General features: G+C 30.8%; 1 protein-coding gene and 2 long non-coding RNA genes across 3 annotated transcripts; 1 reads left to right on the forward strand and 2 right to left on the reverse strand.

Annotated features, from left to right (window-relative positions):
• Positions 1 to 9,813: 9,813 nt before the first annotated feature.
• On the forward strand, positions 9,814 to 59,811 carry LOC136987472 (patched domain-containing protein 3-like). Its single transcript, XM_067285207.1, has 4 exons — positions 9,814 to 10,325; positions 54,905 to 55,383; positions 58,107 to 58,436; positions 58,517 to 59,811. The coding sequence occupies exons 1-4, from the start codon at positions 9,814 to 9,816 to the stop codon at positions 59,809 to 59,811; spliced, it is 2,616 nt and encodes an 871-aa protein (XP_067141308.1).
• LOC136987442 (uncharacterized) lies at positions 32,030 to 32,336 on the reverse strand. The gene is made up of 2 exons (XR_010882614.1): positions 32,264 to 32,336; positions 32,030 to 32,181 (listed from the first exon to the last, which is right to left on the reverse strand). It is a non-coding gene; the product is annotated as an uncharacterized lncRNA (long non-coding RNA).
• On the reverse strand, positions 35,144 to 35,450 carry LOC136987455 (uncharacterized). The gene is made up of 2 exons (XR_010882616.1): positions 35,378 to 35,450; positions 35,144 to 35,295 (listed from the first exon to the last, which is right to left on the reverse strand). It is a non-coding gene; the product is annotated as an uncharacterized lncRNA (long non-coding RNA).
• Positions 59,812 to 72,089: the final 12,278 nt, after the last annotated feature.

Below are 72,089 nucleotides of genomic sequence, written 5' to 3' on the forward strand. Positions count from 1 at the left end.
CATTTTTAAACATAAGTATGCTTAATACGCTTACTATGTGGGACGCAGACTCAAAAAGGTTCGCCATCCCTGTACTAGGACTTTTTTATATTTTAACAGGACTTATTATACTGCTGGAAACCAAAAAATGTGTTATTGTTAATTGTAGAAAGTGTCGTTTGAAGGCCTGCTGAAGAGGGAGAGGAGGGACGAACAAGTCCGAAACACAAGTCTAAAGTGTATGTGTTTAGGTCTATTTAAAATTTATTTTGTATACTAGTACTTTCTATATATTAACAGGGCTGCGATTAACAGGACTATATATTAACAGGACATACTGGAAATTATGGATGCAGATATTTAGTCTTACAGATCAAAAATAATGTTCTTTATTTAGTTAACCTGAACACACACTTTAAACATGTGTTTCGGACTTGCTCGTCCCTCTTCCAGTATAATAAGTCCTGTTAATATATAGAAAGTACTAGTATACAAAATAAATTTTAAATTACTATAGAAAGGACACAAAAGCATAATAATTAAATATCCTTAAAACATTGATGCAATCTAATGGTGAATCTATGATGCCTATACCCAATTTAACTAATCAATTTGTGACCCCGGATTGTTTGAAATAATTTTCTTCTATGTTAATGGATTCAAGAGTAAAAATGCTGGTGATTAGGATAAATTTTCAAGACGAAAAAATTTACAGAACATATAATAAGAAAATTCACTGATGAAGTTTTCTGGAATTTGATTTCAATATTTCAAAAGTTATCAGAACTTTTCATATAAGAATTTAAAGTAGAGTTAATTCAGATTCAGTATCACAAACAGAAATTATCTGAATGTTTTATTAATGAATTTAAAAATGGAGTGAACTAAAAAAAATATCAAAATACCAAAGTTTTATGAAAGGACAAGATGACAAGGTTAACTGGTAATCCTTTCTACATCTCAAACGTTATCCTCGGAATTTATTCTAGAATATTCAAAGAAAGTTGATTGGGATGCTATATCTTTATATTTGGATTTAGGTATGGACCTTCTCAGGAAAAATACTTTAAAATTAAATTCAAATACGGATGTAAGATATCAAACATATTGAAACAATTAATTGATACATAGATACAGACTTAGATAGATTAAATGTATTAGACTGGAAAGTAGTTGTTAAAAATTCGAAGATTTTATTATAAAACATAAAAATAAAATTGGTTGATTGTTACTTTAATTATAAAACTCTCCGACGAATTTATTTTAAAAAATTATAAAAATATAGTCTTGTCGTTGTTAGCTAGAATTTGTAATAAAAGAATGGGAGATGTTATTGTTACATCGATCGTTACATTCAAAAAATCCATTTCTCCTAACAAATCGATTATAAAAGAAATAAGTCTGTCTCATTTAAATTTGCCAATTAACGAAACAATTTGGGCTTTCGAACCAAGATATGTATTAAATCGTAAAGAAAGAAAAAAAAAACATAGTTTATTAAAGTAGAGGAAATTTTTATGGTTTAACATTTAAAAGTGTGCAGAGCTTAGAAAAAATTGATAAGTAACAATTAAGTTGCAAATTATTTTGAAAATGTGTACGTTATTTGGTGGTATATTTGGATATAAAGGAGTAATCGTGGAAAAAGAGATTTCAGATAAATTCGATATAACCTCAGAAGATCTAGATCTAGAATTATCTAAATGTGTAAAAATATTAAGTACTGAGTGTTCTATGTATAGATGCGAGATTTATAAAAGTGTTATTTAAAAAATAAATAATTTTATCTAAATTTGGGTGATTCTTTTTGTAAATCTTCTATTATCATCGTCTTTTCTTTCATTTTTATAACATTTGCATATTTTTTAAATTATAGACCAAAATTAGACCATGTAAATGAGCCGCTTTTCAAAAAATTGCACTTATTACTTAAAAATGGCCTATTTTATTTTCTAAAAACATGCTAATTTTGTTACTTTTTTCTAATTTTTGCTGTTTTTCGATCATTGTTCTTCCGCAAAAAAGTGAACTAGAACAGGTATCATTTTACTAGACTTTCCTGGCTAATCTAAATCGTTAATTTCATGCTTCACAAATCACACCTTTGTCGACTGTGATGTATAAGCTAAAGCCTGATCTTGGAAAACAAAACCATCATCTCCGAACAGATCTTTTACTGAGCGAATAAAATAAAATTCAAAAATCGCCTGGTAAGTTTCTGAGTTCTATATATAAATTACATTGTTTGTTTGTTGTTAGTTCTTCGATGTACTGTACATTCCTGGGTTGTTCGACCAATTCCTACGAAACTCGGCAGTTAAGTTCAAATACCTCTAACTTGGATAATGACGTATATCCCACTTCAAATTATTGATTGAATTGCTTTATATCAATTAATTTCTGTCTATATTTAATTGCTGGCTATATATGTAGCCCCATTTTGTAAATTTTTATACAAAAATATTGAATAAAATTTAACAAAATAATAAACTAAATATAACTATTATAAAAAAACAATATAATTTTTAAAAATATATATATTATATTCACTGAATTATTTCGAAAATTATATGGTGCGAAATTACGCCAATACTGCGTCAGATAGCACATATCAATTGCCTGCGTGGCGTGTAGTTGTGTTTTGCTCCTGTACATCATACTTTTCCTGTTAGCAATCGAGTCGTGACGGTTATGTATCTAACTCCATTCAGGAAAAAATTTTTCAATTGAAATAACGTTGATTTGCGATACAAATTGAAAGTTAATATATAGTTAATCTGGTTATAGTCTTTCGATTTTCATATTTGGTCTGATCTCGACTTTCATCTATTAATCTCCGTTCTTGAGAATAAAAAAGGACAGAGACAGACAGACCACAGTAGGGATTAATAGGTCTACAATTTTTTCAAATTGCAGCTCAATAATTACCCTCCAGTAACCCAGTAGATAAAATTACCGAATACTGGTGATTTTATATACTCGTTTCGTGTATGGCCAACGAACTGGCCACGTGAAGTTTGTTGAATTTTATTCGCGCTATTAACACCTGAATTGAAGCCAGCTTTACGTAAAAGTTTTTCCGGGATGCATCCTCCTTTGCTCATCGTTCCCGTGTTGCGCTGCTCTACAAAATAAACCAAAGTAATTCTCAATGTAAATCCGTCTCTGTAAACCATATCGCAAACTAATTCGAATAATTTTTCTATGAAGGCGATATTTACGAAGAGATGCTTAACTAACAAAATACCTGGACATTCCATCCTTTTCCCTGATTTTATCTCCCCTTATTAACTCATAAATTTATTGCCCCAAATTTCTTTTACTGATACCGCTTAAAATGTTCTAACGTCTAGCCAAATTAAGGTACGTGCAACGATTTTAAGGGACAAAGTAGGGGGCGAAGTTCTTTTCTGCGTCGATGATTATTTTTTCTCTTTACTGTAAAGAAGACATTGCTTTATCCAAAAACTTAGTAGTTGTAGTCTGTGAAATGTGCACTTTACACACAATGTTGAGCTCTACGATCTACGTGCTTATCCGACAACTTTCAAAATATTTTGCTGAGCTCTACTTTTTCAATCCGATTTTCCCAGTTATTTTTGTGGAATGACATAGAAGCAATTATTATCGCATATTTACAAGATTTTTTTATTGAGACTTTTTAAATTGTTATATGTAGCCTTTTGGACGTTCAGGTTAGCAACACAATCTATCTAACACGGAGCACTTTTCAAGTATTGATAGTAGACCAATATTAAGTAGTAGTTGTTGACCGTCCACTCTTTCGGCAAGAGATCAACTGCTACTTTTGGTCGAATTAATTACAACCTTCATCTGCAACAGCCCCTTCTATTTATTTGGCCCGCTGGTATGGTGTTATCCAAATAGGAAAATTATATAATATGAGCTTTCCGCAGAGCACAAAGTATGATTTAAGTGGTTTTCGAGGGTGAGCAATTTGAATAGTTAGGCCGAGACACCACTAGCGTAAAATCGGGCGTAAAAGCCCTCGCCGTAAAATCTTTTAATCACGTGACCTATTTGCGTTTGCGCTGGGTTTGCAGTGGAAGTCCGGCTAGTGAAGCCGTTTACAGCGACGGTATTATTATGGTTGTGTACGTGATATATCGATATAAAGACAATGATTATATTCTACAAGTTTTTTCTGTACTATAATTACAAACGTAGTAAAAAATAATATCTTTACTTCCATATATTAACTTTTATTATTGTATTATTAAGATAATATACAACACTTATAAGCTTAGCTTTTTTATTATATACTCCTCTAAATGAAAAATTTTCCTTTGGCCGTCATTATCGCGTGTTTTAGACATCTATTATTATAATCGGGATACCTCTTGTCATATATCTATATATATATATATAATCGACACGAGTTGATAATAATAATAATAATAATAATAATAATAATAATAATAATAATAATAATAATCAGCGCAGAGCCCAAACGGTTAGGAGTTGAAAGTTGAAATTTGGTACACAGTTAGGGTATGTCACGAGAACGCACACTAAAAAGGGATTTTTCGAAATTTTTCTCCACGGGGGGAGAGACAGGATTATGGCTTCTATATACATTATCGAGACGTGTCCATACGGTTAGGAGTTGAAAGTTGAAATTTGCTACACAGTTAGGGTATGTCACGAGAACGCACAATAACAAGGGATTTTTCGAAATTTCTCTCCGCGGGGGGAGGGACAGGATTAAAGCCTCTATATACATTATTGAGACGTGTCCATACGGTTAGGAGTTGAAAGTTGAAATTTGGTACACAGTTAGGGTATGTCACGAGAACGCACACTAAAAAGGGATTTTTCGAAATTTTTCTCCACGGGGGGAGAGACAGGATTATGGCTTCTATATACATTATCGAGACGTGTCCATACGGTTAGGAGTTGAAAGTTGAAATTTGCTACACAGTTAGGGTATGTCACGAGAACGCACAATAACAAGGGATTTTTCGAAATTTCTCTCCGCGGGGGGAGGGACAGGATTAAAGCCTCTATATACATTATTGAGACGTGTCCATACGGTTAGGAATTAAAAGTTGAAAATTTGGTACACAGTTAGGGTATGTCACGAGAACGCACAATAAGAAGGGATTTTTCGAAATTCCTCCCCACGGGGGAGAGGGATAGGATTAAGTCTTAACACTTCCACCAACAATGAAAGTGTTAAGGATAGGATTAAGTCTTAACACTTCCACCAACAATGGAAGTGTTAAGTAACAATGGAATTGTCAAGTAACAATGGAAGTGTCAAGTAACAACGGAAGTGTTAAGTAACAATGGAAATGTCAACAGTGGAAGTGTTACATAACAATGGAATTGTTAAGAGAAAGCGACGTGCAAGACGCAGTTGCAGTTTTTTCGTTTTTGCGGGAAATCGAACATATTTTTAGACCCATCTAAAAATTCTGTAATTAATCTGGAAACAGGGGTGACCCAATTCTTGCATTCTGTGAAAACGGGTAAGGTTGACTGTAACGTAATAATCTTAATTTTCGCTAAAACGGTTAGGAGTTGAAAGTTGAAATTTGGTACACAGATAGGGTACCAAATTGAAGTACCAAAGTGTTTAGTAACGATAATAGTGTGAAGTAACAATGGAGAACAAGAGAAAGCGACGTGCAAGATTTACGGGCTATGGAGAAAAAAAAAAGAAAAAAGAAAAAGAGTAATATGTTAGAACACATTCGATTTTCAAATTTAAACGGATTAGTTCGGTTTTTCTCGACCTTTCTTCTTTAGAACGATATAACCAGAACACGTCGTGAAAATCGAACAGTATTAGAACATTCGATTTTCAAATTCGACCTTTCTTTAGAAATACTTAGTTCGTTGATGAAATTACTCTTTTTCTTCTGTCACTATATCGTAATAATCTTAGTCTTCGCTATCGTTACTTTCGCCCGAGCAACGCCGGGCTTACCTGCTAGTATATAAATACTTTCGGATGTTTTCGATAAATCTTTCCGGATCTATTCTAGTTCTTTTCCAAGTAGCCACGAGAGAACGTACACAAAAGCTCGATTTCCTCCATTTTGGCATTATGTCACAATGACCTAGATTCCACTGAATTCTGATTGGTGGATGGTACCGTTTTACGGTTGTATTCGCGTCGAAAGTTAAACACTGCTCAACTCGCTTTTACGCTGGTTTTACGACTTGCTCAGGCGTAAAATATCATGGTCACGTGATTAAGGGCTTTTACGGCGAGGGGTTTTACGCCCGCTTTTACGATAGTGGAGTCTGGCCTTACTCCATTTTTTGTGAAATTTGACTGGTTGAAAGATCAACATTTGATATTCGGCAGTAAATAAAGCACTTTCTTTGTGCTAACACTAGAATCAAATGCTATATCTTAAAAGATTTCAGATATCGTATTTTGAATTGACCAATAAAATTGTTGCATTTCGTACCGTTTTAATGTCGCGATACACGTAACAATTAGACTCTAAAACAACAAAACGGTTCACATGGTTTTCGTTCTAATGTTTCTTATTTTATATTATTTTATTTAAATAATTAGAAAGGTTATCTTACGTAAGGGTTTATCACACCGAATAAACAATCTACACATTTTAAAAATAATTTATTCCTCTATTTTATACAATTTAAAAACTTTTTAAATGTGTTAGATTGATCACTCGGTGTGATAAACCCTTAAAAAAAGATAACATTTGTAGTTATATAAATCAAATACTATAATATAATATAGTGGAAGGGTTACATGTACGTAAAGGAGTCAATGTCGATCATTAATTCTTGTTTTGGGGCGTTATTTTTATTTTGTTCTTTTCTTTTTCTTGGTTCCTTTTTTTTTGTTGTTACGGACAAACTCCCAAGCACCAATGACCAAAAGAACAAAAAAACGAAAATTTTTAACTTAGTTTGCATCGTTGCCCGATCCTGGAACATCATCCTATGTAAATTAGACAGTGCGGAGCTACACTGGATGAACAATTAAAAGCGGAACAGCCAGGACCAAAAGGAGAGAGAGCTTCAGGTGACCAAGGTGGTAAACGTCAGTGATAAGTTCGAGGAAATTGTGTTTGGCTGTACACTATTTATAGCTTGAGGAGGAGATAAAACGTTTTCTTTATTATGAGAAAGCTGTACAAGATTTTGATATTGTCTGTGGTTTGTGGAAATTATTAGTTTTAAATAAAGTCCTGGTCTGGTACTTGCCTCATTATTATGTAACCTATTGTTGTTTCCGAAAACGGTGAGTTACACTGTACGAAATAATCTAATAATCTTAATGTTTGTACTTACTTTTTGCCAGACAACTCTGGACTTATCTACTAACATTGTATACAAAAACAAATACGTCGAACACCAGATGCTCCTAGACCTATGTCATGACTCTTGTGGGATGCATCGGGTAATCATTTCGGGGTGGTTGTTTGTGCTTCCCCAAAAATAAGGCGTGTATTAAAAGTAGTGGGGCACCACAGATTCCTATGCTTAGTGATATTTTCACCTTTTACAATTTGATTTTATTGTCAGCAATTGTTAATGTTGGGGGCATTTTAGATAATGATGGAAAAATAAGAATGAATGTTTCGTCTGTAAATCAGAATAATGTGTCGGTTGATAACGATAATGAAAAACACTGTATTTTCACTTTTTGTAAATAAATAGCTCGATTTTATAAACGATTTTGTAAAATATTTTACAACTATTTTTATATGTGCATTGTATTAGCGTATAATTAATGAACGTAATTAAAATTTAAAATACGAAGTCACGAACCCCTATCTTTTACATTTAAATAAACCCCCGTTACATTTTTGGATTCGTCATCGCAATTAAAGACAAATGATAATATTTCATCAAAATCTGTGCATCAAATTTTGAGAATCGACTATAAACTTACAGAATTAAGTCTATAGAAGACGTGCTAGCAATTTTGAGACTTCGCCAGACAAAATCGCGCGATTTTTGCGATATCGCTTTGTCGCTCGCACTCGTGCTACGACTTTGTATCTCGAGGACGAAATCATGAACCACCATTTTTATAAAGTTTTTGTATTCCTCGTCGCAATAAATAAAAAATGGCAAAGTTTTATCAAAATCGATCGATCAACTTCTGAGATCGAACGCAATATTTCAAGCTGCATAGATGAGACGTCGATTACGCTCTGTCTCAATAATGTAGCACTGTGTTGATCTTATAGTTTCTTTGTTAAAATTTTAATTATAAGTTTATTTTATTATTTATTTAAAATGGAAATACGGAAGTTTTAATCTCCGTGTAAATATTTTAACAATAATCATTTTAACTCGTAAATTCATTATATATGGGAATGAATAAAAATTACAACTTAATTTATTCTCTTCAAAATCTCCAACTTTAATCTTCCAAAAGTAATTTCAAATAGAAAACAACTTGATTTTATATCGATTAGAATTTTTGTTTTCCTACTAACTTAAAAGAAAACATTTATTTCAGTTTAATGACTGAAGGAAATTTATTTTAAAATTGATTTTGTATTAGGCAATTTTTTAATTTTTGACCTTCGATTGTATCATTTGAATATAATTCTTTACTTTTATGTGAATTTTTATTTCATTGTTCTATGCCATTTAAATAACAGATATAAGTAGAAGGAAAAATATTTTAAAATACAAAACAGAAATATATATATATATTTAAAAATGAACATTTCTGATAAAACATCGAAGAATCATGTCTTTAGGGTTAAATTCAAATCTAGACAAGTTGACAGATTTTATTCGAATATTTTACAACAGCTCTATAAACTTCCAACGGATTTTAATGTACTTAACATAATTAAATACGGCTTATTATTTATTACACCTTTAATAAATTCATTTGAGCTGCTCTAACTACACCAGTAGAACTGAAACTTTCGACATTTACGGAATATTCTCATTAATTAAAGGTGACTTTCATTAAAGGTCATTAGTAAATTAGCACCTTTTATTCGTAATTTTATAACTTCTAGAATGACAAAAATATAGGACATTTTTAGATTATCCATGCTTTATTCTCAAACAAGTAAGCTGTTTGAGCTGTTAGAGCTTGAGTTTTAATCTTCCTGTCACTATCCATAGAAACTGTCATTACGATTAATTTAAATAATAGTAAAAATTACAAACTGGCAACAAAACCTTCTCATCGTACACTACATTAATTAGATTAATTTTAGTATATGGAATTTTTAACGCTTGAGAAACCAGTGTAAATTCTGTAGTGTCATCTATCCGAGTAACATAAAGTGAATAAGTAGATAGTAAAATAATGAAAAACGAACGAATTAAAAATGAATTATTAAAAATTAACAAGATTTTTGGATTTTGATTGACTTCTTCATATCTTACCATTGATTCTTTTATTTTACGAACAAGTTTAGAGTTAAAACTTATGGCATTTCGCCAGATGCGTATTTTGTACACTAGAATGAATATAATTTTTCAAAATTACATTTGTGACGTCATCTGCCGAAAGTTGTTTTAGATTAATATCACGAATAGGCAACATGTTTAAATAAAAGTTTGCGCAGACGTGGTTCGTCAGTAAACATCTTAAGTTTAACTCACAGACTGTAGCTAGAAACATTTTTCACACGAATAGTCTCCTATAAAGTGTAAGTACGCTTGTATTTTAAATATTATATGATCTTTACAATATTTTAAAGACTTTATTTGTTGAAAACATTTACCCGAAATCAGTAAAATACTTCTTTATTTATTAGTTAAATTTCAGTAAAATATTGCAATCTGTCTATACAATTATTTGTAAACGTAAATTAATTGATCCAAAAGTATTGATTCCAGGTGACCATGGCGTGCGATTGTGTAAGGCGAGCAGTTTCTTTTGCTTTTTCTCGTGTTGGATATCACATCGGATGTCATCCACTGAAGTACACCATAATACCCTTTCTGATATCTTTAATGCTTTCGACGGGATTTAAAGAACTGGAATTAGTCAAAAGTATAGAATATCTCTTTATCCCAATCCACGCCAGATCCCGAACGGAGAGAAATGCCGTCGAATCGCTGTTTCCATCACATTTTTCAAAAAATTACGACTTTTTAAGAATGTCTAGATTTGGAAGCTTTGTAGCTGTTATTGCCACTGCCAAATACAACGATTCTATGCTGGACGAATCGATAATGGATGATTTATATGAAATGGATAAAACAATTAAAAATATCAGTTTTATCTGGAAAAACACAACAATCACTTATGAAAGAATTTGCGCCAAGACAATTTACGATGAATGCCTTAGAAACTACGCTTTGTCTTTAAGAGGAAAAGTGAAAAGCATTAAATTGGGAGAATACAAAATCAAGTAAGGCTTTTTATATAAAATTTTACAGAAGCTTTTTATTTACAACGAGTTATTAAACCTTCGAATTATTTTCAAATTAATAGTTTTAATATTATTTTAGTAAATATTAAATATTTAATTATAAAACTAATTGAAAATATATTAGTGGATTAATTTTCTAGTGTTTATAGTGTATGTGTTAATTAATGTCTCCATTTAGTATAACTCATTATATAAAATCTGACTTTGAAGTGTCGCTTGAAGTGGTACAGGGAACAATTCAGCCAAAATTAGCAGTTTTCCTGTATTTAGCATCCATAGGGATTTTCATATAGCCGATTAAATTATTTCCAATAGCCAATTATATGATTACAGTACAGTAGAGTTACGATACTTCGTGTTGATCGGAAACGAGACAACCTGGAACTATCGAAAACTCGAAGTGTACGGAACATGTAGACTATACGCAATGGAAATCAGTAATAAGTAAATTGCGTTAAATAATATCATGTTTATGTTATTGACTTGAAATACATGATATCCTGTACAATGAAAGAGGCAACAGTACCTGGAGACTAATAACCGTATCATTTCCACAACGTAATACGTTGAAAGACGATGTTACGGGGTGCTCGGGATGTTCGGGGTGTTTACAATTACAGCGTCGGTGTCTCATCACTTACCTGACTTAATATCGTACACGTACTCAACCAGAACGCGTAAAAATTACTCAAATACGTAATTCATACGTGTTCCGGTTGAGCGCGTGTACTGTACATTCACTTACAAACTAGAACAGTAATTTCTATCCATCAAGACTCTACTGTATCTAATTTGAAGGCAATATAAGATTTTTATTGTTAATTAGGTCTAGACTGTACTTAGAGGTTGATGTTGGACAACGTCTCTATGAATACGTTCTAGAATTTTCATTACGCAACAGGGATGTCCTTCAAGAATTTTTACACACTTGACTGTTACTTATCCACTTTTCACTTCAAATTTGTTTTGTCATGCAATGTAAATGATGAAAGAAAGTAGATGTGTGACGCCAGATATTAATAAAATAATAAGTTAAATATCAGAAATAAAAACTCTTGCATATTAATTTTTGCTTAAACATTTACAAACGAATAATTGAGTCGTTAACTTTTTGAGTTAAACAGTAATTAAAGGTTAGAATTATAGATTTTACAAACACGATATTGCTGAATTGCTTATTAGTAATAATAAATATTGGGTCTGGACCGAAAATCACGTGATTTTTATACCTTTAAAATAAAAAGATAATTAAAAATGCACTCGGCATTGTGACCATGCCACAATAAATACTTAATTAATCCTTCCTAATTGTTCTTGTACTGACAATATTGCTTGAAAATTTAATTCATTGTTTTAAAAGAATGTAAACTGTACGTGAAAATTCCCTCATCAATAACACGGGTTTAACAGACAATTAATATTTGCATTATTAGTGTATCCTGGAAACTTGTTTTATTTTATTTATTACTATTATTATTTTTATTTTATTAAGCTTTAGTTGAGGTGTATTTAAATATTTAATAAATATTACTGATGTGGATGACATACGAAAAAAATGAATTAAATACAATAACGAACACTTAAAATCGATTAATGCTACTCTATTTCAACTTTTACTCTATTCCGTTTTACCCCAAAAAAGTAAAATTGAGCGACATTTAGTTAATAAATATACTTTCTGTTTATACTTTCTACATTTTAATTTTAAAATTACAGTTCTCGTAATGACTGTAAATATTTACAAAGTTTAGCCAAATTGAGGATAGATATAGATTATCATAGCTTGAAAATCCAGCAATGGATAAAACATGGAGATTAACAAAGTCTTACGCTTCCTCATTTTTTGATTTGTAGAAAGACATTTTCCCGTTCCAGACAACTAGCAACTCAAATGAATTAAATAATTTGCTTATCAAAAATGTGAGAATTAGTATCCGTTAAAATTAAATAGTTTAAACATTTGATCTTTTATGGATTTAATTAAATTTTCAACAATACTTTTAGAAATCATGCTCCAAGCATCATGAATTGCAGGGTATAAGTCTGTCAATCACAGAATTGCTGATCATCTTTATATATCTGTCTCACAGTAATTCCCGCATATTTTCCATCTGATTTATTTCGAGATTTAATGAAATCCAATCTAAATGTTGAGTGTTTTTCCTGCAAAGCATTCCGAATGATCGAGAGACATAAACTGAGGCGTATCCTGTTGAAAGATTTAATTCCTAGCACAAATTTTTGTAGCACATGGAAGTAAATGAATTTGAAGCATATTCTAATAGTCAACAGAGTTCATCCTATTATTTGTTTCTGCTAAAGAGGTTTTGCCCTTTAATCCAAAGCCACCTAAACCATTACCGATTCTCCACCTTGCATCCATTTACTACAGTTGTGTTCTTCTTTCCGTAGATAATACCAGCAAAATTAAACCCGTCTGTCCCGTCTAAATTTAACTTATTTTCATCACTAAAAATAATTTTGGCACATTTTTTTGTTCCAGGTCATATCATTTTTTGCACAGGTGAGACTAGTCTCTTCGTGGTGTAGATTTAAAAAGGTCATCTCTTTATTCTTTTGAATTTAGCTCTCCACATTACAACAAAATGCAATGAACAGTTGATTTTAAACACAACCTTGCAAATGATCTGTTATTTGCCTTACAGAACGTTCCTTTGCCAATTGAAATATATGCCTTTATTATCGAGCAATCACTTTTATTTTTCGTTCAGAAATTCGTCGAGCTTTCTTTCCACTTCAAAAATATGCATATTGTTGGCTTAGCTCTACTTAATCTTCGAATTTATTCAGTTCGAGATATTACTTTAACTGCCCAGGTATTTTAAGCCTTTGTCAAAGTCGCTTAAATCACATATTTCACCACAGTAATAAACAACTTTCCCATTATTCAAATGTATCAAATATTTTCATACGCTTACACAGGAGTGACGTAAATATAAAAATGCAACCTTGATTTGCAAATATTTGCTAGCAATATTTTTAACAAACAGTTGATAATTGGATAACAACAGTAAACAACAAAATAACAACACTAAGCAAAATGATCGCCATAATTAATCGGGCTATTATTAAGCTATAATTAATAATTAGAAGCTACGTAATTTGGTACTAAAGATAGACGTAAGGGATCGTTCATAAATTACGTAAGGTATTTGGGGTGGGTGGGGGTCAAGGATTTCTTACGATTTCTTACTCAGGGGTAGGGGCAATAGATCTTGTCTTACGTAATATTCTTATTTTTATTTTTTGATCTCGTTGAGTGATGGAATTTTCAATTTGGCTTTAATTTGGCGGTTTCTATTAAGAACGCTCGTTGTACTAACGCCATCAAGTGTGACATAACAGAATAATAACGCTAGCAGACATACTTTTTATCATTTTTTTTATCATGGGAGAAAGGCCGTGTAGTTGTCTCTCTCGTTTTTTTTTATTTTCTTTTTATTTGAATAAGTACGTTACTCCTATGGGTGTATAACACTAAAATACACCCATAAACCAAAATACATGATACAAAGTAAATATAAATTAGTATTCGGTTTTTAGTGAAAACTAAAATGTAAAACTAGAAATTATAAAGAGTCTTATCTTCCATATTTTTTTAACATAATTGTAAAAATCATCAAACAGTGGCTTCTGAACAAGCTTATCGAATGGATATGGCCACCCGAAACCAAGCGTAAAGATTTCTAATTTCAGAATAAGTCTATCTTGATCGTAAATTGGACAATGATAGATCATATGGTCGACGGTGTCTAGGTTTTCTGTAGAGCAAAAGCAAGAGGCAGTTTCTGCCCGGTTATACATGCTCAGTAAGTAGTTGAGCAGTAGCAAACGTTAAATCTCTAAGTGGTGATGAGAACCTGCATTCAACACTAGGAAAATAATATCTTGTTATTCTACCAGTTTTACTGCTCAACTATTGTTGATTCCACTTTTGCATAGCGTTGTAATAAATATAATTTTTAAGGCTGCTGCGTGAGAGAGGGATGTGACTGTAGTCCTTTGAAGCTGACTTAGCCTCAAAGTCGGCTTTTCCATTTCCTAGTATGCCAGTATGGCCAGAACAAACATAAAAGTTATCTTATTTACAAGATTTTTAATATGGTGCTGGATACATGTGATTTTATTGCTATTGCAATTGGGATTTAATAGAGCTTTTAGGACAGGCTAAGAATCACTGTAAATGTTAATAGAGTTTTGTTTGGTAGTGAAGTGGCCCACTGAACAGCTTGGTAGACAGCATCTTCTTCAGCTTGATATGTGGGGGTATCTGTACCTTCTAACATATTTTGGGCAAAATATGTCAGTTTGGAGGAAAATACAGATACTAGAGCAAACATAAAGGGTGCTTTTGGACCCATCTGTGTAGATATTAATGTCTTCATGGTTATCCATGGAGGAAGCAGATGACACCAAATGTGCCCTGGAGATAACCTTGTTTACAGGATGATGATCAGAGATAGGGTAATTGCAATATGGTAGCATTTGAACAGCCGTAGATAGGAGTAGAGACTATTGTTGACTCTTGATGTTTGTAGTTCTGATGTAGTAGTTTAGAACCTTTTCTACAATACATAGTGGCAAAGGAAGGAGCTCTGCTAGAATCAGAGAGGCATTAGTAGAAACAGTTCTGCAGCACTTTGAAATTCTGATGGCAAACTGTCTTTGAAGAGAGAGTAATTTACTTGCTACTGAATTTTTACTAGTTACACGACCCCAGCTAGAGGCCGCGTAAAGTAGCATTGGTTGTATTGCCCCATTATATAGAGTTTTATAAGCTTTATGATTTAGTCCCCCGGTGCACCTATCACATTTTATCAGCATGTAGTTTATTTTCTTGGCCTTAGCCAAGATGTAATTAATAGGGCAACGGAATGTGGTTTCTATTCTCTCTTGTTTTATTTTGCATGACGATCAATCTGTCAATTTAGTCAATCTGTCAAAGTATTTTGCGTCCTTTTGTAAAAAGTAAAATTAATATAAAAATGAATATTATGATGTTGATTAATGATGATAATAATAAAAAGATTGTTAATAATTAAAAAATAAAGTTCTTAAAATAAATTGTTCATTCGAATTCATTAAATTTTTATATTTTTAAAATCGTTCACATAGTCTCTTATAAATACAGGTACTCCTCACTTTACGACCTATCTGCTTAACGACCACTCGCACTTACGACCAATCGAGTTTTGACCTGCAACTCGGGGAATCCCCTTTCTCACCCTGAGTGTTGGTCAGTGGCGAATGGTGACATGCGCACTAAGCGTACTATAATAGGGAAATAGCGTACTATAATAGACTTTTTATGAATAAATTTGAAGTTTGTTGCATAATTTCGATAATTTTGCAACGATCCTGTATTCCCGGCGCAAGCTCCTCGCTTATCGATTAATTCGCTTAACGACGTAGTCGTCGGAATGGAACTCGGTCGTAAAATGAGGAGTACCTGTAATAGTACATATTAATTAGTTAATTAATAATTTCACTTCAAAGTATCAAACACAAATCCGTGTTAATAACAACCACTTGGCTTTTTTCCACCTTTATTTAGTTGATACGGTACACGTTTCGGGCCTTATGCCCCTCATCAGTCAACTAAAAAATATAAAATAATGTATACAGCGTTCTTACCGACAAGTTATATAAATATTTAAACGTATATAACAGCGTTTTTACCGACAAGTTATATAAATATTTAAACGTATATAACATACCAGTTCCTCCCCCAGTATGGCACTTGTACACGGTAAGTTTGGACATTACAAACTCGAGGATAAAAGTTATAAAATTCTTTTACATCTGTTTTGAGTTAAAAAGTACAACTATTTAGTATAACAATAAATTTACATTAACTGTGAATAAAACTGGGACAAGTTCTTACTTTGTTGTTCTCTTGTACTTCTTAGTAGATGGTTAATACACAGTACATTTTCAAAGGTCGTTCGAGCACTTTTGGCTCGTTTATGTTGAGACAGAATCCAGAAAAATTTTTTTAAAAGACAAATTTGTAGACCAACTTTGGGTATAAGTTTTAGTCTGAACTTTCCCCTGTTGAACGTTGTTTAGGTTTTGCGACATTTAAAATTTGCATAACTACATGGGTTGAAATGAAGTGAGCCTCCTAGCGGTATTTTTGGTAAGATATTGAGATTTATTGTATTTTTAACTAATATTAAAATTTATAATATATTTAACCAGTTTTTATTAATATTTATACTTGTATTTTTGTTTATACAATTTTTGGATTTAATTATAGCAAAACTTTCTTTAAACTTTCTATTATATATGTCTTTTTCTTTATACAAAACTTTGGTGTTATCCTTATCAATATTACAATTATTTATTAAGCAGTGGTCGTGGAAAACGGATTGCATCCTTTGGTGCTTCATATCAGCTATGTGTTCTTTTATTCTTATTTTTAGTTTCCGTTTTGTTTCTCCGATGTAGGTATGTGGGTCTTTGCAAGTACATGGTATTTCGTAAACGACGTTTTTGGATTCTTCGATGTTTTCATTAAGTTGTTTTTTTCCTTTATTTATTATCCGTGATTGCAATTTTTGATATTTTGGTGCCAATTTTATATTTATTTTTCTCATTTCTTTGTTTATTTCTTCGTAGAGTCCTTTTATGTATGGGAAACTTTTGTATTTTATATCTTGGTTTTTTATTTCTTGGATTTGTTTTTCATAGGTTGATTTTTCTATTTGTGTTTCCCATGTATTTATCAATCTAATTGGGTATCCGTCTAGTATAAACTTTTTCTTTAAATTATTTACGTGTTTTTGAACATTTTCAGGTTTACTAGTTCTATTTTTAATTTTTTTGTATTCCATGATGAAGACGTTTTGTTTTATATACAGTGGTATTTGGGAGCTGTAGTTTATAGTTTTTGTTATGGCACAAGGTTTCTTAAAGGGTTCAAATTCTAGATTATTTATATTCCTTTTGATTGTAATATCCAAGTAATTTATATTATTGTGTATACTATCTTCTTCTTCGATTTTGAACTTAATATTGTTGTGTATATTGTTTATGAGCGTATTTATCTTATCTATTGTAATAATTGAAGTATTATATATAATTATTATGTCGTCTACGTAGCGTTTATAAAAGTTTATTCCATGTATGTTGTTTATCTTCTCATCAATATCTATCATTACTATTTCTGCAAGCTTTGGACCGATAACTGAACCCATACTTATGCCTTCTTCTTGTGTGTAGTAATTGCCTTCATATTCGAAATAGTTGCTTTTATAAGCGAATTCTATTAAATTTATTATTTCCGGTTCTACGTTGAGTTTCATTAATTTTGGTTCTATTATGTCCCATGTCATCGACGGATACATATCAGTAATATCTAGGCTGGCGATTTTCATATTTCTTTCTATTTTTAGTTTTCTGATATCATGAAGAAGTTCGTCGGTATTCATTATAGTGAAAGTAGAGTTTTGGAATTGTTTCAGTTGTTGTTTTAGAAATTTTTCTAGATTATACAAAGGCGAGTTCTTGAAGTCTATTATCGGCCTCACTTTATCACCTGGTTTGTGGGTTTTTAAATGTATATTTATTTTTGGTGTACGATCATTATTATCATTTAGGATAAATTCTTTCTCTTGTTTGGTTAGTTTATTTAATTTTTGTAATTTAGTAATTCTATTTTTTAGTTCTTTTTGTATAACTTCTTTCGGGTCTATTGGGAGTAGTCTAAATTTTTTTTTCACTTTCCACTAGATCGTATTTTTTCTTTTTTATCCAGTCTGAATATACTATTATAAGTTGCTTGGATTTATCTGCTTTAAGTATATCTAAGTTATTATCTAACAAAAATTTTTTTACTTGACTAATTTTATTATTATATGTGTAGTAATATTTGTCTTTTATTACTTTCTTTCCTTTTTCTTTTGTTATATATTTCTTTATCTTGTTGCTAATATTCATTTTCATGAACTGAGACTCTGTGTCTTGGAGGGTGTTGCATATTTTGTCTAAGTTTGGTATAATTGTTAAAGTTTCCCATTTATTTGGGCCGCTGTAGTCTAAACCTTTTCGTAAGACGTCAAGAATTTCTTCGGGTATATCTATGTTAGTTTTATTTTCCACTATGGAATCTTCCCACTCTCTTATTTCGGTGGTAGATGGATATTGAAATTTTTTTATTAATTTCCCAATTTTTTTATATTTGTAGTGTTCTAAATTCTCTATTTGTTTTTGCTCTTGATGTTGGTCAGGCTCGATATCGATATTTTCTCTTTTCCTCAAATTACGTTTCAATCGCCTTAGTTTTATGTACTTGTACTTTATTGCTGATCTTAATATTTTTAAATTAAAATAATTCCTATCTCTAGTTGGAATGATGGCGGCAATGGATTTTGGTAAGGAGAGTGTTTTCAACGGTCTTTTTTCTTTTAGGTGTGTCTTGAGGTAGTTTATGTCTATTAAGATTTTTTGAATCTCACCTTTCATCCTTGTGATGTGTTCTGTGCCCATTACACTGGTTGAGGTACGCTAATGTTCTTTTCCGTTCTTTTCTTTCTGGTGGTATTCGCCGTTTCTATAACAATGGCTATTGTTGATTTTTGTGAAACCGTGTTGTATTATTCTTCGAAGTATCAAACACAAATCCGTGTTAATAACAACCACTTGGCTTTTTTCCACCTTTATTTAGTTGATACGGTACACGTTTCGGGCCTTATGCCCCTCATCAGTCAACTAAAAAATATAAAATAATGTATACAGCGTTCTTACCGACAAGTTATATAAATATTTAAACGTATATAACAGCGTTTTTACCGACAAGTTATATAAATATTTAAACGTATATAACATACCAGTTCCTCCCCCAGTATGGCACTTGTACACGGTAAGTTTGGACATTACAAACTCGAGGATAAAAGTTATAAAATTCTTTTACATCTGTTTTGAGTTAAAAAGTACAACTATTTAGTATAACAATAAATTTACATTAACTGTGAATAAAACTGGGACAAGTTCTTACTTTGTTGTTCTCTTGTACTTCTTAGTAGATGGTTAATACACAGTACATTTTCAAAGGTCGTTCGAGCACTTTTGGCTCGTTTATGTTGAGACAGAATCCAGAAAAATTTTTTTAAAAGACAAATTTGTAGACCAACTTTGGGTATAAGTTTTAGTCTGAACTTTCCCCTGTTGAACGTTGTTTAGGTTTTGCGACATTTAAAATTTGCATAACTACATGGGTTGAAATGAAGTGAGCCTCCTAGCGGTATTTTTGGTAAGATATTGAGATTTATTGTATTTTTAACTAATATTAAAATTTATAATATATTTAACCAGTTTTTATTAATATTTATACTTGTATTTTTGTTTATACAATTTTTGGATTTAATTATAGCAAAACTTTCTTTAAACTTTCTATTATATATGTCTTTTTCTTTATACAAAACTTTGGTGTTATCCTTATCAATATTACAATTATTTATTAAGCAGTGGTCGTGGAAAACGGATTGCATCCTTTGGTGCTTCATATCAGCTATGTGTTCTTTTATTCTTATTTTTAGTTTCCGTTTTGTTTCTCCGATGTAGGTATGTGGGTCTTTGCAAGTACATGGTATTTCGTAAACGACGTTTTTGGATTCTTCGATGTTTTCATTAAGTTGTTTTTTTCCTTTATTTATTATCCGTGATTGCAATTTTTGATATTTTGGTGCCAATTTTATATTTATTTTTCTCATTTCTTTGTTTATTTCTTCGTAGAGTCCTTTTATGTATGGGAAACTTTTGTATTTTATATCTTGGTTTTTTATTTCTTGGATTTGTTTTTCATAGGTTGATTTTTCTATTTGTGTTTCCCATGTATTTATCAATCTAATTGGGTATCCGTCTAGTATAAACTTTTTCTTTAAATTATTTACGTGTTTTTGAACATTTTCAGGTTTACTAGTTCTATTTTTAATTTTTTTGTATTCCATGATGAAGACGTTTTGTTTTATATACAGTGGTATTTGGGAGCTGTAGTTTATAGTTTTTGTTATGGCACAAGGTTTCTTAAAGGGTTCAAATTCTAGATTATTTATATTCCTTTTGATTGTAATATCCAAGTAATTTATATTATTGTGTATACTATCTTCTTCTTCGATTTTGAACTTAATATTGTTGTGTATATTGTTTATGAGCGTATTTATCTTATCTATTGTAATAATTGAAGTATTATATATAATTATTATGTCGTCTACGTAGCGTTTATAAAAGTTTATTCCATGTATGTTGTTTATCTTCTCATCAATATCTATCATTACTATTTCTGCAAGCTTTGGACCGATAACTGAACCCATACTTATGCCTTCTTCTTGTGTGTAGTAATTGCCTTCATATTCGAAATAGTTGCTTTTATAAGCGAATTCTATTAAATTTATTATTTCCGGTTCTACGTTGAGTTTCATTAATTTTGGTTCTATTATGTCCCATGTCATCGACGGATACATATCAGTAATATCTAGGCTGGCGATTTTCATATTTCTTTCTATTTTTAGTTTTCTGATATCATGAAGAAGTTCGTCGGTATTCATTATAGTGAAAGTAGAGTTTTGGAATTGTTTCAGTTGTTGTTTTAGAAATTTTTCTAGATTATACAAAGGCGAGTTCTTGAAGTCTATTATCGGCCTCACTTTATCACCTGGTTTGTGGGTTTTTAAATGTATATTTATTTTTGGTGTACGATCATTATTATCATTTAGGATAAATTCTTTCTCTTGTTTGGTTAGTTTATTTAATTTTTGTAATTTAGTAATTCTATTTTTTAGTTCTTTTTGTATAACTTCTTTCGGGTCTATTGGGAGTAGTCTAAATTTTTTTTTCACTTTCCACTAGATCGTATTTTTTCTTTTTTATCCAGTCTGAATATACTATTATAAGTTGCTTGGATTTATCTGCTTTAAGTATATCTAAGTTATTATCTAACAAAAATTTTTTTACTTGACTAATTTTATTATTATATGTGTAGTAATATTTGTCTTTTATTACTTTCTTTCCTTTTTCTTTTGTTATATATTTCTTTATCTTGTTGCTAATATTCATTTTCATGAACTGAGACTCTGTGTCTTGGAGGGTGTTGCATATTTTGTCTAAGTTTGGTATAATTGTTAAAGTTTCCCATTTATTTGGGCCGCTGTAGTCTAAACCTTTTCGTAAGACGTCAAGAATTTCTTCGGGTATATCTATGTTAGTTTTATTTTCCACTATGGAATCTTCCCACTCTCTTATTTCGGTGGTAGATGGATATTGAAATTTTTTTATTAATTTCCCAATTTTTTTATATTTGTAGTGTTCTAAATTCTCTATTTGTTTTTGCTCTTGATGTTGGTCAGGCTCGATATCGATATTTTCTCTTTTCCTCAAATTACGTTTCAATCGCCTTAGTTTTATGTACTTGTACTTTATTGCTGATCTTAATATTTTTAAATTAAAATAATTCCTATCTCTAGTTGGAATGATGGCGGCAATGGATTTTGGTAAGGAGAGTGTTTTCAACGGTCTTTTTTCTTTTAGGTGTGTCTTGAGGTAGTTTATGTCTATTAAGATTTTTTGAATCTCACCTTTCATCCTTGTGATGTGTTCTGTGCCCATTACACTGGTTGAGGTACGCTAATGTTCTTTTCCGTTCTTTTCTTTCTGGTGGTATTCGCCGTTTCTATAACAATGGCTATTGTTGATTTTTGTGAAACCGTGTTGTATTATTCTTCGAAGTATCAAACACAAATCCGTGTTAATAACAACCACTTGGCTTTTTTCCACCTTTATTTAGTTGATACGGTACACGTTTCGGGCCTTATGCCCCTCATCAGTCAACTAAAAAATATAAAATAATGTATACAGCGTTCTTACCGACAAGTTATATAAATATTTAAACGTATATAACAGCGTTTTTACCGACAAGTTATATAAATATTTAAACGTATATAACATACCAGTTCCTCCCCCAGTATGGCACTTGTACACGGTAAGTTTGGACATTACAAACTCGAGGATAAAAGTTATAAAATTCTTTTACATCTGTTTTGAGTTAAAAAGTACAACTATTTAGTATAACAATAAATTTACATTAACTGTGAATAAAACTGGGACAAGTTCTTACTTTGTTGTTCTCTTGTACTTCTTAGTAGATGGTTAATACACAGTACATTTTCAAAGGTCGTTCGAGCACTTTTGGCTCGTTTATGTTGAGACGGAATCCAGAAAAATTTTTTTAAAAGACAAATTTGTAGACCAACTTTGGGTATAAGTTTTAGTCTGAACTTTCCCCTGTTGAACGTTGTTTAGGTTTTGCGACATTTAAAATTTGCATAACTACATGGGTTGAAATGAAGTGAGCCTCCTAGCGGTATTTTTGGTAAGATATTGAGATTTATTGTATTTTTAACTAATATTAAAATTTATAATATATTTAACCAGTTTTTATTAATATTTATACTTGTATTTTTGTTTATACAATTTTTGGATTTAATTATAGCAAAACTTTCTTTAAACTTTCTATTATATATGTCTTTTTCTTTATACAAAACTTTGGTGTTATCCTTATCAATATTACAATTATTTATTAAGCAGTGGTCGTGGAAAACGGATTGCATCCTTTGGTGCTTCATATCAGCTATGTGTTCTTTTATTCTTATTTTTAGTTTCCGTTTTGTTTCTCCGATGTAGGTATGTGGGTCTTTGCAAGTACATGGTATTTCGTAAACGACGTTTTTGGATTCTTCGATGTTTTCATTAAGTTGTTTTTTTCCTTTATTTATTATCCGTGATTGCAATTTTTGATATTTTGGTGCCAATTTTATATTTATTTTTCTCATTTCTTTGTTTATTTCTTCGTAGAGTCCTTTTATGTATGGGAAACTTTTGTATTTTATATCTTGGTTTTTTATTTCTTGGATTTGTTTTTCATAGGTTGATTTTTCTATTTGTGTTTCCCATGTATTTATCAATCTAATTGGGTATCCGTCTAGTATAAACTTTTTCTTTAAATTATTTACGTGTTTTTGAACATTTTCAGGTTTACTAGTTCTATTTTTAATTTTTTTGTATTCCATGATGAAGACGTTTTGTTTTATATACAGTGGTATTTGGGAGCTGTAGTTTATAGTTTTTGTTATGGCACAAGGTTTCTTAAAGGGTTCAAATTCTAGATTATTTATATTCCTTTTGATTGTAATATCCAAGTAATTTATATTATTGTGTATACTATCTTCTTCTTCGATTTTGAACTTAATATTGTTGTGTATATTGTTTATGAGCGTATTTATCTTATCTATTGTAATAATTGAAGTATTATATATAATTATTATGTCGTCTACGTAGCGTTTATAAAAGTTTATTCCATGTATGTTGTTTATCTTCTCATCAATATCTATCATTACTATTTCTGCAAGCTTTGGACCGATAACTGAACCCATACTTATGCCTTCTTCTTGTGTGTAGTAATTGCCTTCATATTCGAAATAGTTGCTTTTATAAGCGAATTCTATTAAATTTATTATTTCCGGTTCTACGTTGAGTTTCATTAATTTTGGTTCTATTATGTCCCATGTCATCGACGGATACATATCAGTAATATCTAGGCTGGCGATTTTCATATTTCTTTCTATTTTTAGTTTTCTGATATCATGAAGAAGTTCGTCGGTATTCATTATAGTGAAAGTAGAGTTTTGGAATTGTTTCAGTTGTTGTTTTAGAAATTTTTCTAGATTATACAAAGGCGAGTTCTTGAAGTCTATTATCGGCCTCACTTTATCACCTGGTTTGTGGGTTTTTAAATGTATATTTATTTTTGGTGTACGATCATTATTATCATTTAGGATAAATTCTTTCTCTTGTTTGGTTAGTTTATTTAATTTTTGTAATTTAGTAATTCTATTTTTTAGTTCTTTTTGTATAACTTCTTTCGGGTCTATTGGGAGTAGTCTAAATTTTTTTTTCACTTTCCACTAGATCGTATTTTTTCTTTTTTATCCAGTCTGAATATACTATTATAAGTTGCTTGGATTTATCTGCTTTAAGTATATCTAAGTTATTATCTAACAAAAATTTTTTTACTTGACTAATTTTATTATTATATGTGTAGTAATATTTGTCTTTTATTACTTTCTTTCCTTTTTCTTTTGTTATATATTTCTTTATCTTGTTGCTAATATTCATTTTCATGAACTGAGACTCTGTGTCTTGGAGGGTGTTGCATATTTTGTCTAAGTTTGGTATAATTGTTAAAGTTTCCCATTTATTTGGGCCGCTGTAGTCTAAACCTTTTCGTAAGACGTCAAGAATTTCTTCGGGTATATCTATGTTAGTTTTATTTTCCACTATGGAATCTTCCCACTCTCTTATTTCGGTGGTAGATGGATATTGAAATTTTTTTATTAATTTCCCAATTTTTTTATATTTGTAGTGTTCTAAATTCTCTATTTGTTTTTGCTCTTGATGTTGGTCAGGCTCGATATCGATATTTTCTCTTTTCCTCAAATTACGTTTCAATCGCCTTAGTTTTATGTACTTGTACTTTATTGCTGATCTTAATATTTTTAAATTAAAATAATTCCTATCTCTAGTTGGAATGATGGCGGCAATGGATTTTGGTAAGGAGAGTGTTTTCAACGGTCTTTTTTCTTTTAGGTGTGTCTTGAGGTAGTTTATGTCTATTAAGATTTTTTGAATCTCACCTTTCATCCTTGTGATGTGTTCTGTGCCCATTACACTGGTTGAGGTACGCTAATGTTCTTTTCCGTTCTTTTCTTTCTGGTGGTATTCGCCGTTTCTATAACAATGGCTATTGTTGATTTTTGTGAAACCGTGTTGTATTATTCTTCGAAGTATCAAACACAAATCCGTGTTAATAACAACCACTTGGCTTTTTTCCACCTTTATTTAGTTGATACGGTACACGTTTCGGGCCTTATGCCCCTCATCAGTCAACTAAAAAATATAAAATAATGTATACAGCGTTCTTACCGACAAGTTATATAAATATTTAAACGTATATAACAGCGTTTTTACCGACAAGTTATATAAATATTTAAACGTATATAACATACCAGTTCCTCCCCCAGTATGGCACTTGTACACGGTAAGTTTGGACATTACAAACTCGAGGATAAAAGTTATAAAATTCTTTTACATCTGTTTTGAGTTAAAAAGTACAACTATTTAGTATAACAATAAATTTACATTAACTGTGAATAAAACTGGGACAAGTTCTTACTTTGTTGTTCTCTTGTACTTCTTAGTAGATGGTTAATACACAGTACATTTTCAAAGGTCGTTCGAGCACTTTTGGCTCGTTTATGTTGAGACAGAATCCAGAAAAATTTTTTTAAAAGACAAATTTGTAGACCAACTTTGGGTATAAGTTTTAGTCTGAACTTTCCCCTGTTGAACGTTGTTTAGGTTTTGCGACATTTAAAATTTGCATAACTACATGGGTTGAAATGAAGTGAGCCTCCTAGCGGTATTTTTGGTAAGATATTGAGATTTATTGTATTTTTAACTAATATTAAAATTTATAATATATTTAACCAGTTTTTATTAATATTTATACTTGTATTTTTGTTTATACAATTTTTGGATTTAATTATAGCAAAACTTTCTTTAAACTTTCTATTATATATGTCTTTTTCTTTATACAAAACTTTGGTGTTATCCTTATCAATATTACAATTATTTATTAAGCAGTGGTCGTGGAAAACGGATTGCATCCTTTGGTGCTTCATATCAGCTATGTGTTCTTTTATTCTTATTTTTAGTTTCCGTTTTGTTTCTCCGATGTAGGTATGTGGGTCTTTGCAAGTACATGGTATTTCGTAAACGACGTTTTTGGATTCTTCGATGTTTTCATTAAGTTGTTTTTTTCCTTTATTTATTATCCGTGATTGCAATTTTTGATATTTTGGTGCCAATTTTATATTTATTTTTCTCATTTCTTTGTTTATTTCTTCGTAGAGTCCTTTTATGTATGGGAAACTTTTGTATTTTATATCTTGGTTTTTTATTTCTTGGATTTGTTTTTCATAGGTTGATTTTTCTATTTGTGTTTCCCATGTATTTATCAATCTAATTGGGTATCCGTCTAGTATAAACTTTTTCTTTAAATTATTTACGTGTTTTTGAACATTTTCAGGTTTACTAGTTCTATTTTTAATTTTTTTGTATTCCATGATGAAGACGTTTTGTTTTATATACAGTGGTATTTGGGAGCTGTAGTTTATAGTTTTTGTTATGGCACAAGGTTTCTTAAAGGGTTCAAATTCTAGATTATTTATATTCCTTTTGATTGTAATATCCAAGTAATTTATATTATTGTGTATACTATCTTCTTCTTCGATTTTGAACTTAATATTGTTGTGTATATTGTTTATGAGCGTATTTATCTTATCTATTGTAATAATTGAAGTATTATATATAATTATTATGTCGTCTACGTAGCGTTTATAAAAGTTTATTCCATGTATGTTGTTTATCTTCTCATCAATATCTATCATTACTATTTCTGCAAGCTTTGGACCGATAACTGAACCCATACTTATGCCTTCTTCTTGTGTGTAGTAATTGCCTTCATATTCGAAATAGTTGCTTTTATAAGCGAATTCTATTAAATTTATTATTTCCGGTTCTACGTTGAGTTTCATTAATTTTGGTTCTATTATGTCCCATGTCATCGACGGATACATATCAGTAATATCTAGGCTGGCGATTTTCATATTTCTTTCTATTTTTAGTTTTCTGATATCATGAAGAAGTTCGTCGGTATTCATTATAGTGAAAGTAGAGTTTTGGAATTGTTTCAGTTGTTGTTTTAGAAATTTTTCTAGATTATACAAAGGCGAGTTCTTGAAGTCTATTATCGGCCTCACTTTATCACCTGGTTTGTGGGTTTTTAAATGTATATTTATTTTTGGTGTACGATCATTATTATCATTTAGGATAAATTCTTTCTCTTGTTTGGTTAGTTTATTTAATTTTTGTAATTTAGTAATTCTATTTTTTAGTTCTTTTTGTATAACTTCTTTCGGGTCTATTGGGAGTAGTCTAAATTTTTTTTTCACTTTCCACTAGATCGTATTTTTTCTTTTTTATCCAGTCTGAATATACTATTATAAGTTGCTTGGATTTATCTGCTTTAAGTATATCTAAGTTATTATCTAACAAAAATTTTTTTACTTGACTAATTTTATTATTATATGTGTAGTAATATTTGTCTTTTATTACTTTCTTTCCTTTTTCTTTTGTTATATATTTCTTTATCTTGTTGCTAATATTCATTTTCATGAACTGAGACTCTGTGTCTTGGAGGGTGTTGCATATTTTGTCTAAGTTTGGTATAATTGTTAAAGTTTCCCATTTATTTGGGCCGCTGTAGTCTAAACCTTTTCGTAAGACGTCAAGAATTTCTTCGGGTATATCTATGTTAGTTTTATTTTCCACTATGGAATCTTCCCACTCTCTTATTTCGGTGGTAGATGGATATTGAAATTTTTTTATTAATTTCCCAATTTTTTTATATTTGTAGTGTTCTAAATTCTCTATTTGTTTTTGCTCTTGATGTTGGTCAGGCTCGATATCGATATTTTCTCTTTTCCTCAAATTACGTTTCAATCGCCTTAGTTTTATGTACTTGTACTTTATTGCTGATCTTAATATTTTTAAATTAAAATAATTCCTATCTCTAGTTGGAATGATGGCGGCAATGGATTTTGGTAAGGAGAGTGTTTTCAACGGTCTTTTTTCTTTTAGGTGTGTCTTGAGGTAGTTTATGTCTATTAAGATTTTTTGAATCTCACCTTTCATCCTTGTGATGTGTTCTGTGCCCATTACACTGGTTGAGGTACGCTAATGTTCTTTTCCGTTCTTTTCTTTCTGGTGGTATTCGCCGTTTCTATAACAATGGCTATTGTTGATTTTTGTGAAACCGTGTTGTATTATTCTTCGAAGTATCAAACACAAATCCGTGTTAATAACAACCACTTGGCTTTTTTCCACCTTTATTTAGTTGATACGGTACACGTTTCGGGCCTTATGCCCCTCATCAGTCAACTAAAAAATATAAAATAATGTATACAGCGTTCTTACCGACAAGTTATATAAATATTTAAACGTATATAACAGCGTTTTTACCGACAAGTTATATAAATATTTAAACGTATATAACATACCAGTTCCTCCCCCAGTATGGCACTTGTACACGGTAAGTTTGGACATTACAAACTCGAGGATAAAAGTTATAAAATTCTTTTACATCTGTTTTGAGTTAAAAAGTACAACTATTTAGTATAACAATAAATTTACATTAACTGTGAATAAAACTGGGACAAGTTCTTACTTTGTTGTTCTCTTGTACTTCTTAGTAGATGGTTAATACACAGTACATTTTCAAAGGTCGTTCGAGCACTTTTGGCTCGTTTATGTTGAGACAGAATCCAGAAAAATTTTTTTAAAAGACAAATTTGTAGACCAACTTTGGGTATAAGTTTTAGTCTGAACTTTCCCCTGTTGAACGTTGTTTAGGTTTTGCGACATTTAAAATTTGCATAACTACATGGGTTGAAATGAAGTGAGCCTCCTAGCGGTATTTTTGGTAAGATATTGAGATTTATTGTATTTTTAACTAATATTAAAATTTATAATATATTTAACCAGTTTTTATTAATATTTATACTTGTATTTTTGTTTATACAATTTTTGGATTTAATTATAGCAAAACTTTCTTTAAACTTTCTATTATATATGTCTTTTTCTTTATACAAAACTTTGGTGTTATCCTTATCAATATTACAATTATTTATTAAGCAGTGGTCGTGGAAAACGGATTGCATCCTTTGGTGCTTCATATCAGCTATGTGTTCTTTTATTCTTATTTTTAGTTTCCGTTTTGTTTCTCCGATGTAGGTATGTGGGTCTTTGCAAGTACATGGTATTTCGTAAACGACGTTTTTGGATTCTTCGATGTTTTCATTAAGTTGTTTTTTTCCTTTATTTATTATCCGTGATTGCAATTTTTGATATTTTGGTGCCAATTTTATATTTATTTTTCTCATTTCTTTGTTTATTTCTTCGTAGAGTCCTTTTATGTATGGGAAACTTTTGTATTTTATATCTTGGTTTTTTATTTCTTGGATTTGTTTTTCATAGGTTGATTTTTCTATTTGTGTTTCCCATGTATTTATCAATCTAATTGGGTATCCGTCTAGTATAAACTTTTTCTTTAAATTATTTACGTGTTTTTGAACATTTTCAGGTTTACTAGTTCTATTTTTAATTTTTTTGTATTCCATGATGAAGACGTTTTGTTTTATATACAGTGGTATTTGGGAGCTGTAGTTTATAGTTTTTGTTATGGCACAAGGTTTCTTAAAGGGTTCAAATTCTAGATTATTTATATTCCTTTTGATTGTAATATCCAAGTAATTTATATTATTGTGTATACTATCTTCTTCTTCGATTTTGAACTTAATATTGTTGTGTATATTGTTTATGAGCGTATTTATCTTATCTATTGTAATAATTGAAGTATTATATATAATTATTATGTCGTCTACGTAGCGTTTATAAAAGTTTATTCCATGTATGTTGTTTATCTTCTCATCAATATCTATCATTACTATTTCTGCAAGCTTTGGACCGATAACTGAACCCATACTTATGCCTTCTTCTTGTGTGTAGTAATTGCCTTCATATTCGAAATAGTTGCTTTTATAAGCGAATTCTATTAAATTTATTATTTCCGGTTCTACGTTGAGTTTCATTAATTTTGGTTCTATTATGTCCCATGTCATCGACGGATACATATCAGTAATATCTAGGCTGGCGATTTTCATATTTCTTTCTATTTTTAGTTTTCTGATATCATGAAGAAGTTCGTCGGTATTCATTATAGTGAAAGTAGAGTTTTGGAATTGTTTCAGTTGTTGTTTTAGAAATTTTTCTAGATTATACAAAGGCGAGTTCTTGAAGTCTATTATCGGCCTCACTTTATCACCTGGTTTGTGGGTTTTTAAATGTATATTTATTTTTGGTGTACGATCATTATTATCATTTAGGATAAATTCTTTCTCTTGTTTGGTTAGTTTATTTAATTTTTGTAATTTAGTAATTCTATTTTTTAGTTCTTTTTGTATAACTTCTTTCGGGTCTATTGGGAGTAGTCTAAATTTTTCACTTTCCACTAGATCGTATTTTTTCTTTTTTATCCAGTCTGAATATACTATTATAAGTTGCTTGGATTTATCTGCTTTAAGTATATCTAAGTTATTATCTAACAAAAATTTTTTTACTTGACTAATTTTATTATTATATGTGTAGTAATATTTGTCTTTTATTACTTTCTTTCCTTTTTCTTTTGTTATATATTTCTTTATCTTGTTGCTAATATTCATTTTCATGAACTGAGACTCTGTGTCTTGGAGGGTGTTGCATATTTTGTCTAAGTTTGGTATAATTGTTAAAGTTTCCCATTTATTTGGGCCGCTGTAGTCTAAACCTTTTCGTAAGACGTCAAGAATTTCTTCGGGTATATCTATGTTAGTTTTATTTTCCACTATGGAATCTTCCCACTCTCTTATTTCGGTGGTAGATGGATATTGAAATTTTTTTATTAATTTCCCAATTTTTTTATATTTGTAGTGTTCTAAATTCTCTATTTGTTTTTGCTCTTGATGTTGGTCAGGCTCGATATCGATATTTTCTCTTTTCCTCAAATTACGTTTCAATCGCCTTAGTTTTATGTACTTGTACTTTATTGCTGATCTTAATATTTTTAAATTAAAATAATTCCTATCTCTAGTTGGAATGATGGCGGCAATGGATTTTGGTAAGGAGAGTGTTTTCAACGGTCTTTTTTCTTTTAGGTGTGTCTTGAGGTAGTTTATGTCTATTAAGATTTTTTGAATCTCACCTTTCATCCTTGTGATGTGTTCTGTGCCCATTACACTGGTTGAGGTACGCTAATGTTCTTTTCCGTTCTTTTCTTTCTGGTGGTATTCGCCGTTTCTATAACAATGGCTATTGTTGATTTTTGTGAAACCGTGTTGTATTATTCTTCGAAGTATCAAACACAAATCCGTGTTAATAACAACCACTTGGCTTTTTTCCACCTTTATTTAGTTGATACGGTACACGTTTCGGGCCTTATGCCCCTCATCAGTCAACTAAAAAATATAAAATAATGTATACAGCGTTCTTACCGACAAGTTATATAAATATTTAAACGTATATAACAGCGTTTTTACCGACAAGTTATATAAATATTTAAACGTATATAACATACCAGTTCCTCCCCCAGTATGGCACTTGTACACGGTAAGTTTGGACATTACAAACTCGAGGATAAAAGTTATAAAATTCCTTTACATTTTGTTGTTCTCTTGTACTTCTTAGTAGATGGTTAATACACAGGTTCTTTTCCGTTCTTTTCTTTCTGGTGGTATTCGCCGTTTCTATAACAATGGCTATTGTTGATTTTTGTGAAACCGTGTTGTATTATTCTTCGAAGTATCAAACACAAATCCGTGTTAATAACAACCACTTGGCTTTTTTCCACCTTTATTTAGTTGATACGGTACACGTTTCGGGCCTTATGCCCCTCATCAGTCAACTAAAAAATATAAAATAATGTATACAGCGTTCTTACCGACAAGTTATATAAATATTTAAACGTATATAACAGCGTTTTTACCGACAAGTTATATAAATATTTAAACGTATACAACATACCAGTTCCTCCCCCAGTATGGCACTTGTACACGGTAAGTTTGGACATTACAAACTCGAGGATAAAAGTTATAAAATTCTTTTACATCTGTTTTGAGTTAAAAAGTACAACTATTTAGTATAACAATAAATTTACATTAACTGTGAATAAAACTGGGACAAGTTCTTACTTTGTTGTTCTCTTGTACTTCTTAGTAGATGGTTAATACACAGTACATTTTCAAAGGTCGTTCGAGCACTTTTGGCTCGTTTATGTTGAGACAGAATCCAGAAAAATTTTTTTAAAAGACAAATTTGTAGACCAACTTTGGGTATAAGTTTTAGTCTGAACTTTCCCCTGTTGAACGTTGTTTAGGTTTTGCGACATTTAAAATTTGCATAACTACATGGGTTGAAACGAAGTGAGCCTCCTAGCGGTATTTTTGGTAAGATATTGAGATTTATTGTATTTTTAACTAATATTAAAATTTATAATATATTTAACCAGTTTTTATTAATATTTATACTTGTATTTTTGTTTATACAATTTTTTGATTTAATTATAGCAAAACTTTCTTTAAACTTTCTATTATATATGTCTTTTTCTTTATACAAAACTTTGGTGTTATCCTTATCAATATTACAATTATTTATTAAGCAGTGGTCGTGGAAAACGGATTGCATCCTTTGGTGCTTCATATCAGCTATATGTTCTTTTATTCTTATTTTTAGTTTCCGTTTTGTTTCTCCGATGTAGGTATGTGGGTCTTTGCAAGTACATGGTATTTCGTAAACGACGTTTTTGGATTCTTCGATGTTTTCATTAAGTTGTTTTTTTCTTTTATTTATTATCCGTGATTGCAATTTTTGATATTTTGGTGCCAATTTTATATTTATTTTTCTCATTTCTTTGTTTATTTCTTCGTAGAGTCCTTTTATGTATGGGAAACTTTTGTATTTTATATCTTGGTTTTTTATTTCTTGGATTTGTTTTTCATAGGTTGATTTTTCTATTTGTGTTTCCCATGTATTTATCAATCTAATTGGGTATCCGTCTAGTATAAACTTTTTCTTTAAATTATTTACGTGTTTTTGAACATTTTCAGGTTTACTAGTTCTATTTTTAATTTTTTTGTATTCCATGATGAAGACGTTTTGTTTTATATACAGTGGTATTTGGGAGCTGTAGTTTATAGTTTTTGTTATGGCACAAGGTTTCTTAAAGGGTTCAAATTCTAGATTATTTATATTCCTTTTGATTGTAATATCCAAGTAATTTATATTATTGTGTATACTATCTTCTTCTTCGATTTTGAACTTAATATTGTTGTGTATATTGTTTATGAGCGTATTTATCTTATCTATTGTAATAATTGAAGTATTATATATAATTATTATGTCGTCTACGTAGCGTTTATAAAAGTTTATTCCATGTATGTTGTTTATCTTCTCATCAATATCTATCATTACTATTTCTGCAAGCTTTGGACCGATAACTGAACCCATACTTATGCCTTCTTCTTGTGTGTAGTAATTGCCTTCATATTCGAAATAGTTGCTTTTATAAGCGAATTCTATTAAATTTATTATTTCCGGTTCTACGTTGAGTTTCATTAATTTTGGTTCTATTATGTCCCATGTCATCGACGGATACATATCAGTAATATCTAGGCTGGCGATTTTCATATTTCTTTCTATTTTTAGTTTTCTGATATCATGAAGAAGTTCGTCGGTATTCATTATAGTGAAAGTAGAGTTTTGGAATTGTTTCAGTTGTTGTTTTAGAAATTTTTCTAGATTATACAAAGGCGAGTTCTTGAAGTCTATTATCGGCCTCACTTTATCACCTGGTTTGTGGGTTTTTAAATGTATATTTATTTTTGGTGTACGATCATTATTATCATTTAGGATAAATTCTTTCTCTTGTTTGGTTAGTTTATTTAATTTTTGTAATTTAGTAATTCTATTTTTTAGTTCTTTTTGTATAACTTCTTTCGGGTCTATTGGGAGTAGTCTAAATTTTTTTTTCACTTTCCACTAGATCGTATTTTTTCTTTTTTATCCAGTCTGAATATACTATTATAAGTTGCTTGGATTTATCTGCTTTAAGTATATCTAAGTTATTATCTAACAAAAATTTTTTTACTTGACTAATTTTATTATTATATGTGTAGTAATATTTGTCTTTTATTACTTTCTTTCCTTTTTCTTTTGTTATATATTTCTTTATCTTGTTGCTAATATTCATTTTCATGAACTGAGACTCTGTGTCTTGGAGGGTGTTGCATATTTTGTCTAAGTTTGGTATAATTGTTAAAGTTTCCCATTTATTTGGGCCGCTGTAGTCTAAACCTTTTCGTAAGACGTCAAGAATTTCTTCGGGTATATCTATGTTAGTTTTATTTTCCACTATGGAATCTTCCCACTCTCTTATTTCGGTGGTAGATGGATATTGAAATTTTTTTATTAATTTCCCAATTTTTTTATATTTGTAGTGTTCTAAATTCTCTATTTGTTTTTGCTCTTGATGTTGGTCAGGCTCGATATCGATATTTTCTCTTTTCCTCAAATTACGTTTCAATCGCCTTAGTTTTATGTACTTGTACTTTATTGCTGATCTTAATATTTTTAAATTAAAATAATTCCTATCTCTAGTTGGAATGATGGCGGCAATGGATTTTGGTAAGGAGAGTGTTTTCAACGGTCTTTTTTCTTTTAGGTGTGTCTTGAGGTAGTTTATGTCTATTAAGATTTTTTGAATCTCACCTTTCATCCTTGTGATGTGTTCTGTGCCCATTACACTGGTTGAGGTACGCTAATGTTCTTTTCCGTTCTTTTCTTTCTGGTGGTATTCGCCGTTTCTATAACAATGGCTATTGTTGATTTTTGTGAAACCGTGTTGTATTATTCTTCGAAGTATCAAACACAAATCCGTGTTAATAACAACCACTTGGCTTTTTTCCACCTTTATTTAGTTGATACGGTACACGTTTCGGGCCTTATGCCCCTCATCAGTCAACTAAAAAATATAAAATAATGTATACAGCGTTCTTACCGACAAGTTATATAAATATTTAAACGTATATAACAGCGTTTTTACCGACAAGTTATATAAATATTTAAACGTATACAACATACCAGTTCCTCCCCCAGTATGGCACTTGTACACGGTAAGTTTGGACATTACAAACTCGAGGATAAAAGTTATAAAATTCTTTTACATCTGTTTTGAGTTAAAAAGTACAACTATTTAGTATAACAATAAATTTACATTAACTGTGAATAAAACTGGGACAAGTTCTTACTTTGTTGTTCTCTTGTACTTCTTAGTAGATGGTTAATACACAGTACATTTTCAAAGGTCGTTCGAGCACTTTTGGCTCGTTTATGTTGAGACAGAATCCAGAAAAATTTTTTTAAAAGACAAATTTGTAGACCAACTTTGGGTATAAGTTTTAGTCTGAACTTTCCCCTGTTGAACGTTGTTTAGGTTTTGCGACATTTAAAATTTGCATAACTACATGGGTTGAAATGAAGTGAGCCTCCTAGCGGTATTTTTGGTAAGATATTGAGATTTATTGTATTTTTAACTAATATTAAAATTTATAATATATTTAACCAGTTTTTATTAATATTTATACTTGTATTTTTGTTTATACAATTTTTGGATTTAATTATAGCAAAACTTTCTTTAAACTTTCTATTATATATGTCTTTTTCTTTATACAAAACTTTGGTGTTATCCTTATCAATATTACAATTATTTATTAAGCAGTGGTCGTGGAAAACGGATTGCATCCTTTGGTGCTTCATATCAGCTATGTGTTCTTTTATTCTTATTTTTAGTTTCCGTTTTGTTTCTCCGATGTAGGTATGTGGGTCTTTGCAAGTACATGGTATTTCGTAAACGACGTTTTTGGATTCTTCGATGTTTTCATTAAGTTGTTTTTTTCCTTTATTTATTATCCGTGATTGCAATTTTTGATATTTTGGTGCCAATTTTATATTTATTTTTCTCATTTCTTTGTTTATTTCTTCGTAGAGTCCTTTTATGTATGGGAAACTTTTGTATTTTATATCTTGGTTTTTTATTTCTTGGATTTGTTTTTCATAGGTTGATTTTTCTATTTGTGTTTCCCATGTATTTATCAATCTAATTGGGTATCCGTCTAGTATAAACTTTTTCTTTAAATTATTTACGTGTTTTTGAACATTTTCAGGTTTACTAGTTCTATTTTTAATTTTTTTGTATTCCATGATGAAGACGTTTTGTTTTATATACAGTGGTATTTGGGAGCTGTAGTTTATAGTTTTTGTTATGGCACAAGGTTTCTTAAAGGGTTCAAATTCTAGATTATTTATATTCCTTTTGATTGTAATATCCAAGTAATTTATATTATTGTGTATACTATCTTCTTCTTCGATTTTGAACTTAATATTGTTGTGTATATTGTTTATGAGCGTATTTATCTTATCTATTGTAATAATTGAAGTATTATATATAATTATTATGTCGTCTACGTAGCGTTTATAAAAGTTTATTCCATGTATGTTGTTTATCTTCTCATCAATATCTATCATTACTATTTCTGCAAGCTTTGGACCGATAACTGAACCCATACTTATGCCTTCTTCTTGTGTGTAGTAATTGCCTTCATATTCGAAATAGTTGCTTTTATAAGCGAATTCTATTAAATTTATTATTTCCGGTTCTACGTTGAGTTTCATTAATTTTGGTTCTATTATGTCCCATGTCATCGACGGATACATATCAGTAATATCTAGGCTGGCGATTTTCATATTTCTTTCTATTTTTAGTTTTCTGATATCATGAAGAAGTTCGTCGGTATTCATTATAGTGAAAGTAGAGTTTTGGAATTGTTTCAGTTGTTGTTTTAGAAATTTTTCTAGATTATACAAAGGCGAGTTCTTGAAGTCTATTATCGGCCTCACTTTATCACCTGGTTTGTGGGTTTTTAAATGTATATTTATTTTTGGTGTACGATCATTATTATCATTTAGGATAAATTCTTTCTCTTGTTTGGTTAGTTTATTTAATTTTTGTAATTTAGTAATTCTATTTTTTAGTTCTTTTTGTATAACTTCTTTCGGGTCTATTGGGAGTAGTCTAAATTTTTTTTTCACTTTCCACTAGATCGTATTTTTTCTTTTTTATCCAGTCTGAATATACTATTATAAGTTGCTTGGATTTATCTGCTTTAAGTATATCTAAGTTATTATCTAACAAAAATTTTTTTACTTGACTAATTTTATTATTATATGTGTAGTAATATTTGTCTTTTATTACTTTCTTTCCTTTTTCTTTTGTTATATATTTCTTTATCTTGTTGCTAATATTCATTTTCATGAACTGAGACTCTGTGTCTTGGAGGGTGTTGCATATTTTGTCTAAGTTTGGTATAATTGTTAAAGTTTCCCATTTATTTGGGCCGCTGTAGTCTAAACCTTTTCGTAAGACGTCAAGAATTTCTTCGGGTATATCTATGTTAGTTTTATTTTCCACTATGGAATCTTCCCACTCTCTTATTTCGGTGGTAGATGGATATTGAAATTTTTTTATTAATTTCCCAATTTTTTTATATTTGTAGTGTTCTAAATTCTCTATTTGTTTTTGCTCTTGATGTTGGTCAGGCTCGATATCGATATTTTCTCTTTTCCTCAAATTACGTTTCAATCGCCTTAGTTTTATGTACTTGTACTTTATTGCTGATCTTAATATTTTTAAATTAAAATAATTCCTATCTCTAGTTGGAATGATGGCGGCAATGGATTTTGGTAAGGAGAGTGTTTTCAACGGTCTTTTTTCTTTTAGGTGTGTCTTGAGGTAGTTTATGTCTATTAAGATTTTTTGAATCTCACCTTTCATCCTTGTGATGTGTTCTGTGCCCATTACACTGGTTGAGGTACGCTAATGTTCTTTTCCGTTCTTTTCTTTCTGGTGGTATTCGCCGTTTCTATAACAATGGCTATTGTTGATTTTTGTGAAACCGTGTTGTATTATTCTTCGAAGTATCAAACACAAATCCGTGTTAATAACAACCACTTGGCTTTTTTCCACCTTTATTTAGTTGATACGGTACACGTTTCGGGCCTTATGCCCCTCATCAGTCAACTAAAAAATATAAAATAATGTATACAGCGTTCTTACCGACAAGTTATATAAATATTTAAACGTATATAACAGCGTTTTTACCGACAAGTTATATAAATATTTAAACGTATATAACATACCAGTTCCTCCCCCAGTATGGCACTTGTACACGGTAAGTTTGGACATTACAAACTCGAGGATAAAAGTTATAAAATTCTTTTACATCTGTTTTGAGTTAAAAAGTACAACTATTTAGTATAACAATAAATTTACATTAACTGTGAATAAAACTGGGACAAGTTCTTACTTTGTTGTTCTCTTGTACTTCTTAGTAGATGGTTAATACACAGTACATTTTCAAAGGTCGTTCGAGCACTTTTGGCTCGTTTATGTTGAGACAGAATCCAGAAAAATTTTTTTAAAAGACAAATTTGTAGACCAACTTTGGGTATAAGTTTTAGTCTGAACTTTCCCCTGTTGAACGTTGTTTAGGTTTTGCGACATTTAAAATTTGCATAACTACATGGGTTGAAATGAAGTGAGCCTCCTAGCGGTATTTTTGGTAAGATATTGAGATTTATTGTATTTTTAACTAATATTAAAATTTATAATATATTTAACCAGTTTTTATTAATATTTATACTTGTATTTTTGTTTATACAATTTTTGGATTTAATTATAGCAAAACTTTCTTTAAACTTTCTATTATATATGTCTTTTTCTTTATACAAAACTTTGGTGTTATCCTTATCAATATTACAATTATTTATTAAGCAGTGGTCGTGGAAAACGGATTGCATCCTTTGGTGCTTCATATCAGCTATGTGTTCTTTTATTCTTATTTTTAGTTTCCGTTTTGTTTCTCCGATGTAGGTATGTGGGTCTTTGCAAGTACATGGTATTTCGTAAACGACGTTTTTGGATTCTTCGATGTTTTCATTAAGTTGTTTTTTTTCCTTTATTTATTATCCGTGATTGCAATTTTTGATATTTTGGTGCCAATTTTATATTTATTTTTCTCATTTCTTTGTTTATTTCTTCGTAGAGTCCTTTTATGTATGGGAAACTTTTGTATTTTATATCTTGGTTTTTTATTTCTTGGATTTGTTTTTCATAGGTTGATTTTTCTATTTGTGTTTCCCATGTATTTATCAATCTAATTGGGTATCCGTCTAGTATAAACTTTTTCTTTAAATTATTTACGTGTTTTTGAACATTTTCAGGTTTACTAGTTCTATTTTTAATTTTTTTGTATTCCATGATGAAGACGTTTTGTTTTATATACAGTGGTATTTGGGAGCTGTAGTTTATAGTTTTTGTTATGGCACAAGGTTTCTTAAAGGGTTCAAATTCTAGATTATTTATATTCCTTTTGATTGTAATATCCAAGTAATTTATATTATTGTGTATACTATCTTCTTCTTCGATTTTGAACTTAATATTGTTGTGTATATTGTTTATGAGCGTATTTATCTTATCTATTGTAATAATTGAAGTATTATATATAATTATTATGTCGTCTACGTAGCGTTTATAAAAGTTTATTCCATGTATGTTGTTTATCTTCTCATCAATATCTATCATTACTATTTCTGCAAGCTTTGGACCGATAACTGAACCCATACTTATGCCTTCTTCTTGTGTGTAGTAATTGCCTTCATATTCGAAATAGTTGCTTTTATAAGCGAATTCTATTAAATTTATTATTTCCGGTTCTACGTTGAGTTTCATTAATTTTGGTTCTATTATGTCCCATGTCATCGACGGATACATATCAGTAATATCTAGGCTGGCGATTTTCATATTTCTTTCTATTTTTAGTTTTCTGATATCATGAAGAAGTTCGTCGGTATTCATTATAGTGAAAGTAGAGTTTTGGAATTGTTTCAGTTGTTGTTTTAGAAATTTTTCTAGATTATACAAAGGCGAGTTCTTGAAGTCTATTATCGGCCTCACTTTATCACCTGGTTTGTGGGTTTTTAAATGTATATTTATTTTTGGTGTACGATCATTATTATCATTTAGGATAAATTCTTTCTCTTGTTTGGTTAGTTTATTTAATTTTTGTAATTTAGTAATTCTATTTTTTAGTTCTTTTTGTATAACTTCTTTCGGGTCTATTGGGAGTAGTCTAAATTTTTTTTTCACTTTCCACTAGATCGTATTTTTTCTTTTTTATCCAGTCTGAATATACTATTATAAGTTGCTTGGATTTATCTGCTTTAAGTATATCTAAGTTATTATCTAACAAAAATTTTTTTACTTGACTAATTTTATTATTATATGTGTAGTAATATTTGTCTTTTATTACTTTCTTTCCTTTTTCTTTTGTTATATATTTCTTTATCTTGTTGCTAATATTCATTTTCATGAACTGAGACTCTGTGTCTTGGAGGGTGTTGCATATTTTGTCTAAGTTTGGTATAATTGTTAAAGTTTCCCATTTATTTGGGCCGCTGTAGTCTAAACCTTTTCGTAAGACGTCAAGAATTTCTTCGGGTATATCTATGTTAGTTTTATTTTCCACTATGGAATCTTCCCACTCTCTTATTTCGGTGGTAGATGGATATTGAAATTTTTTTATTAATTTCCCAATTTTTTTATATTTGTAGTGTTCTAAATTCTCTATTTGTTTTTGCTCTTGATGTTGGTCAGGCTCGATATCGATATTTTCTCTTTTCCTCAAATTACGTTTCAATCGCCTTAGTTTTATGTACTTGTACTTTATTGCTGATCTTAATATTTTTAAATTAAAATAATTCCTATCTCTAGTTGGAATGATGGCGGCAATGGATTTTGGTAAGGAGAGTGTTTTCAACGGTCTTTTTTCTTTTAGGTGTGTCTTGAGGTAGTTTATGTCTATTAAGATTTTTTGAATCTCACCTTTCATCCTTGTGATGTGTTCTGTGCCCATTACACTGGTTGAGGTACGCTAATGTTCTTTTCCGTTCTTTTCTTTCTGGTGGTATTCGCCGTTTCTATAACAATGGCTATTGTTGATTTTTGTGAAACCGTGTTGTATTATTCTTCGAAGTATCAAACACAAATCCGTGTTAATAACAACCACTTGGCTTTTTTCCACCTTTATTTAGTTGATACGGTACACGTTTCGGGCCTTATGCCCCTCATCAGTCAACTAAAAAATATAAAATAATGTATACAGCGTTCTTACCGACAAGTTATATAAATATTTAAACGTATATAACAGCGTTTTTACCGACAAGTTATATAAATATTTAAACGTATATAACATACCAGTTCCTCCCCCAGTATGGCACTTGTACACGGTAAGTTTGGACATTACAAACTCGAGGATAAAAGTTATAAAATTCTTTTACATCTGTTTTGAGTTAAAAAGTACAACTATTTAGTATAACAATAAATTTACATTAACTGTGAATAAAACTGGGACAAGTTCTTACTTTGTTGTTCTCTTGTACTTCTTAGTAGATGGTTAATACACAGTACATTTTCAAAGGTCGTTCGAGCACTTTTGGCTCGTTTATGTTGAGACAGAATCCAGAAAAATTTTTTTAAAAGACAAATTTGTAGACCAACTTTGGGTATAAGTTTTAGTCTGAACTTTCCCCTGTTGAACGTTGTTTAGGTTTTGCGACATTTAAAATTTGCATAACTACATGGGTTGAAATGAAGTGAGCCTCCTAGCGGTATTTTTGGTAAGATATTGAGATTTATTGTATTTTTAACTAATATTAAAATTTATAATATATTTAACCAGTTTTTATTAATATTTATACTTGTATTTTTGTTTATACAATTTTTTGATTTAATTATAGCAAAACTTTCTTTAAACTTTCTATTATATATGTCTTTTTCTTTATACAAAACTTTGGTGTTATCCTTATCAATATTACAATTATTTATTAAGCAGTGGTCGTGGAAAACGGATTGCATCCTTTGGTGCTTCATATCAGCTATGTGTTCTTTTATTCTTATTTTTAGTTTCCGTTTTGTTTCTCCGATGTAGGTATGTGGGTCTTTGCAAGTACATGGTATTTCGTAAACGACGTTTTTGGATTCTTCGATGTTTTCATTAAGTTGTTTTTTTCCTTTATTTATTATCCGTGATTGCAATTTTTGATATTTTGGTGCCAATTTTATATTTATTTTTCTCATTTCTTTGTTTATTTCTTCGTAGCAGTCCTTTGCAAGTACATGGTATGTTGTAAAAAATAGAACTAGTAAACCTGAAAATGTTCAAAAACACGTAAATAATTTAAAGAAAAAGTTTATACTAGACGGATACCCAATTAGATTGATAAATACATGGGAAACACAAATAGAAAAATCAACCTATGAAAAACAAATCCAAGAAATAAAAAACCAAGATATAAAATACAAAAGTTTCCCATACATAAAAGGACTCTACGAAGAAATAAACAAAGAAATGAGAAAAATAAATATAAAATTGGCACCAAAATATCAAAAATTGCAATCACGGATAATAAATAAAGGAAAAAAACAACTTAATGAAAACATCGAAGAATCCAAAAACGTCGTTTACGAAATACCATGTACTTGCAAAGACCCACATACCTACATCGGAGAAACAAAACGGAAACTAAAAATAAGAATAAAAGAACATATAGCTGATATGAAGCACCAAAGGATGCAATCCGTTTTCCACGACCACTGCTTAATAAATAATTGTAATATTGATAAGGATAACACCAAAGTTTTGTATAAAGAAAAAGACATATATAATAGAAAGTTTAAAGAAAGTTTTGCTATAATTAAATCCAAAAATTGTATAAACAAAAATACAAGTATAAATATTAATAAAAACTGGTTAAATATATTATAAATTTTAATATTAGTTAAAAATACAATAAATCTCAATATCTTACCAAAAATACCGCTAGGAGGCTCACTTCATTTCAACCCATGTAGTTATGCAAATTTTAAATGTCGCAAAACCTAAACAACGTTCAACAGGGGAAAGTTCAGACTAAAACTTATACCCAAAGTTGGTCTACAAATTTGTCTTTTAAAAAAATTTTTCTGGATTCTGTCTCAACATAAACGAGCCAAAAGTGCTCGAACGACCTTTGAAAATGTACTGTGTATTAACCATCTACTAAGAAGTACAAGAGAACAACAAAGTAAGAACTTGTCCCAGTTTTATTCACAGTTAATGTAAATTTATTGTTATACTAAATAGTTGTACTTTTTAACTCAAAACAGATGTAAAAGAATTTTATAACTTTTATCCTCGAGTTTGTAATGTCCAAACTTACCGTGTACAAGTGCCATACTGGGGGAGGAACTGGTATGTTATATACGTTTAAATATTTATATAACTTGTCGGTAAAAACGCTGTTATATACGTTTAAATATTTATATAACTTGTCGGTAAGAACGCTGTATACATTATTTTATATTTTTTAGTTGACTGATGAGGGGCATAAGGCCCGAAACGTGTACCGTATCAACTAAATAAAGGTGGAAAAAAGCCAAGTGGTTGTTATTAACACGGATTTGTGTTTGATACTTCGAAGAATAATACAACACGGTTTCACAAAAATCAACAATAGCCATTGTTATAGAAACGGCGAATACCACCAGAAAGAAAAGAACGGAAAAGAACATTAGCGTACCTCAACCAGTGTAATGGGCACAGAACACATCACAAGGATGAAAGGTGAGATTCAAAAAATCTTAATAGACATAAACTACCTCAAGACACACCTAAAAGAAAAAAGACCGTTGAAAACACTCTCCTTACCAAAATCCATTGCCGCCATCATTCCAACTAGAGATAGGAATTATTTTAATTTAAAAATATTAAGATCAGCAATAAAGTACAAGTACATAAAACTAAGGCGATTGAAACGTAATTTGAGGAAAAGAGAAAATATCGATATCGAGCCTGACCAACATCAAGAGCAAAAACAAATAGAGAATTTAGAACACTACAAATATAAAAAAATTGGGAAATTAATAAAAAAATTTCAATATCCATCTACCACCGAAATAAGAGAGTGGGAAGATTCCATAGTGGAAAATAAAACTAACATAGATATACCCGAAGAAATTCTTGACGTCTTACGAAAAGGTTTAGACTACAGCGGCCCAAATAAATGGGAAACTTTAACAATTATACCAAACTTAGACAAAATATGCAACACCCTCCAAGACACAGAGTCTCAGTTCATGAAAATGAATATTAGCAACAAGATAAAGAAATATATAACAAAAGAAAAAGGAAAGAAAGTAATAAAAGACAAATATTACTACACATATAATAATAAAATTAGTCAAGTAAAAAAATTTTTGTTAGATAATAACTTAGATATACTTAAAGCAGATAAATCCAAGCAACTTATAATAGTATATTCAGACTGGATAAAAAAGAAAAAATACGATCTAGTGGAAAGTGAAAAAAAAATTTAGACTACTCCCAATAGACCCGAAAGAAGTTATACAAAAAGAACTAAAAAATAGAATTACTAAATTACAAAAATTAAATAAACTAACCAAACAAGAGAAAGAATTTATCCTAAATGATAATAATGATCGTACACCAAAAATAAATATACATTTAAAAACCCACAAACCAGGTGATAAAGTGAGGCCGATAATAGACTTCAAGAACTCGCCTTTGTATAATCTAGAAAAATTTCTAAAACAACAACTGAAACAATTCCAAAACTCTACTTTCACTATAATGAATACCGACGAACTTCTTCATGATATCAGAAAACTAAAAATAGAAAGAAATATGAAAATCGCCAGCCTAGATATTACTGATATGTATCCGTCGATGACATGGGACATAATAGAACCAAAATTAATGAAACTCAACGTAGAACCGGAAATAATAAATTTAATAGAATTCGCTTATAAAAGCAACTATTTCGAATATGAAGGCAATTACTACACACAAGAAGAAGGCATAAGTATGGGTTCAGTTATCGGTCCAAAGCTTGCAGAAATAGTAATGATAGATATTGATGAGAAGATAAACAACATACATGGAATAAACTTTTATAAACGCTACGTAGACGACATAATAATTATATATAATACTTCAATTATTACAATAGATAAGATAAATACGCTCATAAACAATATACACAACAATATTAAGTTCAAAATCGAAGAAGAAGATAGTATACACAATAATATAAATTACTTGGATATTACAATCAAAAGGAATATAAATAATCTAGAATTTGAACCCTTTAAGAAACCTTGTGCCATAACAAAAACTATAAACTACAGCTCCCAAATACCACTGTATATAAAACAAAACGTCTTCATCATGGAATACAAAAAAATTAAAAATAGAACTAGTAAACCTGAAAATGTTCAAAAACACGTAAATAATTTAAAGAAAAAGTTTATACTAGACGGATACCCAATTAGATTGATAAATACATGGGAAACACAAATAGAAAAATCAACCTATGAAAAACAAATCCAAGAAATAAAAAACCAAGATATAAAATACAAAAGTTTCCCATACATAAAAGGACTCTACGAAGAAATAAACAAAGAAATGAGAAAAATAAATATAAAATTGGCACCAAAATATCAAAAATTGCAATCACGGATAATAAATAAAGGAAAAAAACAACTTAATGAAAACATCGAAGAATCCAAAAACGTCGTTTACGAAATACCATGTACTTGCAAAGACCCACATACCTACATCGGAGAAACAAAACGGAAACTAAAAATAAGAATAAAAGAACACATAGCTGATATGAAGCACCAAAGGATGCAATCCGTTTTCCACGACCACTGCTTAATAAATAATTGTAATATTGATAAGGATAACACCAAAGTTTTGTATAAAGAAAAAGACATATATAATAGAAAGTTTAAAGAAAGTTTTGCTATAATTAAATCCAAAAATTGTATAAACAAAAATACAAGTATAAATATTAATAAAAACTGGTTAAATATATTATAAATTTTAATATTAGTTAAAAATACAATAAATCTCAATATCTTACCAAAAATACCGCTAGGAGGCTCACTTCATTTCAACCCATGTAGTTATGCAAATTTTAAATGTCGCAAAACCTAAACAACGTTCAACAGGGGAAAGTTCAGACTAAAACTTATACCCAAAGTTGGTCTACAAATTTGTCTTTTAAAAAAATTTTTCTGGATTCTGTCTCAACATAAACGAGCCAAAAGTGCTCGAACGACCTTTGAAAATGTACTGTGTATTAACCATCTACTAAGAAGTACAAGAGAACAACAAAGTAAGAACTTGTCCCAGTTTTATTCACAGTTAATGTAAATTTATTGTTATACTAAATAGTTGTACTTTTTAACTCAAAACAGATGTAAAAGAATTTTATAACTTTTATCCTCGAGTTTGTAATGTCCAAACTTACCGTGTACAAGTGCCATACTGGGGGAGGAACTGGTATGTTATATACGTTTAAATATTTATATAACTTGTCGGTAAAAACGCTGTTATATACGTTTAAATATTTATATAACTTGTCGGTAAGAACGCTGTATACATTATTTTATATTTTTTAGTTGACTGATGAGGGGCATAAGGCCCGAAACGTGTACCGTATCAACTAAATAAAGGTGGAAAAAAGCCAAGTGGTTGTTATTAACACGGATTTGTGTTTGATACTTCGAAGAATAATACAACACGGTTTCACAAAAATCAACAATAGCCATTGTTATAGAAACGGCGAATACCACCAGAAAGAAAAGAACGGAAAAGAACATTAGCGTACCTCAACCAGTGTAATGGGCACAGAACACATCACAAGGATGAAAGGTGAGATTCAAAAAATCTTAATAGACATAAACTACCTCAAGACACACCTAAAAGAAAAAAGACCGTTGAAAACACTCTCCTTACCAAAATCCATTGCCGCCATCATTCCAACTAGAGATAGGAATTATTTTAATTTAAAAATATTAAGATCAGCAATAAAGTACAAGTACATAAAACTAAGGCGATTGAAACGTAATTTGAGGAAAAGAGAAAATATCGATATCGAGCCTGACCAACATCAAGAGCAAAAACAAATAGAGAATTTAGAACACTACAAATATAAAAAAATTGGGAAATTAATAAAAAAATTTCAATATCCATCTACCACCGAAATAAGAGAGTGGGAAGATTCCATAGTGGAAAATAAAACTAACATAGATATACCCGAAGAAATTCTTGACGTCTTACGAAAAGGTTTAGACTACAGCGGCCCAAATAAATGGGAAACTTTAACAATTATACCAAACTTAGACAAAATATGCAACACCCTCCAAGACACAGAGTCTCAGTTCATGAAAATGAATATTAGCAACAAGATAAAGAAATATATAACAAAAGAAAAAGGAAAGAAAGTAATAAAAGACAAATATTACTACACATATAATAATAAAATTAGTCAAGTAAAAAAATTTTTGTTAGATAATAACTTAGATATACTTAAAGCAGATAAATCCAAGCAACTTATAATAGTATATTCAGACTGGATAAAAAAGAAAAAATACGATCTAGTGGAAAGTGAAAAAAAAATTTAGACTACTCCCAATAGACCCGAAAGAAGTTATACAAAAAGAACTAAAAAATAGAATTACTAAATTACAAAAATTAAATAAACTAACCAAACAAGAGAAAGAATTTATCCTAAATGATAATAATGATCGTACACCAAAAATAAATATACATTTAAAAACCCACAAACCAGGTGATAAAGTGAGGCCGATAATAGACTTCAAGAACTCGCCTTTGTATAATCTAGAAAAATTTCTAAAACAACAACTGAAACAATTCCAAAACTCTACTTTCACTATAATGAATACCGACGAACTTCTTCATGATATCAGAAAACTAAAAATAGAAAGAAATATGAAAATCGCCAGCCTAGATATTACTGATATGTATCCGTCGATGACATGGGACATAATAGAACCAAAATTAATGAAACTCAACGTAGAACCGGAAATAATAAATTTAATAGAATTCGCTTATAAAAGCAACTATTTCGAATATGAAGGCAATTACTACACACAAGAAGAAGGCATAAGTATGGGTTCAGTTATCGGTCCAAAGCTTGCAGAAATAGTAATGATAGATATTGATGAGAAGATAAACAACATACATGGAATAAACTTTTATAAACGCTACGTAGACGACATAATAATTATATATAATACTTCAATTATTACAATAGATAAGATAAATACGCTCATAAACAATATACACAACAATATTAAGTTCAAAATCGAAGAAGAAGATAGTATACACAATAATATAAATTACTTGGATATTACAATCAAAAGGAATATAAATAATCTAGAATTTGAACCCTTTAAGAAACCTTGTGCCATAACAAAAACTATAAACTACAGCTCCCAAATACCACTGTATATAAAACAAAACGTCTTCATCATGGAATACAAAAAAATTAAAAATAGAACTAGTAAACCTGAAAATGTTCAAAAACACGTAAATAATTTAAAGAAAAAGTTTATACTAGACGGATACCCAATTAGATTGATAAATACATGGGAAACACAAATAGAAAAATCAACCTATGAAAAACAAATCCAAGAAATAAAAAACCAAGATATAAAATACAAAAGTTTCCCATACATAAAAGGACTCTACGAAGAAATAAACAAAGAAATGAGAAAAATAAATATAAAATTGGCACCAAAATATCAAAAATTGCAATCACGGATAATAAATAAAGGAAAAAAACAACTTAATGAAAACATCGAAGAATCCAAAAACGTCGTTTACGAAATACCATGTACTTGCAAAGACCCACATACCTACATCGGAGAAACAAAACGGAAACTAAAAATAAGAATAAAAGAACACATAGCTGATATGAAGCACCAAAGGATGCAATCCGTTTTCCACGACCACTGCTTAATAAATAATTGTAATATTGATAAGGATAACACCAAAGTTTTGTATAAAGAAAAAGACATATATAATAGAAAGTTTAAAGAAAGTTTTGCTATAATTAAATCCAAAAATTGTATAAACAAAAATACAAGTATAAATATTAATAAAAACTGGTTAAATATATTATAAATTTTAATATTAGTTAAAAATACAATAAATCTCAATATCTTACCAAAAATACCGCTAGGAGGCTCACTTCATTTCAACCCATGTAGTTATGCAAATTTTAAATGTCGCAAAACCTAAACAACGTTCAACAGGGGAAAGTTCAGACTAAAACTTATACCCAAAGTTGGTCTACAAATTTGTCTTTTAAAAAAATTTTTCTGGATTCTGTCTCAACATAAACGAGCCAAAAGTGCTCGAACGACCTTTGAAAATGTACTGTGTATTAACCATCTACTAAGAAGTACAAGAGAACAACAAAGTAAGAACTTGTCCCAGTTTTATTCACAGTTAATGTAAATTTATTGTTATACTAAATAGTTGTACTTTTTAACTCAAAACAGATGTAAAAGAATTTTATAACTTTTATCCTCGAGTTTGTAATGTCCAAACTTACCGTGTACAAGTGCCATACTGGGGGAGGAACTGGTATGTTATATACGTTTAAATATTTATATAACTTGTCGGTAAAAACGCTGTTATATACGTTTAAATATTTATATAACTTGTCGGTAAGAACGCTGTATACATTATTTTATATTTTTTAGTTGACTGATGAGGGGCATAAGGCCCGAAACGTGTACCGTATCAACTAAATAAAGGCTGGAATAAAGCCAAGTCCTCGCTTATCGATTATTCGCTTAACGACGTATTCGTCGTGATTGGAACTCGGTCGTAAAATGAGGAGTCACCTGTAATAGTACATAAATTATTAATAATAATTTCACTTCATTTAAAAAATGAAATTCATTTAAAAAATTTATTTTTGTTAAAATCTTTCTATAAAATTATGCCTAAATATTACGTAAGATAGGGAAGGGAAGGGAAGGGAGATCAAAGAAAATATCACGGTTTCTTACACAGGGGTGGGTGGGTGTCTAGAATGATCGAAATCGCCCTTACGTAATTTATGTACGGCCCCTAAGGCATCGTCTCTTATGTGAATTAATAATTACAATAACTTAATAATTTAGATAAAGAATGGCGCCTAACGTCTACTTCTAGTACCAAATTACTTAATTTCTAATTATAAATTATAGCATAATAATAGCCCCGCTTAATTTATTTTTAATACAATTTTTAAGAAAATATTAAAGCATATAAATTTGTAGCATTTAATTCATACAATAAACATAATTATCTAGTTAATATACCTGGTAGTTTTTTAATTGAAAAAAATATGTTGATAATTATTTGGAATATATCTTACTTAATGGTTTTATATTTTACTAGCAGACCCGGCCACGCGTTGCTGTGGCTCAAAATGTATCTATTATAAATGTATAACGCCTCCCCCGTGGGGGGAATTTCAAAAAATCCCTTCTTAGTGTACATTCTTTTGACGTACCCTATTAAAACGCAATCAAACACGCATCTAAAATAGTATAATAAAAGTCGAGTTCTTCACAGTAAGCCTTAATTCTGTCCCTCTCCCCCGCAGGAAAATATCGAAAAATCCATTTTTAGTGTATATTCTGTTGACGTAACCTATTAAAACGCAATTAAAAACGCAAAAAACCGCATCTAAAATAGTATAATAGAAGCCAAGTTTTTCACGGTAAGCCTTAATCCTGTCCCTCTCCTCCGCAAGGATTATCGAAAAATCCCTTTTTAGTGTATATTCTGTTGACGTAACCTATTAAAACGCAATTAAAACCGCAAAAAACCGCATTTAAAATAGTATAATAGAAGCCAAGTTTTTCACGGTAAGCCTTAATCCTGTCCCTCTCCCCGCAAAGGATTATCGAAAAATCCCTTTTTAGTGTATATTCTGTTGACATAACCTATTAAAACGCAATTAAAAACGCAAAAAACCGCATGCAAAATAGTATAAATAGAAGCCGAGTTCTTCACAGTAAGCCTTAATCTTGTCCCTTTCCCCGCTGAGGAATATCGAAAAATCCCTTTTTAGTGTATATTCTGTTGACGTAACCTATTAAAATGCAATCAAAAACGCAAAAAACCGCATGTAAAATAGTATAATAGAAGCCGAGTTCTTCACGGTAAGCCTTAGTCCCGTCCATCTCCTCCCAGTAGGGGGAATTTAGACGTGTATATTATATACAAACACTTGCGTATTCGAATGCAACGTGGTGTCAAAATTCAAAAGGAATCGGTAGGAACAAACAAACGTTATATTTTATTTATATAAATAGATAGAAAATGATCTGCTTTAGTCCATTCTAACAGAAAAGCATAATGCCTCACAGAAAAGCCAACTTAGGTTGTCAGAAGTTAGCGCCATCTGTTGGACATGAAAGCCTTAATCCATATATAAATATATTTTTGAAAGGGGGGAAATAGTGGTCTTCACATATGCCATAAACCTTCGCGGGAGTGTATTAAACAACTTCCCGAAGTTTCATGGCAATCGGATAAATAGTGTGGTAATGCATGAAGGACAGACACACAGACACACACACACACAGACAGACATACATTCGTTTTTATATATATAGATAATTTAAAACATTTTAAAACTTAAAGCTCAATTCTTTTCTCTTCTTATTGTAACCTTGGATCGAGTCGTGATTAAACAATGGTCGAATACAATAAAGGATGTAGCTGCAAGGCCAAATCAATCAGCGATTACATTAGAGATTAATATAATATTCATTTCATTTTTGTCTATAATGTAAGTGAAGAATATCCGAATGTATTGTATTTATATTTTATTCAAAAACTCATCAATTATTAAAATAAATATGCATATTTATTGCAAGAATCTATACAACATTATTTGAAAATCGAATATTCGATATATATATATATTATTTATTTATAATGCGATAAATCGATGAAGCAATGCAATATAGTGAAAATTTAACTCAATACATTATACAGTACTTATTATTTCGTCGTATTGTACGTATTGTCAGTGTGATTTTCAACACTATTATTTATCCCGTTTTCTCCTGTTTTATTGAAGAAACTATGACACCAAAATCTTCGATAGAAAAAGCTAGATTTTGAGAGGAAAATTGGAAACTGCAGAACAAGCGTAAAAGATGCAGACGGTGTGAATTTCAACACAACTATTTATTTTTTCAAAAACCACGACACCAAAAAACAAATTTTTAACTTATGTTTTGCTGTTTGCTTCTCCAATTCTATCTTTTCCATCCAGGATTTCGGTGTCATGCATTTTCCATAATACTGGAAAGAAAGGATAAACACATTTAGTATAGTACATTGGACTTGAGACAGCTTCTATCTTTTCATTCTATATACTTACTTTATATTTATATCAATTTACAATATTTTAGTAAATGTATTACGTTGTTTACTTCGTTCATTTATTGAAGTCGATGATTTTCAATAACGAATTTTACACACTTCGTTTATATAAATTAAATAATTTCAGAATTTTATATTATATCATATAAATGAATTTTATGAAGTATTTTTCAGTCGAATAATTCTATTAAAGCGGTTTCTAACTTCGATACACCATTTTTTTAAATTTAAATTTTATACGAAATTAATCGTTTTTCTCCTTTGTGAAATTTGAAAAAATTTCATCTATTTATTTTTATATATGTAAATTGTTCTCATATAATGTATCGTATAATTATAAGAATTGTCTGTAAATGTCTCGAGTATAAATATCATCGTTTATGTGTTATATTTCTAATTACGAATTAATTAATTATTTCTGTTTAATTAGTCAGCATTAACAAGATATGCACAGTTGTACACATCTTTATCTGTACTGAAAGTTAAAAACAATCTTCAAGCCGTAATGCATTACTTTCCATTTGATTTGTTACGCAGTAGCGCACTGATCCAGAAATGATAACTTCAACTTTTGTTTTTCATCAGATAAAAGTAGTGTCATATCAATTTACTTGTTGCGAGGAGGAAGATCCCGACACTGTCTTTGTTCCGTGTATTTTTTGACTTTGGCTCTCTTTAAATCTTTGAAAAATTACAATGTTCTCATTAAAAATAACACAAACAAGTTATTTCAAAACGATATATTTCTAACGTTTATTGCAAAGTATAAACGTTCAGCAATACGAGAGAACGAGGAAAGTAAACTTTAAAAGCTTTTAAAAGTGTTTTTGCAGCTTATTTTTACATTTATCTATTTTTATTTATTTATTTTTAAAATTTTCTTTACGTTTCGATAAACTTTTATGTTGCCATCGTATTAAACGCGTTTGCTTTCGTTTTCGTTTATAGTGTAGTAATCGCAACATATTATAATTTTCCTGTATATAATGAAACTAACATTTGTGATTAATTGTCGTGAAATCGAAGACGATACACATACAAAAGTCAAACGTTTATTATTGTAGCGTGGTCATAATGCCTGGCTGCAATTTTTAATTATATTTTAATTTTAAAAAATCACGTGACTTCCGGTTCCGATCAGAAATTTTGTATATAGTTTATCGGAACCTCAGACTCTTAAGCATATCTAGTCTCTTATCTAACTCCGTTCTCGACATTAACGAAGGACAAAGGATAGAGAAACGACAATGGAAAGTATAGGTCTACAATAAGAAACATTATTAAAGGTCGCTTACAATAATTATGTCGAATGCTGTCAAATTTCTGTAATTTTATTTTAAAATTCTCATCTCAAGGTTGATATATACGTATAACACGTTTATCAAGAATTCCCTTTTGATATTATATGACGACGATTTAAAACTGTAATTGTCTGAGTGTAGTTGCTTGGCAATTTATTCTATTTTAAAATGCATTAAAAATATATATTTTACTGTTTCTATCCTTGTCTACTTTAGATTATGTTTATTAGTAGGACTTAATACACTGGCGTAGTTTCCGTACAGTAAATAGGGAAGAACTTAGTCAGGAAAAATAAAAGAAATTTAAATTTTCTATAATTTTTCTTGACAATTCTGAAATCTTATATCCCAAAATCGCGATTTCTCTGCTTAAACTTAAAAAATTATAAATCATATTCACGTTTTTCCCATAAAACAACTGCTATTGTAAAAAATCATTATCATTAATCTTCAGTAATCTTCGACTTCGAGTGGATGAAAACCCTAAACACTGGCAATTTTTCGAGGGTTTGTACCTAACCGACTAGCTGCCACGTAACTTTCCTCGCGTGTCTAAAACCATTTAGGTTTTAGACACGCGATTGCATTCCAGCATAAATAGAGGCCAGTTTTTCATCGAAAGTACTTCCGGAGGCATATCGCAGTTTAATATTTTCCAATTAAATAACGAATATTAACGTTTGACAATTATTATGAAAATAAATTTGTCTGTTTTAAATATTTAATGACAAAAAATGGAACGCTTTTTATTAATAACATAGAACCACATTAAGAAATCAAATTATATAAATTTAACAACTAAGATATTCACACTGTTTCACGCATTTATTCACTAGATATTACTCGACTATGATTGATTTATAAATATCAACTAAATAAAGATGGAAATAAAGCCAGATGTTTAATTAAAACTCAACTTTGGGTTCATAGTCCAACAATCAACAAAACACGGTTTCAAAGAAGAAATAAAAATTATAAATATCAGATTAAAAAAAATAATGTATTTTTGGACAAAATATATTTCAGTAACGAGATTATTATTATTCGAGATTTATTAATATCATTTTCGTGACAGTTTAATTTTATTCCACAGGTATCCATTAGAGAAGACTGAAGGAGAGCCCATAATACCTCTGATAAATTTAGGTGGAGTGTTTATAGATAAAAATAATTTAGTGAGAGACTTCAAAGCAGTAAGACTCGTATATCAACTGGATCCTGGCACAGAAGAGAAGAGTCAAATTTCGTCCAGATGGGAAAATGAAGTTTTAGCAAAGTTATCGGATTTAAAATTTAAATATATCAAATTTTCTTATTTCGTCGGAGGCACGTTTGACAACGAAGCAAATAAAAACAGTCAGCACTCTTGGTACCTGATTATAATACTTGGTGCTGTTATGGTATGTTTTTCGGCACTGTCGTCGTGTTCTACAGGTGTCGCTAGCAAACCTTTACTGGGTATCGCAGCTTGTCTTTCGGCATTTATTTCCACAGCTTCTGCCTTTGGATTATTGTTGTATTGTGGAATGGAGTATGTCGATATAAATATGGCTATTCCGTTTCTTATGTTAGGTAAGTACAGTACGGTATAATAGTGAATGTGATCTAGTAAATTTAAATCAAAACCCATTATTCAATAGAAATAGCAAAATTTTATTTTTAAATTATTATTTTTGTAAAGTAAGTTTAGTTATTACTTATTTGTATAAGATCGTATAAGACAAAACTGAGTCAGATGTTAATAAAATAATAAAGAAATGTATATATATATATATGATGTGCATTCAAATTTTTATCTAGGAGCAAAAGAACATAGCATTCCAGCATTGCACGAATTTTTGCATATGGTGCAAGTTATTCCAACATTAAAATAACCGGAGGCAATTTATTTATTTAGGGTGAGATGAAAATGATCTCTGGCTGCAAAGTATAAAACATTATTAAAGAGATTGATACAAAACAGTATGCTTTTTTGCTGGGGAAATTGTTTAAAACGATTGTCTTCAGCGGCAGTACAACCATGTAAACGGTCGAGCGTGGTTATGAATGGTACGTAACATTCATAGTACATCGTATCACTGTTTACAATCTCTCCTATGTTTTTTCCAGTTTGGTCATCAGGTCATCACTAGGGTTTCTCAAACGGGATCTCGGTTGTTTTTTAACCCGGGAAATAACCCGGGAAATTTTTCTTATCCCGGAAAATCCCGCAAATTTTTTTAAAAATTTGCTTTTTTCTTATTTTATGTTAAGGTTGGAGAAATTTTGCAAATAGAAAGTATAATTAACTCATAAACTGTCAGAATACATTTGTATTTATTAATTTTAAACCTACTTATTACTTTTTTTTAATTTCTGCTTGTTATGGCACGTCACAAATGGTCAATAATCAATACGTAGCTTATTTGTGGCAGGACTCTCAAAATTCTTTACCAGTAATATGTGGAATAATTGTGCTTACGCTGTCTTAATTTTTAACCATGCTCAGTAGCTTCAATAACTGCGTAACGCCAAGTTGTGCAAATTGGGCAAGGATACAAACGAGTACGAAGTATGCAAGTATGAAATTTTTCTTCACAAAGCTGATTATTAAAGACAAACGAACTGCCGAATTATTGGCTATGATGTTTCCATTAAAGCAGTCGAGGTAGATAAATCAAGAATATTAGAGAACAAAAGAAGTACTACAATCTCGTAAACGAACTAGAAATCTTTCAGGATACAGGTGAAAAACACATAATATTTGTCTTCTGTTAAATGCATTAAACACGATTCCAATCACAACAATTGAATCGGAATAGGCATTCTCTGTAGCAAGACTTTTCATTACTAAAATAAGAAATAGATTGAGTGATCGGAGTATTGACCATCTTTGCTTTTTAAAATCTTATAGTACAAAATATTGTAAATTTTTATATTTTATTTTAAAAAATTACCTTCTAAGTTAGAAGTTTGATCTAAGTTCTTTTTTTTTAATTTCCAACTTAATTCAAAGGCATTTTTGTTGTTGTATGCAGTTTCCAGCAAACTTTAATAAATTTTTCTTATTTGTGAAAATTTCTACGTAATTCAAAGGTAATTTTTATTATTTATCTTACATAGCGTTATTAATATGATTTTGGAGGTTACAGAACGTATTAAATTACTTTAAGAAACAAAAAATAATTATATCATTTGATTTCATGATATTTTGTATATCTTAAAAATATTTAATTTTGTCCCGGGATTTCCCGGGATCCCGGGAAACAGTTCACTTTTATCCCGGAATTCCGGGATAAGCAAAAGACCGGGAAATGGGAAACCCTAGTCATCACAATGCTGCTGGGTACGCATTACTTAGCGACGCTCTTAGGTTTCCCCACTGGAAAAATCTAGAGAGGTCGAGTTTTGCGAACGTGGTAGCCGTTCAGCAAGTTCGTGTTGTCCTATCTGATGGTTGCCAATCCACTCTACGTGTCTCTGATGGAGAAGTGGCTCGCCATCGTGTTGGTACCAATCTTGTTTATACCAGTTGCAAGTCGTAGAGTCAGTCGTCCACCATCCTGTTTTATAATGTTCAGATATTAGTTACTATTCATTCTGTCAATGATTACGGGATTAAGAAGCTTCTCAGATCACATTCCATACCAGACGTTTACGGTAGAAGTTGATGTCACGTTTTTTGCGTGCATCGTGCAGCAGGCTCTGTGTTATATCTTGCAACTATTATATATTTCGTTCCAGGGAAACAGCGTGACAAATCATGGTTAACTTTAGCCCATTTTATGAAGCGAAATGCTTTCTCGGTCCATAAAATATTTGAAAGAATTGTGGTTCGTCATGCTGCAAATTTAACATTACGTTGCACCTTTCACATAGCTGTGTGGAATTCTCTGCAAGTTCTGCCGTTGCAGATATTGCAGATAGTAGCACAATAAACACATGTCATGGCGACGTAACATTTGCGATTTTTTTGTGTGGTCGTATTCTCCGCTCAGAAAACAATAACAGGCATGTATGTGTACGTTACTGCTGCAGTCCACAATCTAACCGAACTTAACCAATTCTGGAAACATCTCTTTTGCTCTTGGACAGATATTTAGATGAATACTCTGTATACGAGTAGTTTGTTTCTTTTTTCCCCTCATAATCTAGAAAATAAAGGTGCGAGCAGCTTCGTTCTGACTACACGCTGATAAAGCGTTACTTAACTAGTTATATACTTTTAAAATGCCGCTTTATATTTATTAGTGATTATAAATAAAGTCGAACTTGTTTGTTATTGATATAACGAAACTAAACTGACGTTTTTGCAGGTATCGGCATCGACGACTCATTTGTACTTTTGTCCGCGTGGAGACGTACAAACAGCAACGACGAAGTAAAGAAAAGAATGGGTGACTCTTACTCTGAAGCTGCAGTTTCTGTTTCTATAACATCGCTAACTAACATTCTTTCGTTTTGTACATGCCTTACCATTCCTTACAGAGTTGTACAGATATTTGGTACATATTGTGCAGTGTCATTAGTCTTCGATTACGTCTATCAAATATTTTTTTTCGGTGGGATTATGGCTCTGGAAGGTTACAGAGAAAAGAGAAATCTTCATCCGTTATTTCTATTTCCACTCAAACCAATCTTTTCAGGTAAGAAAATGAGGAAAATATAACGACAATAATGAATTCTCTGTTTTCACACTTTTTCAAAGACGTTTTACGTTTTTCAGATGCAAACGAAAGAAATTCACAAGAATTATACATCATGGTATTCTTGCGAGATGTTGTAGGAAAATATTTACAAAAACTCTACATTAAGATATTATTAGCTGTAATATTTATTTGCTATTTAGCGGGGGGAATTTATTGCATAAACTACATTAAACAGGGACTGGATTACAAGAAAATATTTCCATATACGTCATACGCGGTTCCTTTTATACTTGATCATTATGAATATTTCACAATTCACCCGCACAGAATTCAAGTTGTCATTAATCAGACTTTAGATTATTCCGATGTACGAACTCAAAAAGATGTCGAGAGTCTTCTAAATACTTTCGAAACTGCTCCGTTTATCAGTGGCTATCGTACAACTGAATGCTGGCTGAGAGAATATCTATCCTTTACCAAAATTCCACTTTATGAAATGCTCTTCAAAGGATATAACTTGAACAATTCCTTTGAGTTTTTGGATGGATTGAAAAATGTGTTTTTAAATGTAAAAAGTTTTCGCAGATTTCGTAACGACGTCGTTTTTAACGCCGAAGGGGGTCAAATTTTAGCATCCAGATGTTATATTCTTAGCGATAATGTAAAAAACTCTAGTGCAGAAACGATAATGATGGAAACTGTTCGTAAAATCGCGGACAATAGTAAATTTAAAGTATACGTACAGGACCCATGGTTTGTTTATTACGATCAATACTTAAATGTGATAACAACTTGTATTCAGACTGTATGCCTTTCCGCATTATTGATATCCCTAGTACTTTTCTTATTCATACCAAATTTCACATGTACTATATGTGTCATGTTAACTGTAATCTCGATAGAAGTGAGTATAGTTGGATACATGTCTCTTTGGAACGTAAATGTCGACACTATTTCCATGATAATTCTAGTTATGAGTGCGGGATTTTGTGTAGATTATTCTGCTCATATCACGTACGCTTACATAAATAGCGAAGAAAGCGATCCTGCAGGTAAGATGAGATACGCATTATACGCTGCGGGTTATCCAATAATTCAAGGATGTGCTTCGACAATTCTAGGGGTATCGGTTCTGTACTTCGGTTGTAGTTATTTGTTTGTTATATTTTTCAAAATTTTGCTTCTAACAATGACATTTTCTGCATTCCATGGCTTAATTTTGTTGCCAGTAATTCTTAGCACTGGAAATTCAATATCGCTCTCTTGGAAAGATAAAATGAATGGAAGAAAGTTCCATATAATAAAGCATAAAGACAATGATTCGACAAATAATGATCAAAAAGACGTTGAATTATCTTTTACTGAGGAATAATTAATAATTATTTTATCACATTTATAGTTTTTGTAGATAATGGAATAAATTACGTAATTTTTAAACATCATTGGAAGCATTTTATGAAATTGTATTCAGGATACGTGGTATAGATTTATTTACATCATATTCTTCTACAGTTTTAAAAATCAAAAATATTAGTCGCATCCAGTTCATAGAATAATGTAACAATTGTAACAAAAGTTATATTCAGTTAACATTAAATATAATTTTTGTTCTATTATTATTTTGTTTTATTGATATTCTAGCAGATGAGCCCGGCGTTGCTCGGGCAAAAAGTAACGATAGCGAAGATTAAGATTATTAGATTATAACCGACCGAATTTTTGCAACTGGTGAAAACGGGAGCAAAAATTAGGTCTCCCTCTTCCGAGACTAATTAGAGGATTTTTAGATTGTCTGAATATATGTTATGTTTCCCGCAAAAACGCAAAAAATACGCATTTAAAATTAAAGTACAGTAGAAGCCGAGTTCTTCAGGGTAATCCTTAACTTTCTCCCTCTCTCCCGTAGGGGAATTTCCAAAAATCTCTTCTTAGTGTACATGACGTGTATCAAATTTCAAATTTCAACTCCTAACTGTTTGGGCTCCGCGATTATTATTATTATGTTGGGTTATGTGAGTTATACGCGATTGACACCGGTGGCTGTGTACTATGCCGGACCAGAGTCAATATTGAATAAATGTCGTATTGTTAGGAAATTCCTGAATCTGTATTCAGGAATTTCCTAACAATACGACAATATATGTATTCAATATAGTGGCCTTCTGTACTGTGATGTATGTTCTATTTAATTGTAATGTGCCCAGGCTTTTGTGTAGTGCTTGTGGTATGACACCTGTAGAGGAGAGAACAACAAGTACAATAAGCACCCTATCCATCCTCCACAGATGCCTTATTTCTTGGGCGAGTTATGCGTATTTTCTGATTTTTTCAGTGCATGTGTTTTGTATATTCGTGAGTGTTTGGAATGGATATGTCTATAATGTATGTGATTTTATTGTGTTTGTCAATGAGTGTGATGTCTGGTCTGTTGTGGTAAATTGTTTTATCTGTGATTATGGCTCTGTCGTAGTACATTTTGTGCGTGTTGTTTTCCAATACTGTCTGTGGAATGTATTTGTAGTATGGTTCGTGGATGTCTACTAATTTGTGTTTCTTTGCAAGCTCTTGGTGTATTATATTTGCTACTTGATTATGTCTGTGTAAATAATCTGTCTGTGCCAAGAGCTTGCAACCAGAGGTGATGTGTTCTATAGTTTCTGGCATGATGTGACATTTTCTGCATGTGTCATTTGTGAGTGTTGCATCTTTGAGTATGTGTTTTCTGTAGTTTTTAGTATTTACGACCTGATTCTGTATGGCGATCACGAATCCTTCCGTCTCCCCAAAGAGGCATCCCCGAGCTAACCAGCTGTTTGACCTAGATTTGTCAACAAAATCCTTTACCAGTTCGTAGGGATGCTTACCATGGAGTGCCTTTTGAACCCATGACTGCTTAACGGTGTCTCTGCTTTTTATATGTTGTGTTCATATGTTGTGAGTGTAAATTTATTGGTGCGTTACTTGAGTCTGCCAGAGTTACTGCTTTATGTAACTGTGATGTTTCTTGTTTTACGTAGAAAAACTCTCACAGTATCTGTATTTGTTTGTAGTAAAGGTTTACTATGTCAATCAGGCCACGTCTGCTATCTTTACGTGGAAGGGATAATATTTCTATGGCGGATTTAGGATGATGTTTATTATTATTATTATTGTTGTTGTTGTTGTTGTTGTTATTATTATTATTATTATCATCATCATCATCATCATCATCATCATCATCATCAACCCATCTCGGTTATATAAGATTGAAACATCAATTTTATACTTGGTAATCGCAATTCAGATAATCTTATTCAGCCCACTGTCTAGACCAGCGTTTCTTAAAGTGGGCGATAGCGCCCCCTTGTGGGCGGTGAGTAAATCTAGGGGGCGCTGGAGGCAGGGTACTGAACGGTGACCGAAGGCAAAAGTTGGAGTCACTGACAGCCGTTCTCTTTCCTCTGTTAAATGGATAAGAGGAAACATTGCGTTTAATGGTTTCCAGATGTTGAGAACAATGTACGGTAAGGGCACAAAGTGTGAGATTCATAGAAAAGTTTTCCTAAGAATATTTCCAATCCTTTCTCACACAAGAGAAAATGAGTTAGGGGGCGTTGGGTATAACTTTATGGACAAAGGGGGCGATGGATCGAAAAAAGTTTGAAAATCACTGGTCTAGACGGAGAAATATGGTCTAAATGCAGCCAAATTTTGGTACAGTGGCATATAAGGACATGCAGAAGTTATGTGTGTACAAAAATTACATCCAGAAACTTCCAAATATATCATTATTTCTAACATACAATGAAAAAAGCAATTTGATTTGTGGAGACACTTCACTCAGGACATTCTACGAATTTGGTATGTTTGAAAGACATATCACAATGCATACCAGAAGCATCACAAAGGATCAATTAAGGCCTGACATTGCACATTTAATCGACCTTAGGTTTTATACGTTCAGAATGGAGACTGACGTTGAGCAGTATTCTCTACTTTGTTAATGTATATGATAGCATGAGTATCTCGTACAAATAAAATATTTTACCGAAATGTTACCATATCAAATTTGGTTATTTGGCTTCATCTCTAGTTAGTGTTGAATAAGAGTATTTTAATCACAATAGTATTGCAAATCTTTAGTTTATATTTTTATTTCGTACTTATTACTTTATAATTTTAGTAATAATTGAGCAAATTGAAGTAAATTGTTATTTAAATAAGCAAATATACATAAAGTTTTACAATTTATAATAAAATTTTAAAATCTAGTATAATGTTATAATGCATATTCTCATACGAATATGCTTAAATATTCGTATTCCCCATGTTGTACCTTTTCAGATTTACTTGATAATCTTTCAAGTTTCATTGAAACGTAAAAGATTATCAAGTCTATGTTAAGCATATCTTAGACTTATTATGCAGTTATCAATAACATCAAGGTTATTTTCCACATATTCTAATTCTCGATAGTAAAATAATTACAGTTAATCCATAAATATACAATTCACTGAACAACAAGAATACAAGAAGAAAGATATTAACAAGTATTATGCAGCGGATTGTATTAAATATGAAAGGACCAACTGTAGTAATTTTACTGTCATGAATTGGAATATGTGAAAAATTGCCTTAATTGTAAGAATTTTAACTACTGTCTATTTATTATATATATATTAAACCAAATTACTGGTTCATGTATCTGTTTACACATTTAATCTTAAAAATTGCTAACTGATGAAAGATCGTAGAGAATTAGTGTATATAAACATCCGCCTGGAATATCGGAAAATGATTTTAAAATAAATAATGTTGGAAATAATTTCCAACATTATTTATTTTAAAATCATTAATACACAAACAAAATAAACAAAATAAGATATTTAAATATTGTAAAGATCTACTTGATAATAAGGATGCCGTCACTGAAGAATAGTTTGATTGTCGGTTATTTTTTAAGTGTTACGAGTGATATACACGAAGATTTTAAATCTTTTGCAAAACTGAATGCAGAGAATTTTTATTAAAAGGTTTAAGATAATCACGTGGAAGATACAAATAATTTTTGAAAAATTATATTAATGATTTAAGTATTGATAGTTTTATAAAAGAAACAGCAAAAGAAATTTCAGAAATTGGTCAATAAAAGTCTTAAATTGTAGAACGAAACATGTAATGTTAAATATAAAAGAATTAGAAATGTTGATAATGCAACAAAAAATGAATGTTGTCAGTAGTATTAAACGATAAAAGTAGTTTCGATGTAAAAAATAAACGTATGATTTATGTAAAATTATGTAAAAAATGAGTCAGATGTCGTTAATAAATTGCATATTGATAATACGGTGTTTTGTAGCAACGTTAAAGGATTAAAGAACATTTCGTAATGGAACAGCAAAGGAAATAAATTTTACCAGAAGTTAGTCTATTTTAAAATAAAATTGACTAAAATTCATCTTATACCTAACTTTAGTAAATGGTGAACTTCACTAAATTAATATGCCTCAATGTCCCTAATTTATTATAATATTATTTCCGTCTACTAGTACTGTACGTATTTTCTATTAGCAGGACTTATTAGACTGGCTTTAATGACACTGCAACACAGTTTCACAGATCAGAAATTTGTTTTATTTGATTTACCTGATTAAAATTTGTCTACAAAATTTATCAGTGGCTGAAGCAAATCAACATACAAATTTCTGATTTGTGAAACTGTGTTGCAGTATCCTTAAAGCCAGTCTAATAAGTCTTGCTAATAGAAAATACGTACTAGTAGACGGAAATAATATTATGGTAAACTTCACTTTTTATATTTTAGTTGATAATGACAGATTTTAAGATATTAACTAACAAGTAAGGTTATGAGAAGAGGGAAGAAAGAGACAGAAGGTGTAGTAAATAGCATTAACAATAATTATAATTTCCAAAATATTCAATAAACGATAAAAACAAGTACATTATTACGTAACAATTTCTTAATTGGCAAAGTAACATCTCCCAACAGACATATATGAACTTACAACAGTAGCCTACGAGAAAGAGTCTGTTGTCAGATGTTACTTTGTTATTATAAACTGGTTGTTATCGTTTATTAGAATTTTTAATTTGAAGCTCTTTAATAAATCGGTATGATTAAAACTCGTATTTACGAATTGAGAAATTTAATTTCAATTTAATACAGACTTTGACTGAAATAAATCATATCGAATATTGATTTTTTCATCTTCTCACTGATAAGAGAAATGTGAAAGATCAAGAAATTCTTGAATGATTGGGCAGCAATTTGAAAAAATTGTAGACCTATAAATTTCCCGCTGTCATCTGTCTGTTTGTCCTTAATCTCGAGAACAAAGTTAGGTAGATGAAAGATGAGATCTGATATGATAGATCTTGGGCAGAAGCCTCTGATTAACTGTATGGTAACTTCCGGTGCAAAGCGAAAGTTGCGTTATTTCAATTCAAAACTTTTTTCCTGGAAGCAGTTAATAGATTACCGGCATGACTTCTTTGCTAACGGAAAAGTATGATGTAAAAAGGCAAGACACTATAGTACTAATTTGAGGTTGAGAGTATATAATTTAAACTAGTTAAGTAACGCCGCATCAGCGTGTAGTCGGAACGAAGCTGCTCGAACTTTATTTTCTAGATTATGAGGGAAAAAGAAAGAAAGAATCATTCGTTCTCAACAATATATTTGATTTCTATTGGAATCTTGGATCATTTAAAGGTACAAATATAAGGTCAGAATAAGCATTAATTAATTGCTATGCCAACGTTTCACGAAATTCTGACTATCACTACGGGCCTTGGACTTACAGATTGACTCGTAGCGATCTTTATTGTAACTCCTTAAAAATACTATATATTTTTTCACTCGACTCAATGTAACATAGGTAAGACCGATAGCTGTCTCTTTTTCCCTATATCTATTTTGATTTTTGGAAAAGTTAATGCCTGTGATTGATGTATAGTCATCGAGTATGCTAAGGTAAGGGGAAACTGTCTACGAGATCGCAATATACTGCCATCGTTCAAAGAGCGTGTTATAAGGATTATTGGAAACAGATTACCATAGATGAATTCCACTAAAATAAACAGAGGAAGAGCTGGAGGGCGAGCATTAGGAGCATATATAATGTAGCGTATAGTTCCTAGTGAACCATTGACGAGACCTCCTTGCACCCATAAGTTGACTCTCAGCATGATTCTGGCATTAACTGAGAGATTCAAATACTTGGAGAGACCAAGAGCTGAGTCATCTTTGGACGAAGGCAGGGCAATATCTGGAGTGTTTTCAGATGCTATATAAGCAACAGGGCATCCAGTTGACTGCAAGTAGTCTTCGTTGCTTTGTTTAACTTGCTCGTTTGTTGGATATAGCCGTTTGGAACTGATCAAGTTCATCTCTGGATAAATAGGCTCCATTTCTTGTCGTCAGTGTGTTCAGATCTGTATCAGAGAAATCACCCGAAGCTAGATGTTGTAAGACATCTGTGAAGGAACTATCTGCGCTATTTTATCTATGAGAATTACTAAGTTCAATGAACTTCTCAAAAGAATCAAATGTGAATGTAATGTAATGTCCCAACAAGGTCCCTACCTTGTTGGGACATTACATTGTAAAAAACACTCGAGGAGAGAGGAGTATCTTTAACAGGAGGAAGCTGACGAAAATCACCAAACAAATAGACAAGAATCCACCAAACGGCTCATCTTTATCGGGGTTTATCTCCCTCAATCTTCTCTCGATCATGTAAAGCATTCTTGCACCAATCATTGACATTTCATGATGATGATGAATTTGAGCGACTTCATCTCAATCTGGAATTTCTGTGCAGCTTCTTCATTTAGAGATCGAAATTTCGTAATAACGATAGGAAGACAAAGGAGAGAATGGATCGTAAAGCCATCAATATTGATCACTGCTGTTCCATGTTATAGAATAATAAGTTAAAAAAAAAACTTTTTTTAACTTATTATTCTATAAAGATTCTTTATATTTGTTGTGTATCCAGTTAGCGATAACATTTACCTTTCAAAATTACTGTTTTAATGCTTGTCATATTTTCCGACCACCAGATGACGCCTCTATACGTGCGTGCGGGAAGCGACTAACACTTGACTTCATGCATTCCTTGTGAACATTATAACTCTAGAATGAGTTGTCCGATCTTGATTAAATTTTCTACGACGACTCAACATCACTCGAGGATGAACTGATTAAAATTTCAACTTTCAAAAATGAACCGATTTTGTAGAACTAAAGATAGGGGTTTTTCTTCAGTATAGATTCTTTTTGAGAGTTGAATTTTTAATCAGTTCGTCCTTGAGTGATGATGAGTCGTCCAAGAAAATTTCATCAAGATCGGACAAATCATTCCAGAGTTATTTTGTTGACAAGGAATGCACGAAGTCAAGTATTAGTCGTTACTACGTTCCGACGATCACTACGTTCCGACAATTAAATAAATTAAAAATATCATTAAAAATTGATTCCGGCATTGTGACAATCTCACAATAAATAAAAGTCATATTTTCCAGATATTTATTTTAATTGTTTTGATTATATCTTATGGGATAAAATCTGAACAAAATATAAAATAAAAGTATTGGTTTCGATGTCAGAGCTTACTCTATATGTGACGGAATTTATAATTTAATACTAGAAATAATCATATAGACGTGTCTAGACTGTAAAGAGGACGAAAACATTTTACAAATGGTTTATCCTCTTGACATTTATAATAAATAATACAATTTATTACTAATACATATGCCAACAAGTTAACCTAATAGATCAAACAGAGATAACATTTATAATATATATAGAGGAAGGTCGTCTAGACAGGACACCTAACCTTTTCCTATATTATAAAAAAAGTTACAGCTCGATTGGTCTAGATTACATTCCATACAAAACTTCATTGTCTTATAAAAACACCTGTTAAAACTTATTTTTCTAAGATAAAAATATTAATCATTTTTTTACACTTTTTGCAGTCATTAGATTTTTACCAAGTTCACAAATGTGGAGGGTTGTATCGGACATGAGAACAATTCGCAAGAAGAGAATTACTTTTGGTTTCACGAACAACTTTTTATTATTAGGCAGAGTTATTATTGAGAAATTTATAAAGTACAATTTACAGATCGTAAAATTAAGTGAATACATGATAAGAAAGTGGTATAAATGAGAGAAATTTAAAAATTATCAGTCTGAAAATTTAACAATTCGTTTTAATGACAAATGCATTTTGTGTTTATTCTTATCAATTTTAAATTGTTTCCGATACAACCCGTAACACCTCTGTCTCGTACAAACCGCAACATTGTTGTCCGATACAACCCGAAACATCATAGAACAAAACATCGGTTACCACATACGTATTAGTAAGCTTAAGGAGATTTTCGGCCTACAAATTAAAGAACAATAAACGAAAAAACAACTTATTCTTATTTTCAGGCAAGCTATGACAACCATAAGTCATCTTCGTTCGTTCAAAGCACTATTAAAACTACCAAATTTTCTGCCACGTGTCAACAACACTGCTGATTAACTAAATATGGAAAAATCTGAACTTTCTTTATTCACCCAACATGCCGGCGTCTTCACAGGGTCTGCCACTTGCAGCAAATGTTAGAAACAACGCTTGTCTGATAATAGACAACTTTCTCCTATATATATATATATTTGTACATGTATAGACTACTTTATACATTTTAATTGACCATAATATAGAGTAAAAATGATTACAATAGTATCATTATACATAATATAGAGTATGATAATTACAAAAAATCATCATACTCTATATTATGTATAAAATGTATAATGTATAATACTCTATATTATGTATAAAATGTATATATTAAAATAAAATGTATAAAATAGGGCTAGCTATAAGTTATAAAGAAGCGTACAATAGGTGTATATAAAATCGGTTTGTGTCTAAGAACAAAAATTAAAATATTTATAATTTAAACAGAAAAAATAAAACAAGTTTTTAAATTTGCTTTATATTTTCTATTTTAATTTTTATTAAAAATGAGGTCAAGACTTTCAATTTGACCTCATTTTCAATATTTATTTCAATTCCAAGCAATACCATTGGTTTTCGAATGCAACTACCCGATTTTAAAGGTTTTACTTTACTTTTAATATTAAAATAAATTTGAATTTCTATAATTCAACCTCAATCCACGATTAATGAAAGATGACACAAGAAAATGAATACGGTATTAAATAATGTGGTTGGCTTATATCACGGATTTTCTTAAATCAAATAAAAGATTTTTTTAAAAGTTAGCCATCTGTGCCACATTCAAAATTAAATATTTAATGTTAATTTACTTAAATACCAACGCCATATTCCCTCTCTTAATATATTATTATTCAACATTAATTTGCTAAAATTTTAAAATAAGAACAATGAAAGATTATCCGGGTGATATAAATCGACATACATAATCAAATAGGGAACATCGTGTTAATACAAATTAGATAGTCATAACACACTGCGGGCGAAATTGTGACTGGTCGTATTTAGTGTACGATTACTGTACTCACAATTTCGCCCACTATTAGCAAAACGTATCGTTTAGTCCATGATGGACTCAAGCTTTTCATTATAGCCAGCCTGCAGGAATAAAGGAGAAAGATTGTCCTATTCTTAATACACGTGAGAAATTTTCGTGTTTAGATGGAACTCGAATCCGTATACAAAGTTACGATTCTCAATTTAAATTAATTAATTTATTTCAATTAAATTTAATTTATCCTCCATGCCGAAGAGCCAACTTCCGGAGGAAAGAAGAAAAATTCTTTCCTTTCGAGGATAGAAATTTAACTGACTTTTGATAGAATTAATTTTCTTACATCGTGAAAATAATTTCTTTTGAGGGTGCTTTTAACGAAATTACAATGACAATTAAGAAAATGTAATTGCGTTCACTTAATACACTTAAAATTTAAAAATTTTAAGTGTATTAAGTGAATTTTAAGTGTATAATTACTTTGTGATTTATGTCATTATCCTTTTTGTCAAATATTGAGGGCTGGCAGCTAATAGTCATTTGGAAACTGAGTTTTTTTTATTTTTGCATTGCGTGCACCTGAAAACAATTAATAATACTCGAATATCTTAATGTCTCCTGCTGCGTTACGTTACTAAAATTGCTGTTAAATGAAATATTACGATAGACAATAAACACGCTTTATATAACAATAACTCAATTTATATTTAAACTATCATATGAGATCGGCGTTTCTCGGGCAAAAAATAACAGCAAAGGACGAGATTATTATATTATTTCATACTTCTAACCCTTCTATTATACTATATTATAGTATTTGATTTATATTTTAAAAGATTACATTACGTAAGAGTGAATCACATCGAGTGATCAATCTAACACATTTTAAAAATTATTTAAATTGTGTACAGTAGAGGAATAAAAATTTTTTAAATGTGTTATATTGGGCACTCGTTGTGATAAACCCTTACGTAAGATAACCTTATAGTTATATAGCCGATCTTACCCGTTTTCATCGGGTGAAAGAATTAGGTTCCCCCCTCTTCCCGACTAATTAGAGAATTTTTAGATAAATCTAAAAATATGTTCGATTTCCAGCAAAAACGCATCTAAAATAATACAGTAGTAGCCGAGTTTTTCAGGATAATCCATAACCCTTTCCCTCTCCCCGTCGGGGGAATTTCAAAACTCCCTTCTTAGTATACATTCTCATGACATATCCTAACTGTGTGCCAAATTTTAACTTTCAACTCCTAACTGTTTGGGCTTTGCGCTTATTATTATTATGTTGGGTTAAGTGAGATATACTCACTTAACACCGGTGGCTGTGTACTATGCCGGACCAAAGTCAAGGCATAGTAACCAAAACAGAAATTAAAGAAGTGTATCAGTGTGTGTGTCTGTATTCAGAAATTTTCTCACAATATGACATGTATTCAATATAGTGGCCTTCTGTAGTGTGATGTATGTATTTCTATTTAATTGTAATGTGCCCAGGCTTTTGTATAGTGTGTGTGGTATGACGCCTGTAGAGAGAGAACAACAGGTACAATAAGCACCCTATCCATCCTCCACAGATGCCTTATTTCCTGGGCGAGTTCTGTGTACTTGCTAATTTTTTCAGTGCATGCGTTTTGTATATTGTGAGTGTTTGGAATGGATATGTCTATAATGTATGTGATTTTATTGTGTTTGTCAATGAGTGTGATGTCTGGTCTGTTGTGGTAAATTGTTTTATCTGTGATTATGGCTCTGTCGTAGTACATTTTGTGCGTGTTGTTTTCCAATACTGTCTGTGGAATGTATTTGTAGTATGGTTCGTGGATGTCTACTAATTTGTGTTTCTTTGCAAGCTCTTGGTGTATTATATTTGCTACCTGATTATGTCTGTGTAAATAATCTGTCTGTGCCAAGAGCTTGCAACCAGAGGTGATGTGTTCTATAGTTTCTGGCATGATGTGACATTTTCTGCATGTGTCATTTGTGAGTGTTGCATCTTTGAGTATGTGTTTTCTGTAGTTTTTAGTATTTATGACCTGATCCTGTATGGCGATCATGAATCCTTCCGTCTCCCCCAAGAGGCATCCCCGAGCTAACCAGCTGTTTGACGCAGTTTTGTCAACAAAATCCTGGGCCAGGTCGTAAGGATGCCTGCCATGGAGTGCCTTTCGAGCCCACGATTGCTTAATGGTGTCTATGCTTTTTATATGTTGTGTTGTGTCCATATGATGTGAGTGTAAGTTTAATGGTGTGTTATTTGAATCTGCTAGAGTTACTGCTTTATGTAATTGTGATGTTTCTTGTTTCTTGTAGAAAAACTCTCGCAGTGACTGTATTTGTTTGTAGTGAAGGTTAACTATGTCAATCAGGCCACGTCCGCCATCTTTACGTAGAAGGGTTAATCTTTCTGTGGCGGATTTAGGATGATGTTGTTTATGCTTAGTAAGTGTTGTTCTTGTTTTCCTTTGGAGTTGCTCAAGATCTGTGTGAGTCCAATGTATAACTCCAAAAGAATATGTGAGTACTGGGATGACATATGTGTTTATTGCTTTAACTGTGTGTTTTGCATTTAACTGTGTTCTGAGAATAGCATTTAACCTACTTTGGTATTCTTTAATTAATCTTTGCTTTATTTGTGCATGTTCTGTTAGTTTGGCCTGTTGGAATCCTAAATACTTGTAGAACTCGCCCTCTTCCATGGATTCAATAACGTCTCCATTTCCAAGTGCAAAATCTTCTTTCTTCAGGATTCCTTTTTCTATGTGAAGTTTTTTGCATTTATCTAGGCCAAATTCCATTTGTATGTCCTTGGTGTATGAATGTGTGATTTCTAAGAGTTGATAAAGTTGTTTTTGTGTGGATGCATAAAGTTTTATGTCATCCATATACATGAGATGTGACAGTGTAAACTGTGTTGTTTTTTCGTGTCTGATATTGTAACCATATTGCGTGTTGTTTAACATGTTGGATAATGGGTTCAGGGCTAAGCAGAACCAGAGAGGACTCAAGGAATCTCCTTGAAAAATTCCTCGCCTAATAAAAATTTGGTTTGTTTGTATGGAAGTGTTACTAACCCTGAGATGTAGTGTTGTTTTCCAGTGCTGCATAGTGTTTTGAAAGAATGCAATGAGT

This window comes from Centruroides vittatus, unplaced genomic scaffold, assembly GCF_030686945.1.
Source record: "Centruroides vittatus isolate TY-2023 unplaced genomic scaffold, ASM3068694v2 scaffold_211, whole genome shotgun sequence".
Classification (NCBI taxonomy): Eukaryota; Metazoa; Arthropoda; class Arachnida; order Scorpiones; family Buthidae; genus Centruroides; species Centruroides vittatus.

Coding starts and splice junctions, on each gene's coding strand:
- LOC136987472 (XM_067285207.1), top strand. CDS start 9,814: ATGGCGTGCGATTGTGTAAGGCGAGCAGTTTCTTTTGCTTTTTCTCGT. Junction 55,384..58,106: donor TATTCCGTTTCTTATGTTAG/GTAAGTACAGTA, acceptor ACGTTTTTGCAG/GTATCGGCATCGACGACTCA. Junction 58,437..58,516: donor ACTCAAACCAATCTTTTCAG/GTAAGAAAATGA, acceptor TACGTTTTTCAG/ATGCAAACGAAAGAAATTCA.